General features: G+C 40.9%; 3 protein-coding genes across 7 annotated transcripts in view; 2 read left to right on the top strand and 1 right to left on the bottom strand.

The window, feature by feature from the left end:
• The window catches only part of LOC119918143 (ubiquitin carboxyl-terminal hydrolase 15-like), a 21,424-nt gene extending 7,385 nt beyond the window's left edge, over window positions 1-14,039 (top strand). For 2 of the 5 annotated variants that reach the window (XM_038738708.1, XM_038738706.1), the window contains 15 exons: window positions 3,114-3,261; window positions 3,717-3,890; window positions 4,008-4,166; window positions 4,487-4,711; window positions 4,810-4,893; window positions 5,316-5,410; window positions 5,833-6,021; window positions 6,113-6,231; window positions 6,373-6,654; window positions 6,990-7,060; window positions 7,612-7,727; window positions 7,829-7,978; window positions 8,154-8,257; window positions 9,610-9,698; window positions 11,207-14,039. In XM_038738708.1, the coding sequence (XP_038594636.1) occupies window positions 3,114-3,261; window positions 3,717-3,890; window positions 4,008-4,166; window positions 4,487-4,711; window positions 4,810-4,893; window positions 5,316-5,410; window positions 5,833-6,021; window positions 6,113-6,231; window positions 6,373-6,654; window positions 6,990-7,060; window positions 7,612-7,727; window positions 7,829-7,978; window positions 8,154-8,257; window positions 9,610-9,698; window positions 11,207-11,563 (2,362 nt within the window). In that variant the 3' untranslated portion in view covers window positions 11,564-14,039. Of the gene's footprint in view, window positions 2,764-3,113; window positions 3,262-3,716; window positions 3,891-4,007; window positions 4,167-4,486; window positions 4,712-4,809; window positions 4,894-5,315; window positions 5,411-5,832; window positions 6,022-6,112; window positions 6,232-6,372; window positions 6,655-6,989; window positions 7,061-7,608; window positions 7,728-7,828; window positions 7,979-8,153; window positions 8,258-9,609; window positions 9,699-11,206 lie in introns of all 5 variants that reach the window. The other 3 variants (XM_038738707.1, XM_038738705.1, XM_038738709.1) reach the window with 2 other exon arrangements.
• A 9,083-nt stretch (window positions 14,040-23,122) lies between these two features.
• LOC119918287 (protein phosphatase 1H-like) lies at window positions 23,123-54,650 on the bottom strand. The gene is made up of 10 exons (XM_038738933.1): window positions 54,107-54,650; window positions 47,074-47,263; window positions 43,476-43,847; window positions 39,399-39,511; window positions 39,176-39,260; window positions 32,999-33,117; window positions 28,500-28,563; window positions 27,433-27,540; window positions 25,079-25,230; window positions 23,123-24,710 (listed from the first exon to the last, which is right to left on the bottom strand). Exons 1-10 carry the CDS (start codon window positions 54,340-54,342, stop codon window positions 24,563-24,565), a joined length of 1,587 nt encoding a protein of 528 aa, XP_038594861.1. The 5' UTR covers window positions 54,343-54,650; the 3' UTR covers window positions 23,123-24,562.
• A 3,730-nt stretch (window positions 54,651-58,380) lies between these two features.
• il17rel (interleukin 17 receptor E-like) lies at window positions 58,381-71,496 on the top strand. Its single transcript, XM_038739119.1, has 18 exons — window positions 58,381-58,708; window positions 60,384-60,411; window positions 61,142-61,291; window positions 62,232-62,338; window positions 62,906-63,020; window positions 63,279-63,323; window positions 63,764-63,903; window positions 64,709-64,780; window positions 64,876-64,930; window positions 65,031-65,194; window positions 65,976-66,020; window positions 67,346-67,403; window positions 67,531-67,676; window positions 68,161-68,220; window positions 68,313-68,370; window positions 69,385-69,516; window positions 70,480-70,542; window positions 70,637-71,496. The coding sequence occupies exons 1-18, from the start codon at window positions 58,595-58,597 to the stop codon at window positions 70,756-70,758; spliced, it is 1,674 nt and encodes a 557-aa protein (XP_038595047.1). The 5' UTR covers window positions 58,381-58,594; the 3' UTR covers window positions 70,759-71,496.
• Window positions 71,497-72,089: the final 593 nt, after the last annotated feature.

The following is a 72,089-nucleotide window of genomic DNA, read 5'->3' as shown; positions in this document are numbered from 1 at the left end:
TCACACTGACTGATCTGTTACTCGAACTGGTCATCCTGGCTCCTATTTTATGTTCCACCACCGGTACCTGAAGCAGTACACCCTCACTAACGCAGACCCTTTTTAATGCAGTCTGCATGGCCTTACTCTTATTGTGAATGTAATTACAACTTTCAAATGATAAAATAGCAGCACTGTATTTGGGGTGCAAGCCTCACAACTGTTGGTTATCTTTAACATACCAACATACCAAATAAAAGGAAATAATCCATTTTGTTGTTAATCTAAAGTGTTTTGAGATCCTTTCGTTTCTACTGCAGTCATTTCCAGAGTTGGACACTATAAGATTTGACTGCCCACATCACCATCTTTAATTCCATTTTGGTTTCATGTTGCATTGTTTAAAGCCTGCCTTTCCAACTTTGGACTCCCTGAGTCATCCTGGTATTTAACAGCGCCCCTGCATGTAACTGATGTTGAAACACAACATCTGGGGTGTAACAATAACAAAAGTGTTAGTGTTAATCATTAGTGAAGAAAATAACAGTGTACCCTTAATTATGCAGCTAGCTCGAGTGCTAGCCTACATTTTTTGGAGCTTCAGTGTTCTTTACCATATTGACACGAGAGGCAGGGCTGACGCAAGGGACAGAAACATCTCGAATATCAATGAATTTCTTGCTATGCCAAAATAAAGCACGGCTCACTTTCTTTTTTCTGAAGATGCGCTCTGTTGATGAGGCTCTGTCATCCCTCTGCTAGAGAGCACTGCTCGACTGTGGGTGGAGCTTTCACCTCCGTATCCCAGTAGACTTTACTGTCCCCTCCTTCCACCTTCAGTGTGGGATTTACTGCATGCTAGTGTTTCTGTGTGTGTGTGTGTGTGTTAGTTATAGACACTCTGCGCTGCGTTTTCTTTTGAGACTGTTGGAATGCAGAAGTAATAGCCACAAGCTTAGCCACCCTGAAATAAAATCAATATTGACTTAGAAGGAAGGTGCTGAAGTACACGGAGCCTATCCTTCCTACACTCACACTTTTCAGTACACTATATTGCTGCCCTGTACTGTACGCACATTTGTACAGTTGGGAGTATAGTTACACTTTGTCACTTCACAGCTCTGCTTTATATTGTTTGATAGCAGTGGCATCGTCTTTCTGTACAGCTTTGGTGGATAGTGGGATGTACAGAGTGGGTGATTTGGGGAAATTGGATCTTTGCTTCCAGCAGCTCTCCTGTCCCTGATTCACTGTAGTGCCAGCGCTGTCGTTTTCTCTGAATTATGCATGGGGCCTTTTTTTTTTCTCTCATATGAAGTGTTCCCGCCTTACATAACACTTGTCTTTTTGATTTTGCGGTTTTTGGCCTGGTTAGTTTAGCCTAAGTAGCAATGCTCTGTAGCAGCAGCAAGTGTCACTATTTTACTAGGTGGTGTACCCTTATTCTGCCGTGCAGTCTCTCTCTCTCTCTCTCTCTCGCTCTCTCTCTCTCTCTCTTTTTGCCTCTCCTCTCCCCTGAGCTCATTGCGATGCACGCGTTCTGCAGTCTGAGTGACCTTCAGAATGCATTTCATCTGCTCCTGCACCTCTTCATCGCCTGCCTCAGTACACACATACTGGCCAGCCCCTGCTATGAAACCAGCCCTTTCGTGGGGTTTTAGTTTATTTACATTGACCCTCCCCTTTAAAAGCCCTCATACAGACAGCCTTTGCATATTAAAGAGGATGAGAGAGGGAGTGTCAAAGTGTGTGTTTGAGGGGTGCTAACAGTGTCATGGGGTTTAATTAACATGGGGGGGGGATTTAGGCATGAGTGAATGTGTTAGTGTGTGTATATCTGTGAGAGAGAGAGAGTGAGTGTCAGAGTCAAGTCTGTGAATACTGCAGCCTCAGCTGGATGCAGTGGATCAGCTGCTCCCTCCATCCCCATCTCATTTCTCTTCTGCCACCCCCTCCCCTCCCATTCCCCCCCATACTGTCCGCCCCTCCCCCCTATTCTCTCTGCCTCTCCCTCCCTCCTTCTTTCTGTGCACCTCTAGCTTCGGTAGCGGTAGTCTTGAGCATCCTTGCTGCTGCTGATGCTGCTATAAATATCTGCTGGTAGCCATAGAGCAGCAGAGAGCAGCAGGCAGGCCAGAGGGAGGAGCAGAAGACCACAGGACAGGACAGGGGGAAAGAGATCTGAGGCAGAGGATAACAAGATGACAGGCGGTCGAGCTTGAAAAAGGAGAAGGGGGGAGAAGAGAAGAGGGGATCTGCTTAGTTAGCTTTAAGAAAGAGGAAAAGTGTGTGTTTATGTGTTCTGTGGCTTGATTATTGGCCTGTGCTGGACTTGTAAGTCAAATTCAGGACTAGACTTGATCTGGACTATATCCAAACCGCTGTTGGACCTACTGGTGCTGCACTAGGTTAAGCTGAGTTAATCGAACTCAACAGTGGAGACTGGAGCTGGACTTTCCTTCCCCGGCCTCTAAAAGCCAGGCTTTGCATGCGCCGGACTCGAAGTGTGCCCCCTCCGAACCCCATCCAGGCTGCTGGTCTTCCAGTTTCATGTGGACATGCGGGCCGGCGTGGGCCGGGGCGGGGCTGAGATGTCATGCTCCTGTGTTGCTGGTGGTGCCTGAGGCCTGAGGCGGTGGAGCTGGACAGCAGGAGGGTGGACAGCAGGAGGGTGGACCACCGTGTGCTGAACTGCGAGGCCACTGCCTCCACCGCCATCACAGCTGTTTCCCTTGACCAGTGGGAGCCAGAAACGACCAACACTGCCTTGCAGCCCTCCCAGAGGTCTGCTGATTGCTGCAGTTGGGGAGCATTAAGCTCTTTCTGGTTATCTAGGAAGCTTGGGAGTCTTTTTGGGGGGTTTCATAAGTTTGGATTGTAGTTTTTTCTTGGTCAAAGAGGAAATAGTGGAAACTGAAGCTGTATGTTGGCCTGGTTGTGTTTTTAATGTATTATTGAGTGTATTACCAACTATATCTTGATATAGTATATACCTGTTTAACTTAACATAGATGTAGCCATATTACATTTGTGTTCAACAGTTGATAACCTTTTCTTTGCTTGTAGTAGTTTGACAAATCCTATCCAACCCTATATAACTTGCCTGTTTGTACTTTTGTATGTTTATTGCACAGTGTGAAGAATTCGAGTTATGGTCTGCCGTCCTACCACCCCTACAGCAACAGCTATGACTACTCAGACCAGGGCAGGCAGAGTGAGCGCTCAGGCCTCTGTGGACTTTCCAACCTAGGCAACACCTGTTTCATGAACTCTGCAGTGCAGGTAACAGCATGCCTTCAGGGAGCCCTACACAGTCTAGGAAAGCATGGAAAGTTATTCTGATTCGATCCTAGTCTTCAAAGGTTTGTTCATTAGAGTTTAGAAGAATTTTGAAAAGTGCAGCAGAAATGTGTATGACTGCACTTTGTACTTACGGACCCAAATGCAGATCTGTTTGAGCTCTGTGGTTTGTGACAGATCTTCAGGCACAGACCAAGATGCCAACCACAAAAACTAATTATAGGATATATGCCTAGGAGTACTGAAGGTGTTATGAAGGCTCATGGTGGCCCAACACCATACTAAGACTCTTTGTGTTTTTGTTTAATTTGTCACCAATATGTATATGTACACAGATATTTAAGAAAAAAAAAAGACAGTGACTGCATTGAAGTTTGAAATGCAGATCTTTTCAGGCTTCTAAATCCGCTGATTATTGTCCTCTCCGGCCTCCTCAGTGTTTAAGCAATATCCCTCCACTGACGGAGTACTTCCTCAAAGACAAGTACACAGATGAGCTGAATGAGGACAACCCGCTGGGCATGAAGGGGGAGATTGCCAGAGCCTACGCTGAGCTTATCAAGCAGCTGTGGTCGGGCAAATACAGCTACGTCACCCCAAGGCCTTTCAAGGTGACTACCTGGTAAAACCTTCGCAGTAAAGCTCTCTAAGCAGTTTTGTATGTAGGGTTCATGACTAAAATAGTGTTCTGTTCTGTCCTTTTTTTTCATGTCTGTTCCATCCTCCAGACCCAGGTGGGCCGTTTCGCCCCACAGTTCTCAGGCTACCAACAGCAGGACTCTCATGAGCTGCTGGCCTTTCTCCTGGACGGCCTTCACGAGGACTTGAACCGCATCAGGAAGAAGCCCTACATCCAGCTCAAGGACGCTAACGGCAGGCCTGATAAGGTGAGAGAACTGGAGATGAGATAATAATGGCTGTTTTGGAAAATATGGAAAATGTGTTTGTCTCCAGATGTTGCTATGTAGCTAGCCCAACATGTTAAAAATGATGAAAGAAAAGGGTTGCTCAGTCCCCACATTTCATGAGTCATGTATACCTATTTATAAATAGACTGTTTTGCTAGACCATGCTCTTCTCAGTAGGTGTTGTCTCACTTTTCATTCATTCATTTTCAAATGTTTTGTTTTACTTAGATTTCTTTTTCAATTGCTTTGATTTTGCAGTCTGTTGGAATAGCTAGCTTGTGCGTTACTCTTTATCTCAGGTGGTGGCGGAGGAGGCGTGGGAGAACCACATCAAGAGAAACGACTCCATCATTGTGGACATCTTCCACGGCCTTTTCAAGTCCACCCTGGTGTGTCCTGTGTGTGCCAAGATCTCTGTGACCTTTGATCCTTTCTGCTACTTGACCCTGCCCCTGCCCATGAAGAAGGAGCGAACACTGGAGGTCTATCTTGTCAGACTGGACCCTCTGGCTAAACCCACACAGGTAACATGGGATGGCTGGGAAGGCACCTGAAGTGTAGTACCCCGTCGTTATGATTTCACGTGAAAGGTGTAGTTGACGGCGACATGTTTCCGTTTCAGTACAAGCTGACCGTGCCGAAGGTGGGCTACATCTCTGACCTGTGTACCTCCCTCTCCAACCTGTCTGGTGTGCCTGCTGAGAAGGTATAAACAATGCAGTTCACAGTTCTGCTCTGGGCGCTAACCCTGCTCTCTTATTAGCAATCACGCTGTAATGCTGACATCTCCTCACACCGCAAACTGTTCCTGCCCACCCAGCTTCAGCAGCTAGTGGGGGAAAACTTCTTTTTCCTTTTATATCAAGGGAAGGATAAGTAGCTGGATAAAAATGGAAAATAAGAGAGGGTAATTAATATAGAAGGTGCAAATGAAACAACAGTCCACCCAACCAAGATCAATTAATTGAGTTCAAAAACGTTTTTCTCCTGTATACTGAATTATACTGACCAAAACTCTGCTATACCATAAATTCTTAGGAATTTAGTACACTGGTATATATTTGTTTAACCACCCTGCATTTCCAAGACACATCTGACTTTTCTCTTCGCTTTTCTTTTACCCCCAAGATGATTGTAACTGACATCTACAACCACCGTTTCCACCGGATCTTCGCCACTAACGAGAACCTCAGCAGCATCATGGAGAGAGACGATATCTACGTGTGAGTGTGGCGCTTTGCCTGCTGTATAATCTGAAGTTTGAAACGGGATTTGCATTCAGCCTGTCTTGTCAAACAGCTTAATTTCTGATTAGTTTGAAGACTTCATTGATAAATTATTGGTTTGTATTTGTAACTTTGTCTACCAGTTTAAATTGCAAAGAGTTCTATGTAAAATCGGACGTTAAGCACCCCCATATCGCCAAAATGGCATGATCCTTCAACTGTGAGATTGACAGTTGAATCAGACTCCGCCCATCGAAGCATCGAATCTTCGACTCTTCGACTCTTCTGGGTCAGCCCTAATTGCTGTATTTGCCAAGGGCGTAAATATGTAGGGATTAGGATTTTACTTTTCACTCTTGCTGCTAACACTTAACATATCCAGGCTGACTTTAAAAGTGACCGCACACTTCTCTCTGCAGGTTTGAGTTGGCGGTGAACAGGGTGGAGGATACGGACCACGTAGTGATCCCAGTGCACCTGAGGGAGAAGTACAAACAGTCGGGATACAACCACACTAGCACACCTCTGTTCGGACAGCCCTTCCTCATCGCCGTCCCCAGAACCCTCAGTGAAGACAAACTCTACAACATGCTGCTCCTGCGCCTCTGGTAGAAGAACTATAGAAAAAGGAATTTAGCTTGTTAAAAAAAGTAAAACCCAACTCAGTTGCTGAAAATAAAAATGATTTTGTGCTTTCAGCCGGTTTGTGCAATCTTCAGTAGAGGAGGAGGAAGAGGATTTTGAAGAGACGCAGCCATCCAAACAACACACTGTCAATGGTAACGCCACTAATGGACTGCTGGAGGAGGGGTCGCCTAGTGAGTGCACAGACAGACATGTTACAATTAAACACTTTTGAAATATCTTATTTTATTTGTTCAACATAGCAGTTGTTATTTAAAGTCACTATAATTTAAAAGCAACCAATGTGCTTTAAAATCCTTTCTCTTTGCCTTCAGGCGAGATGGAGACCGACGAGCAGGACGACGAGTCCAGTCAGGATCAGGAGCTACCGTCCGAGAACGACAACAGCCAGTCAGAGGACTCTGTCGGCGGGGACAACGAACTAGAGAACGGTGTGGTTGGTCCACAGAACTCCACCAAAGGCCAGCAGACGTCCGGGCACAACAGAAAGAGACTTTTTACATTCCAGTTCAATAACATGGGAAAAACGGACTTCTCCCTCATTAAAGACGACACCAGGCAGATCCGCTTTGACGAGGGACACCTCCGACTCAGTGGTAGGACCCAGGGTGGAGCGGGAAATAAATGAAGAATCCACTTTAGGAGGAAAATAAATCCTCACATAATGTCCTCAAAGCAAAATACCTTCAGACTCCTCATCTAGTATACAATAATTTAAATTGTCATGTATTATTCTAGTGTTATAGGAACTATGTATTCACAGTTTAAAATTTTATTTTGTGTATTAATGAATCCGTTAATAATATAATTTAATCACAGTACGGAAAAGTAAATGAATAATTTTGTACCAGAATATATAACTCTCCAGATACATGGATAAATTGATGAGTGGTGAGTAAAATTAATTTGTGTATCTACACTGTGTTTATAGACCGCTCTTATCTCTCCTTGGACTGGGAACCAGACATCAAGAAGAAGTACTTTGATGAGACCGTCGTCGAGGTAAAGCCACTATCACAGACCGAAGCTGTTCTCTGATACAGCTGGTTCACTTTTTAGCATAAGCGTTTAGCGTAACTGTCCAGGGTAAAATATGGCGATGTGACTCAGATAGGAGCAGCAGTCTTGTAATCGAGGTCAGAGAGTTGCCGCCTGCAGCAAGGCACCGCATCCTTTTATAAAAAGGGTATTAAACCTCCACCTTGCTCCCTGCACTTCTGTCTGTGGCTAAAATGAAAATGTATATATAAATATATTTCCATGCACCAAGCCTGTCCTGTAAAAATGGGTTTTAATTTGAATGAATGAATTTGTATGGCCTTTAAAATTAAAATGGCCATATGACAATTTAATAGTCTGTATTTTAACTTGTGGAAAAGTATTTTGAGTACACAAAACACATAAGGCCACTTCAAAGTAAAGTACACTCTATTCACATTCTATTTTGGGACAGGGACGTAATCCATGTCCAGTGAGACACATAGTGCTGTGAGAAGTGTTTTCTAACAGGTGTGTGTGTGTGTGTGTGTGTGTGTGTGTGTGACTGAGAGAAGGACTGTGACAAGCATGAGAGCATGGAGTACAAGCCTCAGAAGAAAGCTTTCTTCAAGCTGAAGGACTGCATCGAACTGTTTACCACAAAGGAAAAACTGGGAGCCGAGGACCCATGGTGAGAGAAAACAAACAAGTTAGACCAGCTGTCTACCGAATGCCGCACACACATGGGATCAACTGAATTTACTAACATGAAATGCACGTTTGGTCTTGCAGGTACTGTCCAAACTGTAAGCAGCACCAGCAGGCCACTAAGAAGCTGGATCTTTGGTCTCTGCCGCCGGTCCTGGTGGTCCATCTGAAGCGCTTCTCCTACAGTCGTTATATGAGGGACAAACTGGACTCCCTTGTTGATTTCCCACTCAGGTACACACACACACGCAATAAGCCACTGCAGCATGACACCAGCCATTTATCCATTGTTTGTATTTTGCCATACCTGCAAATCTGCTTCCAGAGTGTATATTTTGTCATTGTTTGGATTTGGATCTTATGCAATGTTTGAAACATACAGTATGTATGTACAATGTGTTTCCTGCAGAGATCTGGACATGTCTGAGTTCCTGATCAATCCCAATGCCGGGCCCTGTCGGTACGACCTCATTGCTGTGTCCAACCACTATGGCGGGATGGGTGGCGGCCACTGTAAGATTCACCACACATGTCACTGCAGTTTAAAAAGCCTCCTTTGTATTATTTTACTGCTGCCCTCTATGCCACGTTGGCACAATACCCTTTTGAATTTTTGTCTGTTATTAAATGTAAACCGCAAATCAGGACACAATTACAGGTCTGTGAAAGTGCTGTTGATTTGCTTTGTTGGGAGTTTGCTGAATAACATATTAACCTTCCCCTTTTTTTCTAGCAATGCATTCCTTTATGCGCCAACAGTTTGCAGAATAATAAGGAATCATGCTGTGCAAATATAGTATTTATCATATGCCTGACACTCAGTGATTGCAGCTGGCTCACAAGCTTGATGTTGACGTCAGCTGTGACCAGTGTTTGTAGGTCCTTATCACACAGAGCTTTGTTTCAGTCTGAAGCTCACCACAGGCATTACAGCAGGGGTTTGCTGCATTTTGCATTGTCATCCTGTTATTACTGTAACCAACCAGATGCTTGTGTTATTGTACAGTGTTCTGAATATGCCTTTCACATTTAGTCTCCAACAAAAGTTGTCAGGGACAGGAACAGGAGTGGAGACATATTATGTTAATTTACTACTCTCCGTAACTGCACACATCTGTAATCTAGAGACTTTCTTATTTGCACATAATACTGATGTCCATAAAACGTCAATGTCAGTGTAAATTTTATATATATAGCACATTTAAAACAAGTTGACCAAGGTGCACCTGAAGGTGGAAGTACAACAAATAAAGTACACACTATATTTTGGAATAAATTATATTTAATGATAATAACAGCTCCTGGGATAATAACCTTCTTAACTGGACAGAAAAGCCAAGATAAGGCAGCGCCAATCCATGAAGGGATTTAAAAGTTAACATTGAGATTTTAAAATCAATCCTGTAATGAACAGAAAGCCAGTGGAGGAAGCGCAACACAGGTGTGATGTGGTCCCTCTTCTACTTTCCTGTCAGGAGCCAGGCAGCAGAATTTTGGACTAGCTGCAGGCTTTAAATGGATGACTGGACTAAGCCAACATACAAAGAGTTAGAATAGTCAAGTCAGGAAGTTATGAAGGCATTAATCACCCTCTCTAAATTTTTAGGAGGGAAAAAGGCCTTTACCTTGGCTATAATTCTTAACGGAAAGAAGCAAGACTAAACAGTGGAGGAAATCTGCTTGTCAAATGTATCAAGAAATAGTGATCATACTGAATTGAATTATGGAATTGAAAAATGCAGGAGCTCTAAGAACATGAAATGAAGCAGTCCTTCTCAAAGTGTTTTATAATACAAACAGCGTGAGTACAGAGTGGGACACCTGTATAATACTATATTCCTGTCTTTTAACCTCGCCCCGCTCAGATACTGCTTACGCCAAGAACAAAGACGACGGGAAGTGGTACAACTTTGATGACAGCAGCGTGTCTCCTGCCAACGAAGATCAAATAGTGGTGAGTTTGCTTATTTGCGAAAGCCAGGCAACAGTCCTACTGTGTATTCATCATAGGCAATTTTGCTGGACGCGAACTAGAAAGGTTCATTTAATCAAAGATGGAAAAACAATTGAAAAAATGTGACTCTCATGTTGTCTTATCAAATTGGTATTAAATACTATAATGCTCTTTTCTGGGGTTTTCTGTTGCTGTTTATGTTTTTGGACAGTTCTTGATTCACAGTAATTGGCACATTCAAACTACTCAGAGCCCACACTCGTGATTCCAGTAGCCACACACAAAATAAAATAAATGAAATGAATAAATTACTTTTAATGACATGCACTTGTAGATAACAGACACCTGCAGATTTGAAAAAACATGGTGCACTATTTGTGATGATCAGGGCTAGCCAATGTGGCTAGTGTAGCTTCTTATTGGATATACTAAAAATGCTGCATTTTTTAACAGCATTAAATACTGTAGTACATAGTAGAAAAAAGTATCTGCATTAGAAACAAAGCAAAGAATACTTTTTTCAGATTATTCCCATACAAATGCATCTCCTGCTTTCCTACATGGCATGATTACTTTTATTAAAAAAGAATTAACTCTGGAAAGGTAGTTCTGATATGATGATATGATGTGACATAAGGGCAGCCCTGCTAGTATTCTGTTTTTTCTTTTTTAAACACCACAAAATCCCTTAATCATGAAGTTATCTGTAATTTTACAGCATTTAAAGGCACTTTCCTCCTGCCTTTTCTCTTTCTCTCATTCTCCTGTGCATTTCATCTCCACACTGGTCAGCCGCGCACACTCACGCACTGACAGAACGCTGAGTTGATGTGTGTGCATGCGACCAGTCGCACCATCGGGTTAAGACAAGATGGGAGGCTTGACGGTCTGATGGGCTGTGGCGGCCCTGTGACAGATTCAACTTTTATTCTTGTTTGACAAAAGTCTGGATGTCATATTCGGTGTGTGCACCATCGCGCGGCGGCAGGAGAGAGTGAAACCGACCTGTGGTCTGAATTCTCCTGCTATTAAAAAATAACGCTATATCATCGCTGCCGCTGGTTAAGTTGATAATTAACGGCAGGTTAGCCCTGGGTCCGATGGCCAGTCCGCTAGTTTAATCTCCACAGGATCTTCTTGTTTACAGTGTTGTCGGTCAAGACTATGTGCAGATAGTACTCATGGGAGTTGTAGTGTCAAATTGAAATTCATTTGTTATTTCAGATGCCTTTTGAAAGACTACAATTTTTCGACACGCCAAAGTGGCTAGTGAGAGTGACTGTGTTTACTCGCCAAGGCTGAAATCCACCAGCATTTGGCGGGTTGGTGGGTGTTAATGTCAAGCCCTGGTGATTATACTGACTGACAAAGGCTTTGACTTTGGGAAAAAATATCAGATTTGACAGCATCCTGTTGCCTCATTATCAAAGGATTACATGTAAAGGAGTTGTGAGCAGTGAGTTATTTGTGTAGCTGAGTAACTTTCTTCTATATTGTCTTGCTCTCAGTCCAAAGCAGGCTATGTGCTGTTCTACCAGCGCCAGGACACGGTGAAAGGCACCGGCTACTTCGCTCTCGACCGCGAGGAAGAAGAGGAGGAGGAGGAGGAGGAGGAAGAAGAAGGAGAAGAAGAGGAGGAGGAGGAAAACGACGGCGAGGAGATGCAGGAGAGGAAGGCTGCTGCATCTGCTCAGGGCGCCTTGTCCGCCGCCAGCGCCTCTGCCTCTGTGTCCGCCGCTGCTCTGAGTGACGAGGAGGACCTGAACGAGAACCGGCGCAGGAAGAACGACAACGAGCAGAAACACGAAGAGGAAGGTGAGGAGGAGCGGGCGCCCAATCGAGACGTCACCATGAAAACCAACTGAGGCAAACGAGGACAAGAGTAAATGGAGAGAGAGAGAGAGAGAGACTAGGATCTTTCCATCCAAAGCCATATGGACACACAGCATGGCAGCGGGCGCCACCGGTCCCCACCCAGCGGCTCGGACTCGGCCACTCGACAGGCGGAGCCACTGCGGGGACGGCGGCTGTAAGGTCAGGGAGCTGCCGCGGTACGCAACTCTAAGAAATCAGGGCCCTCCCCTGTGTTTGGAGCACTGTGTGTGTGTGTGTGTGTGTGTGTGTGTGTCGCCATGTCCATTCGTTTAGGATTTACTCACCTGCTCTGTGAAAGACTCACGGAACGACATTGGGGAACGATTTCAAGGCTTCACAGTACTCCAGTGCAGCACTCTGAATCGCCCTCTGCTTTTTGTGTTCCTTTTGTTGTTGTTGTTTTATATATTTTGAGAGCAATGCATTGTTGGCATATTATCATTTAGACCGTGTAAATATTTTAAACACTGAATTATATCGGGTTTTCATGATGCGCTGAAACATTTTGAACTTGCACAATCACCAACCATCCACTTTTTTTAAAAATATACTATTGCCAGACATACTGCAAGTGTTTAACAGCGACTTTGTCTCTCAGAGGGTTTTTCTCACAATAAAAGCTTAGGAAGCTGCCTTTAGCAAGCCAGTGGTGAGACTTGCCTACACTCAACGTAGAGAAGTGATGCTCATAGTTATGTGGTTTTATAAAGTGTCGAACAGCCAAACTGTCCTAGCTTTTTACCGCTGCTGCTGCTAGTGCTGCAAATCTTGCATTTTTAGACCGATTATTTGTGTATTAGCATGAACCTTAGCAATTTAAGGTCCTGCTTTTTGCTGTCTCTGGTCTCCTCTGTTGATAACTTCTATTTCTTTAAACCTAAAATGTTTAAACAGAAGGATTGAGAAGTTCTCCAGCTAACTTAGCAAAATAACCAAATGGATTCTAACTTTGCATATTATATCTGCAAAAAATGAATTGGTAAATGGTGTTTCAGAAGTTCCTAGTGTTCAAATATATAAGCACTCTGTCTTAAATCAACTCACCATAGTGTGCAGGGGTTGCAACAGACGCATCTCTTTAAAAGGTAGCTGGCAGACTTGTAGATCCTACACCACAGATCTCCTCTTTACCTCTCCCTCTTTAAGTTGTTCATAGGTGGTGTTTAAAGCTTTACTGAGGCTCTGCGCTCCTCCTCCTCCTTTTCCTCCTCTTCATATTCGAGGCACTGTGAGATTAGAAACATCGGTGATTTCACTGACATCAGATGGGTCATCTCTTGTTTGGATCACCTCGGCCTTAACTCTTAATCTCAGACCAGTCGCCTTTTCTTTGCACATCACTATCGCACTGTCTTTCTTGTGCGGCCCCTTCAGACACTAACGTCTACGAATGTCCATATTTGCCTGCTTGTTATATCGGAGCCACGTCATCTCAATTTTTTTTTAAAGCCACATAAGGGCCAGAATGTATGCTGAATGAAATGAACACTGACCCAGATGTATGTGGTTGATGCCTTTTTGATTCTTTATAGGGCAAGATTTGTTCTCCCTTCCTTTTTTTTTTTCTCCATGGCTCCCTTTCTTGGTTTGATTGAATGTGGGTTATTAGCTATATGAATTCATGAGTACTGCTGAATGCACCCCTTTCCAGAAGGGGAAAAATTAAATACGTCTTTGTGGTCCTGAGTTTGGAGGGGGTTTTTTTGGTGGTGGTGGGGGACTAAAAATTATGGGGTGAGTCTGCCTAAAAGGCCTTTCAGCTTTTGGGATCATGATACAGTGAAAATATTTTGTGGCAGATTGTTGCAGGATATTCCTCCATCGATGTAACTCATGATAAAAACTATTCTCCATGGTGGAGTGTTTTCTTTTTCTATACCTGTTCTTTCCATTGTAAACAGCATTAGCGTACCTGTTGTCGCCTCAGAATATTAGATGTGTACCATGCCTTTATGAGCATCTCTGTGCTTTGACTTCAGTGGGCTTTATTGCCTCAGCGCTGCCTTGCTTTTTGGGCGACTCACCCCATCCTGACTGAGTGAGATGTGATTGCTACTATAGGCTTATACAATACTGTACATAAGAGTTCACTCTGTGAGTGCACATTTGATAAAGTTTATTTATTTATATGTAAGCATTTAATAATAAACAGACAATATATTTAAAACCTTGGCAAGGTCTGAAATGTTGGCGAGGGGAATGGGGGGGAGGGCAGGGTTCGGTGTGTCTCGAGTCCTCACATACACACTAGTTTGCAAAGTCTTGCCTGTGCTCTTGTCAGGGAGGGAATATTTTTAAAGAAGAATGGTTATGTTGTTTTGGGACTTTTTTTGTAAAAAATAACATCCTTGCATGACAACATAACGGGGGTTTCCAGGTTTGGCTGCACTTGAGTTCACTTGGGTTTACATTTGAAATGTGCATGTGTATTTATACACAATCTTCAATAAAGTTGTGTAAAGCTTCCTGTGGGTCCTGCTCTGGCTTTCTTCACTGTGCACTGCAGTGCCTCTATCTGTTGTGTGTGCTGTCATTTTCTTGGCAGACTCCCATCTCTGTCTCTTATGTGTTATACTGAGTATTTGTCACATATAAGCAAATGTACAGTCTTTGAATGGTGACATAAAAAAGGCTTATCCTAATCATCATGAAAATTAAAGGGAAATGCTAAAATAGTCCCAGTTTTTTTTTATCAGGTCTGGGCTGAAAAATCAGTCTTTTCTAATGTTAAAGTAATGATGCAGTAAAAACTTAACCTGGTGTGCAGTTCAGCAATTCCTTTATTCACCTTTATCAATAGCACGTACAGATCTTGATCACCGCAGTAAGAATTGTTTACGTTTCAGTTCCCCTGTAGAGAATGAACATGAAGCTGCTTTCAGCCCTCTGAATCATGTCTGGGTTGTTGTTTTTTGTAGGGATTTCAATGAGGCTCACAGTTTGCCTTCCATTTTATTTTCTACTCTCTTTACTCACCAGTGTGTGCAGCAGCTGCAGGCAGATTTGTGAGGAGGAACATGGTGTTCTCTCCGGGTTCTGACCAGGTTCTCTGCCCGCTTACGGCTGGGAGGTTCTCCCCGAGCAGCGGCTCATCCTTCTGGCCAATAGGAAGAAGTAGAAGAAGAGGCCGACTGTGTGCAGAGCAGTAGATCACTCCTTTGGAGAAAACGGAAACCAATCCCTGTCACTCAGTGACCGTGACAATACCATTAAAACAGAAATACTTTTAAATGTCATATATTTAACCTATCTGAACATTATTGACATGAGTCTATAGACACTAAGGCTTGAGATTAATTTTCAATAGTTTGTTTTCTAATTATTATTAATCCGTTTATGCGTGTATGCAGCCTGTTGCAGTTGCTTTGTCGTTCGCCCTGTTATTACTAACTTTTTTTATTTCTCACGTGTGTGATTCAGTTCAATTCAAATTAGCTTTATTGGCATGAATGTGTAACAACAATATTGCCAAAGCATCATACATACAACATAAGAACAATCAACCCCATACATTTCATTAAACAAGTAATTAAAGCGTAAAGTAATCAAAGCATATGTGTGTTTGTGTTAAAAAAGAGAAATATTAAAAATTAAAATACATAAATAAAACAGTAAGTGTGTGTGTGTGTGTTTAAGAAATATATATATTAAAAATAAAATAAATAAAACAGTAAGCGTGTGTGTGTGTGTTAAAAAATAAAAATATAAAAAAATAAAATAAATAAATGAAACAGTAACGTGTGTGTGTATATATATTAATAGACAAAAGAAATTTAAAAAAATAATTAATTGATTAAATAAAAAAAAAATCTGTGTCAAATGTAAAAACAAAACAATTACTAAAATATCAAACGATCAAAATAATAATAATTTGAAAATCTGTACAATTATTTGTTAGTCTGAGGTTCCACTGGTTGTCCTCACTTCATGGCATGAGGAGACATATTTTGCAGCAATTATTTCACATTTGGGCATTTCTCCCAGTAAATAGGGAAGTTTCTGTGTGTCTGATATGAATTCGGGGTATATTTGGGAAATGAGGTTAGAAAGTGCAGCTCTGTATCTACCTGTCCTCTGTCACAGTGGGAGCAGAGTCTCTCCTCTTGTGGTAGCCAGCTCTGTCTGTGGCGACCCTTTTCTATGGCCAGGCTGTGTTCACTCAGTCTGTATGTTGTCAACATTTTTCTTAGTTTGGGACATTTTATTGTACTCAGGTAATTTGCCGGTGTGAATTCTCTTTTTAGGGTCAGATAACATTGTAATTTACTTTGTGTTTTGGTCGTTTCTTTCCAGTATTCGATATATTTTTCTTTCTGCTTGCTAATAATTTGGTTTGGTCTGCTTGAGTTGGTATTGCTGTCCTGAGGCTGTTGGGATTCTTGGACTATAAGTCATTTAAACTACACTCTCTCAAATCATGCTAGTTGAGAGAGTTTTGGTAACTCACGCACTGTTGCGCAGTGACTTCAAACATATGCACCATGAGAGGAGAGGACCCTGGACCTGCTGTATGCTAACGTTAAGGATGCATATAGCTCTTACCCCCTCCTCCCCCTGGGCAGGTCCGACTACAACCTGGTTCATATCAATCCCTGCTATGTGCCTCTGGTGAAAAGGCAGCCTGCGACCACAAGGACAGTGAGGAGATAGTCAGAGGAGGCCTATGAGGAATGTTTTGAGGTGACATATTGGGATGCACTCTGTAAGCCACAGGGGGACCTGAGGGAAGGTGAAGATCAGGGAGGTTAAGAACAGGAGGAAGCTGGAGCTTAAACTCCAGCAGAACAACATGAGGGAGGTCTGGAGCAGCATGAGGAACATCACTGGCTTCAGACCGACTGGCAGCAGAGGAGTTGAAGGCAGCTTGGACAGGGCCAACGAACTTAATCTGTTCTTTAACAGATTTGATGCCATGGCTACTGCCCACCCCCCCACTAACTCAGCTGCTGTCTCACCTCCAACCCCACTACTCCACCCCCCCCCTCCTCCTCCTCCTCCTCCTCCTCACCGTCCCTTGCCCTCCTCCTTGGAGATCCCTGATCCTCCCTCCTCCGGCTCTCAGGTTAACAGCTCTCTCCAGCCTGACGACTCCTCCTCTCCCCCTCACCCACCTGTAACGTCTGTGTGCCTCACTGCTGACCAGGTGAGAAGACAGCTGAGGAGACTCTAAAGGCTAATTTATACTTCTGCGTCAAATCGACAGCGTAGGCTATGGGGCTACGCGGTCGCCTGACTTGCACCTCCTCCAAAATGTAACCACACGTCGAGTCGACACGGACCGTAAGCTCTGTGAGCTCTTTGGCCGCCAGTAAATGTTACGTTAAAGCGCAGAGCACTTCCGGTCGGCTCGGAGGCATTGCGTGGCTACCATAGACTGTATATAAGGGAGGCTACCCAGCCAACCAATCACAGAGCTTACGGTCCGCGTCGACTCGAGGTGTAGTTACATTTTTGAGGAGGTGCACGTCAGGCGACGGCTACGCCGTCGATTTGACGCATAAGTATAAATTGCCCTTTTGGCTGCAGGCCCTGATGGTGTCCGCCTCGGGGTGCTCAAAGCCTGTGCCCCCCAGCTATGTGGAGTCCTTCACCACGTCTTCAACCTGAGCCTGAGTCTCCAAAGGGTCCCTGTGCTGTGGAAGACATCTTGCCTCGTTCCTGTGCCAAAGACGCCACGTCCCAGTAACTCCAAGGACTACAGACCTGTGGCACTGACCTCCCACATCATGAGGAGGTCAGTGCCACAGATATGACAAATACACCACAGAGCGCCACAGGAAATCATTCCTGCCTCCTTCAACTCCTCCCTCTGTGTGTCTGACACACGGACACTTAGTTAGTTTTAAACTGGACATTATTATCTGTTTTGTGCAATAACACCTGCTTAAATTATAATGTACAATACTCTGCTGCTACTATTTATTCCTTATTACTGTTGTCACCATAACAATTCCTTAATTATGTAAATACTGTATCATAACAATTCCTTTAACTATGTAAATATTGTACAGATCCACACTCCTTATATTATTTTATTTTATATTTTTACTCAATATTTATATACTTCTCTATATACCACTATCTTTATTATATTCCTTTGCCCTTGTGCAATGTGTGCAACTGTAACACAGAATTTCCCTTCGGGGATCAAAAAAGTATTTCTGATTCTGATTGATTCTGATTTTAACTTAACTATGGCCATTTATCATCATTGCCAGTTGTTCCAAAATATCAGAGCTGTTGTGGAAATCCTGTTTGACATCAATAAGCTTATTATAATTACTGACCTTAAAGAGGGAGGGCCGAACACGTTTTGCTTACCTGTATTCATGATTTGCTGCTTTAATCATGATAATTTCCATCACATAAAGATTTTGTCTAATGCTACTGTTGCAAAGTGTCTGACAGCTAGTGACTCTGGCTGTACTTCATTAAAACCTCCCGGTAGAGAAATGAAGGTGCTTTTTTGGATGCAACCATCTGATGGCGCACGCGCACAGTTTCCCCTCTTGTGCTGGTGTTTGGAAAACCCGTCAGAGTGTGGCCTCTGTGTTTCGTCTAATCTCCGGTCGTGCCCACACCCGTCCTGACGTTCCCCGCGAATTTTATCCACGCCGCTCCGCCAAATGCACTCATTTTCCACACCTACCTTTACATGCGGGATGTGCGGGGAGGAAAAGGGGAAAAGAAAAATCGCGCATCGCTCCGCTATGGATTTGTGCACATGTTTTGGGTTTGGAATCGAGTGGGTTTGATACCGGGACAACTTTCTCGCACGACGCAGAGACAGAAACAGACAACAATAGATTATAAAACAGTCTGCTGCAGTTCAGCTTCAAGGTGAAGGAGTCGATGTGGATTTTTTTTTGCATTTTCTCCGATCCAACAAAAACCCTGGTAATATTTATATAAATATACAGCTATGAGTTTATCGTGACTTTTTAGAATCTACTTCTAATCTCAGTGGTTTCATTACGCAGACAAGAAGCTGTGTTTTTTTCCCTGCAATACTTTTGAATTTTAACATTTCGTGTCAGTTAAAACTGATACATTATACAGTGTGTTTTTTATGGTGAGTTTTACACGAGTAATTTGATGTTTTGATGTCTGGAGACAGCATTGCTGGTAGCCTAATTGTACAGATCATACATTGTTGTCTTCGTAAGACTCATTAATGTTATGCGGACTGAATTTTAATCTCATTATGTAAAAAAAAAAAAAACATTAATAACACAATCCTTTTTTATGGTCTGACATATTGATGAATGTCGCCTATATATGGCACTCAGGAAATCGAAGGAGCGCCCGCCGTCCTCACCTGCCATATGTCATTTTCACTGAGGTCATCTGAGGAGAGCAGCGGGTGCAGGAAATATGGGAAAGGTGCAGAAGGATTTTTTTCCTTTTCCTTGGGTGGGGTTTTTGTCTCGCTTTATTGCGGCCACGTTTTGCGCGCACGCCATTTTTCCCGTGCGCTTTTACGCACAGCTAGACAGACTGAACGGAGATTCGCATTGGAAGTGGGGTGGAGAGATCTTAAAGGAGGACAAAAGAAAAGCCAAAGAGCACCGGGGGCCAGGCGCTGGTTGAGGTAGTAGTTTGTGCTGTTGGTCGGGTTGTCATATTACCCCTTGTGGAGATGACTGCGCAATCTACTGCCTTGCCGGCGCTGGTGACTTGCGACAGAGGAACCACACCAGACGTGAAGGACTGAGCCCACTGCGTTGTTTGTAAACAGCATAAATGAATAGAGACGAATATGCCTTCAAAATAATCACGTCTCCTGTGAAACTGTTGTGCGTAAATAAATAGGTGTGAACCGGGACATACATGTTTAAATTTAACAAATGAAAAGCTAAATTATCTCATATATTTTAAAATAAAGTTATTTTAATGGCATGTATCACATGGACTTTTGTTTTAACTTGTTTTAATTAATCTAATATGCAAATAATATTCAATGCACTGGAATTCGTATTTGGATCGAACAAAAATGATTAGGGTGGAGGGGCAAATGTTTTTTTTTTTGTTTTTTTTCCCCTGAGGGTAATGGAACTGTTTGGAAAAATGACGGGAGGGTCTTAAGTGATTGAAAGTTATCTCTCCAGAGAACAGGTCATTTGGCACCATCATGCAACAGCTCCAGCCTTCACTTTGTCATGCATGTTAACAGAAAGTGACAACATGTGTCAAAAAACTGTAAATGTGTCCAATAAAGTGACAGGCGCATGTCTTGGTTTCAAATTAAAGAGTGGCTGGAATATTCTGTAAAAAATATGCATTATTTTGTTTGGTCATAATTTTTGGCAATTGCTAATCCCACTGCCGATTTGGTGTCTGAGAAAATGATTGTCATTAATGTATTCAGTGCACCAAATTCTTTGCTCTGAATAATAACAACTGTTTTATAGATATAGTTGCAAATCTTTTGGATGAGATTTTAATATTTAAAAAGTGTGGATAGTTGTGCTCTCAGACCTGTTCTTTTGATTGGATCATAAGGACACAAAACTAACTCCACAGTTCTGTTAGTGTGTTTTCCTGTAAATGTTTGAGATTCTGTGAGCACTCTGTAGTTCCACTAATGAATCCCTCTGCTCTCAAAGTCTAACTTTTGGAGGCCAGTTAACCCTGTTTGTTAGTTTTTGCTTTCCCACAAGGAGAACCCTGGGAACAGAAGAAGCAACAATATTGATCAGCTCCTCTGCACTTCTCTTTGGTTTCTTACTCCTTCAGATTGATTTGGTCTGGTAACTGATTTGGACAAAGATCTGGGGAACTCTTTGGGCACTTACATACTGAGCTTAAGTTTAATTGACATTCACTTCTTCCTTTTTTTAATTACACAAACTACTTTTTTTTTTTTACATTGATCTTTAACATTTATTTCTTTTTTTTTTTACATTTCTGGAAAAGAAACACTGAAGGTAAACATTTCCTCCCGTTCCCCCCTAAAGTCAGAGTTGCACAAGGACAAACATTAAAAATATTTCTTTTTGACTTCATCAGTTTTTTAAAAATACAAAATGTACATTTCACATTCACAAAAGGAGAGGTTGAGGGTACCACAATGGTCACTTAAAAATGATTCCCCACTGGGCTTCAAACTACCTCTTTGCTACAGAAGAAACCTGCTAGCTTTTCTTATGTTCCCATAATTAACCTTATAGTGTAAGGTACAAAAAAACAACAGCAGAGGCTACTTTTACAATATAGCAACTTCAAAAAGGGAAACCTACAGATTGGCTGAATGGGCAAAGTAAACCTTCATGTCTAAGAGCTTCCCCAACACAAATCCCCTCCCATGCATTTACAACTGCAGTGGAACTAATAAACCCCTTTGGAGGACTCCCTGCCTTTAGAAAATCACTCTTAACAGCTCGTCCACTTTAACTACACATGATAATTGAACCTGAGTTGATGTGCAGCAGTTGGGTGGCACAGTATGATGATAAAAAATAAATCATATTTTCATTCTTTGACATTCATCTAAGAGAAAAAGGCTTGATGACAGGTATAAGGATGAACATTCAACACTTTAGTCTGATTCCCCGACGTTGTCATAACATGTCTACAGCTCAAAACATTCACCTCTCTGAGCTGGATGTCAGGTTGTTTGAAACCACTCTGCTGAACTTGGATAAATGTTAAGACAATGCTTAGGTGGGGCCAGGACAGTTCTGACTCAACAAAGTAAAATAATAATTAAGAACATTCAGACATTCAATACATTAAATAGAGAAGTTTAAAAAAAAAACTTGGTAACTGTCAAATAGCTCATTTGATGGAAAACAAGATGCAACTCAAGAGGTGCAACAGCAAATAATTATGACGTACTACAAAATTTTTAAAGGAAATTTTTCTTTCATGGAATGTACAGGAGGAAAAATGCACCGTATGAACTTCAGGCAAATGTAAATGACTGCTGCTTGGAGGAACATACATAATTGTCAACTGCAAAAAAGTCCAAGCTAAGATGATAAATAGCCCATGCAACACAATGGCACATATCATGTGATCTAAAGTCAGATCGACATTTTGGGAAATACACTTTTCCGTTTTCTGGCAGTGAGTGAGATTCATCCCATTTTCATGTCTGTATGTTCAATATGAAGCTACTGCCAGAAGCTTAGCTTAGAATAGACCTGAAACAGGGAAACAGCTAGCTAGGGGATGGGTTGGGATGTGTTATGTGCCAGTTCCAGCTCCTATTAAACAGTCATTGTCGTTTTTACACTTCAGTTTTTGTACATATCAAACAAACAAAAGCTTAGCTTAACTAAGCTACCTGCTAGCTGAAGCTTCACATTTATTGTACTGAAATGAAAGTGGTATCACTCTTCTCATGTTAGTCTCCACCAAAACGCGAGGGAGTGTATTTCCCATAGACTGTATATAAAAAGGTATTTCCCCAAAACCAATGGCTTCCCCATTCTGGCACCATTTCCAAATGAACTTTTTTGGATTCAGTCATTCGCCTGGACACCCTGCTTTATAAAATAAGGAGACACCTTTTCACTTTACAGACAAGCCTAAAGGAAACCAGTGCTACTCCAAACTCTACATACCAACCATAAGAGAAACAAAACATGAAATCTAAGCTATCTATCACTACTTATTTTGTCAGTCAACAACATGCAGTTTATTTTAATTTTATGCGACCAACTGTTTTTTTCTCAGCTTGAAATCAAACTTTTCAAAAAAGGACGTTTTTCATTGATCCTTTGAAGTTTAAGTTTCTCCTTCGTCCAATCTACTTCTCATCTCCTGCATCTTAACCTGACCAAGTAGTGTACCCTGATAATAATGTTGGGAAGGGGTGAAAAAATACACATGCGCATCAGTTTGCTGTCTTTGATGCAAATAGTCACTTTTCTTTCTGAAATCCAGTCACCTAGATGAACAAAGTGCAAAAAACACATGATTTGGTTTTGTGTCTGGCTATTAACATTTTTGTTTAATTTCATTCCCTACCTTCACAATGAATCATACCTTTAGCTCTTACGCCAAATGTCTGGAAGGCTAATAACTCTAAAGGAAAAACAAGCTTCTAAATATCTGCATGATCCATGCACCACAAACAAATAACATTATCACTAACTCTTGGAATCAATTACAGAAACACAAATTCAGTCAATATAAAAACAAACAGCAGTGTAACCATTGCACCGTCGCTCATATTCCCAGGCCTACAATTTGTCACTGCATGCATTGACACACAGTAAATTACTAACATTGTTACTCCTAAACCTGTCCCTCTGAAGACAAATGTGACCCCTTTCAAGCATCTAAAGCTTATGAAAACATGCTAAACATGTTAACGCAAAAGAAAGCCTTCAGTTTTTTTCCACTGTGAAACGTTTTGTTCACCTTGTCTTTGATTGTATTTCATGATTTAAAAAATACAATTATGAATTCAGTCGAATCCTCCCTGTTGCAGGGAATATTATCATCATCATTTCATATATCATATAGCTCCTTGGTTAATGATGTGGGTCAGCCTAAAGTGCGAGAACTGATGTACACAAGTCATCTAATTTAATGTTTAGTCTTATGGGGTTATTTTTCAGAACAGGCATTTAGCTAAGCGTGTCAGGGATTTCTTGAAAAACTTCGATTTCCACAAATGCCAAGTCCCCCAGTGTACAGTTTAGCCTGTGTAAAAAATTTCCTTAAAGGAATTGGTTGACATTTTGGAAAACAAGGTTAATCACTTTCTTGGCGAGAGTTAGATAAGACGACTGATGCCACTCTCTGTACATTAAATAGGTAGCAACAGCCAGAATCTTTACTGCCAGGATTATCTTACTGTAGGTTAGCTTACAGTAGGTTAGCTTACAGTAGGTTAGCTTACAGTAGGTTAGCTTAGAAGTTGCTGTAATTAACATGTTGTATAAAACATGTTGTTTTACACTTTGGTTTTTGTACATATTAAACAGACATATTACATGTTAATTAGTGAGCTTTAGGTGCTGGTAGGCAGATTTTGTTACCTTTGGACAGAGTTTCACCCTTTTCCAGTCTTTATGATAAGCTAAACTAACCGGCTGCTGTCTGTAGCTTCATTTTTACTCGTACAGACATGGGAGTGGTTCTTTTTGTGGTTTTACAGTGTATGTAACCACCCCGTAAAACACCACTTGCCGATGTTTTTTCGTACAGATTAAACAAATGAGATATAATGCGTTAGTTTAAACCAAATCAAGCTATGTCCCCACTGTTGATACAGGCTCAAATGTTCTCACTCCACAGTCAAACTAATTCTTGATCTGCCTTGGTTAACTTCATCTCCTTGCCCCACCACCAACCCCAAAAAAAGCAATCTAGAAGCAGTTCATCAGCAAGTGAATCCTTCAAGGCCACACTGTGGCCAAACAGAAAACGCAGCTGACCTGTCAGCTCGGTCCATGGTCACAAGACAAAGGAGTTTTTTTTTTTATAAACAAGTTGACTGTACAGTATAGGAGAAGAGAGGGGGAGTAAAATAGAAGGAAGAGGAGCATGTAGAGCACTGCAAGAGAGGTAAGAAGGACACAAAGAGCGCTTTTCTTCACTTTGGAAGAGCATTCGCCTAGTTCAGCTTTCACATCTCTGCAGAAGTTCAGGGGAAGTCAACCTCCATCATCCTATGGAGCTGCTCTCACTAACCTTCAAGATTTTACCTCCATAATTTTTATCAACTTTAAACAAGCCAAATACCTTGTTGACATGCTTGATTCATGACACATGTTTTTTTCTGACTTTTGAGATATAATAAATAAACTAGTTTCCCTGAGCAGCCAAATCTGGTGACTGACCATGTCTGAACTCCTATAGAGATATGAAACACCAAGAAATCTAAATATCCAAATATTTGTATATCTGTAGAAGAAAAGAAATGTGCAAACGGCACTGAGGAAACTGGAAGGGGATTCTCAGTTCATGATGAATCAATCCTGTTGGTTTAAGATCCAACAGGTCCTTGAACTGCAGCATCTCTGTCGGGCTCCTCAGGGCTGACGGTTGCCATACATCAGCGGTATGATGAAGGCTGAGATGTCATCTCCGGAGCCCAGACGCTCATTGGTGATCCTCCATCCTCGGTCCCTCAGCACACCACGTGCTCGCATCACCAGGTCTTGGGCTGCCATTGTATACCTGGACAACAGCAAACAATAATAAAGCCTACAATCCACAGTATGAAGGACCCCGCCACTTAATTGTGAATTCAAGTGAGTTATTTTTATGCACGTGCAAGATCCAAAAACTGCACATTTATCGTTTTATTAAAAACTGTGGAAAATAATGGTACATGTCCAAGGGTGTAATTTATCCTTAAAAGGGAACCAATGCCCATTAAATATAAATATGTAGCACAGTGGCACAAAAACTTGACATTTACTGGGAAACTCAAAGCACCAGCCTTTAGGTATACAGATTTAAAGCAACAAACCTGTAATAAAACAGAAAGAAAGACAATGGAAAGAAAGAAATTAAGAAAGAAAAAGGGAAAAAAAGCAGCAGACCTGTGCAAGTCATCAGGGTCACAGTTGGCTAGGAATGTGGTGACGGCTTCGGCTACTTCCTGGTTGGAGAGGACGTCCCAGAGGCCGTCGGTTCCCATTACCAGGACATCATCAGCCCCATGCTCGTACTGCGTCAGGTTATATACCTTAACCTGCATGCAAACCACAAAACATAAAGGGTTTCATTAAAAACACTCCTTGTCAACTGATATTGTGCTGCTTCAGATTTTCAAACTGAAGTTGCAACAAAATTACTTTTGTACATTTATCAACTAATTTACCTCCTTGCCATGTATTACTTTGCTCCTGTATTCACCAGGTAAAGTCAGGATTGTTTTACCCTCTTCCCTTTCTTTTTAACTACTGAAAAAAAAAGTCTACAGCCATGCTGGTGGCTCTGTGAGGCTGTTCTTGAGTTCAATGCTAATGCCAGCATGCTAACATGCTCATAATGACAAATTGGTCATTTTCATGTTTTTTGTGCAACAAGCATGGCTTTAATAGTCTCCCCATTTTACACAATGTAAGAAAAAATAAGTGAAACTAAACACATTTTAGTTAAAGAAGATGCCAATGGCTGGACAGCTCAGAGACAGCAACAATGAACTCAAAAAATTATAAAGACTTCTTTAAGACTTCTTTAATACTGACCTAGCACCACACAGCACAGTACATTTTCACTACTTAATGAATTCAATGCAGTTTTCATTCACTGAGAGCATCTCGAGAAACCTCTTGAGAGGCTCTGGCAAGGGGTGAGATCTGTGTTTATGAGAGAAAGATAGAGACAGAGACATAGAGTGCTGAGACGAGTCAAGTCTTCCATGTGAACCTGCTATGAACCCGGGTATTAATGAATTAAAGATCAAGCAGAGAGCTGTGGGAGGAAAAAATGCAAAACTCTTTAAGACAAAACTTCATCACAAGATGAAAGCGCTTTGAAACCAGCGCCAGGCAGTCAGACAGGTGAGCTCAAGTTCTCCTGCAGCAGAGGACCTTGTTCAGACGGAGATGCAGCAAAACACTACCTCCAGTGACTGTAGTGCAGATATGACAGGGGTAGAAGCAGGATAAGCCATGTGACCGACTTATCCTTTTATATAGGACGTAATTCATGAGACAAAAGGAAGGAAGGAATGGGGGTGGCAAGAAGAACTAGAATGAATGGAGGAAAGAAAAGAAAGGTTAACAGGTTCAAGATGCTGACATGTCATCCCACTGTTCCTCGTGTTTGGAAAGCCTAGCATGACTAAATGAAACACAGGGCAAACACAGATGTAAGCTGATATCTGCTGTATTTCTTTGTGTGCTCTTGACTACAAGCACCAGAGAAAGGACAAGTTCTATGTTCTAAGCCTAAGTTACAGAGACTGGAATCACATTTTTTTGTACTTCCCCCTGATGATGCCTGTGATGTTGCTAACCAAGTGTACTGAAACAGTATAAGGCTTAGTGATTATATTCCAGATTTGTTGCTGCACCTGTTCGTTCCCTAAAACCATTCAAATGTTGCTTTACTGACATGTTATAAGGGTTATTGCTAATAAATAACTAATCTAGGTCACTCTACACCAGTAACTAATGGTTACAGCTTAATACTATATTACAAATTACATGTGAGCAAAAAATGTATATATAATATGTGACTTAATAATTTCTGTGTAATATGACGTCAACTCTGCAAGTCAGTCTAGCTGTTTCAAGTCTTTATGTTAAGCTAACCAAACCACTTTGGTGACATATTTGCTGTACAGACATGAGGGTGGTGTTGATCTTCTCATCCAACTCTTGGCAAGAAAGAGAATTTCCCAAAATGTGATATTTTTTTTTAACAGTAACTTTAAATGATAGTTAGTTTGAATGAATGATAGTGAGCGAGAGATAAAGTAAACACACTTGCGGTGTAGCCTACATGTCATGGGTAGATGACGTGCTGTCAGTGGTGTTGAAGTAAGGACTATCCAAGCACCTAACTGGACACAAGTGGTATTTGCATTTATGTTTACATTATGTTGAATGTGCTGCAGCTGAGAAATCTAGCCTGCAAACGGATGTTAGCAGTTCACGTTCCCTGGGCAAATGTTTGCTTGGTTACTCATTCAACTAGTTAAGGTGCAGGACAAGATGTGTGTTCTAAGTTAGATAAGAAGAAGGAAAGCGAATGTGGATTGTTCAGAGTCTGTGGCTGTTAACGCTGACTTTACTGCTTTAAATGCAAAGATTTGATCGGCTGTTTCGAAATAAGGTCTCCATCTATGTAAACAGATACCGGTATTCAGCCGAATTAATGAAACCCAAAACTATAAAATATACATTTCTCTCTTTTGGTTTTTTTTAGAAGTGCTGGCTCTTACCTCAGGGCAACAGGAAAGGAACGGTTTGATGTAGATGTTGGAGTCATGAACTTTGAGGTCATGGTCACCGAGCCCGCGGGTCACACCAATGGTGGCCAACACCCGTGCCTGAAAATGTAGACTGGTTTTGTTTAGGTTTCTTACACATTTTTATTTTCACAGAGCTTTTTTTTTTGTCAGTTTTAAAAATGATCTGGTGTTTGTCAGTTAGCTGATGATGGGCATATGGATGTAAACATGGTCCCATATTGCCAGTAAGTAGTGTTTCACCCTGTTACCACCCAGTCAGAATTTACAACATAAGTGGACGGTGGAGCCGGTAATTGCTCACAGTACAGTTGCAATATGGCTTTGCATTTTGGAAAATAGCATTCGGTGGTGCATTAAACTAACATCACAATACAGTATGCTGTGGTCTGAGAAGTGTTGCAGGTGCACTGAGACTTTTTTTTGCTATGTCTTTAATTATCAAATTCTTTTTCAACATTCTTCCACTCTTTAAACCCTGTGTGGAAACTCTTCATTTTGTCTGTTCTGATCGTCAGATGCTGCTTTCCTCCCTGATGAGAGGCCCTCGTTGTGTCTCTCTTTGCATCAAACTGAATTGATTGAAAATATGAAAGTGAAGTGACACGACTGTGTATCTGAAGCATTTTGTGTAATTTATTTGGTGTTTTTCAGTTTCGGGCTTTTCTTCTCATCTCTCCCCTGCTGTCCCAGTGGGGATAAACTTCACTTCTCAGAGAGACGACCGTCATCTTCTGAGTGGTGTGTGTCTGTCTGAATGTCCGTGTGTGTGTGTTAGATGTAGCTACTGGAGTGAAACAGATGGACCGTCTGCTGTCTCTTCTAGCGAGGATGTACATTGATACACACACACGCACAGTGTGTTACTCGCACATCAGAGACCAAGTGTTCGCCCACTCTCTGGGTGGCTGGCAGGCATGTAGTGTGTGTGTGTGTGTGTGTGTGTATGTCAGACTGACATTGTTAGAGCCAGTGAATTTCTCTGCAGTTCTGAATTCTAGAGTAGGCAGACAGGGCTTGGAGTAGACACACACTCTTACCTTTTTCCCTTCCCCATATATAAGTGGAAATTTGAGATCTTCATCCTCAATGGTCTTGTATGCCCTGTGTTTGAGGAAAAAGAAAAGAAAAGCAGACAGTGAATGGATCTCTTCTCTCCCTCTCTGACACATACATTCACACACGAATAATAAGCATACACTTAAAATAAGTGTAGTGAGAGGAGCAAAGGGAGACCTTTGAGTTATCTCTTTATTATACTATCCTAAATGCTTTCCCTGTGTCACATTGGCCCTGGGAGCCATTTTGGATCCACAGCAGATCTAAAGCAACGCAGATCTAAAAGGAGTGTGAATACTGGACCTAATGTTACTTGTTGTCTGCTAGACACCGGATAACATTACAGTGGGTACGGAAAGTATTCAGACCCCTTTAAATTTTTCACTCTTTGTTTCATTGCAGCCATTTTCCAAAAATCAAAAAAGTTCATTTTATTTCTCAGTAATGTACACTCAGCACCCCATCTTGACAGAAATAAACAGAAATGTAGAAATTTTTGCAAATTTATTAAAAAAGAAAAACTGAAATATCACATGGTCATAAGTATTCAGACCCTTTGCCGTGACACTCATATTTAACTCAGGTGCTGTCTATTTCTTCTGATCATCCTTGAGATGGTTCTACACCTTCATTTGAGTCCAGCTGTGTTTGATTATACTGATTGGACTTGATTAGGAAAGCCACACACCTGTCTATATAAGACCTTACAGCTCACAGTGCATGTCAGAGCAAATGAGAATCATGAGGTCAAAGGAACTGCCTGAAGAGCTCAGAGACAGAATTGTGGCAAGGCACAGATCTGGCCAAGGTTACAAAAAAATTCTGCTGCACTTAAGGTTCCTAAGAGCACAGTGGCCTCCATAATCCTCAAATGGAAGACGTTTGGGACGACCAGAACCCTTCCTAGAGCTGGCCGTCCGGCCAAACTGAGCTATCGGGGGAGAAGAGCCTTGGTGAGAGAGGTAAAGAAGAACCCAAAGGTCACTGTGGCTGAGCTCCAGAGATGCAGTCGGGAGATGGGAGAAAGTTGTAGTAAGTCAACCATCACTGCAGCAATCCACCAGTCGGGGCTTTATGGCAGAGTGGCCCGACGGAAGCCTCTCCTCAGTGCAAGACACTGATGAGACCAAGATAGAACTTTTTGGCCTTAATTCTAAGCGGTATGTGTGGAGAAAACCAGGCACTGCTCATCACCTGTCCAATACAGTCTCAACAGTGAAGCATGGTGGTGGCAGCATCATGCTGTGGGGGTGTTTTTCAGCTGCAGGGACAGGACGACTGGTTGCAATCGAGGGAAAGATGAAGGTGGCCAAGTACAGGGATATCCTGGACGAAAACCTTTTCCAGAGTGCTCTGGACCTCAGACTGGGCCGAAGGTTTACCTTCCAACAAGACAATGACCCTAAGCACACCGCTAAAATAACGAAGAAGTGGCTTCACAACAACTCCGTGGCTGTTCTTGAATGGCCCAGCCAGAGCCCTGACTTAAACCCAATTGAGCATCTCTGGAGAGACCTGAAAATGGCTGTCCACCAACGTTTACCATCCAACCAGACAGAACTGGAGAGGATCTGCAAGGAGGAATGGCAGAGGATACCCAAATCCAGATGTGAAAAACTTGTTGCATCTTTCCCAAAACGACTCATGGCTGTATTAGATCAAAAGGGTGCTTCTACTAAATACTGAGCAAAGGGTCTGAATACTTATGACCATGTGATATTTCAGTTTTTCTTTTTTAATAAATTTGCAAAAATTTCTACATTTCTGTTTATTTCTGTCAAGATGGGGTGCTGAGTGTACATTACTGAGAAATAAAATGAACTTTTTTGATTTTTGGAAAATGGCTGCAATGAAACAAAGAGTGAAAAATTTAAAGGGGTCTGAATACTTTCCGTACCCACTGTAAATTGATTATAGGTGATAATATGTCAACGTTATGTTTGCCGCTTGTTCTACTGCCCCCAAGAGGCCAAAAAAAACACATGTATAAATACATATTTTTCCATGTGCTTTCTTACATGGTGTACTCCAGTGATTAAGAACAAAAGAACATTCATAAAAGTGGGGGACTTGTTGGATTACATAAAAAAGGTCAAAATTATTGCAGTAGGGGCTGAGATATCCTGACTTTTAGGGCCTAGTATGGAACAAACTCCAAACATACACTTCCCATAATGCACTCCCTGTCCTGAAAATGCCCACAACCTTCAATCTCCACACTGCAGTTTGTAAGGCAGGTTTTCTGTTAAAAATGTTTGTTTGCAAAGCCCATGAGTATTAGGGTTATATTTCTCAGAATTTACATTTACATAGGCTGAGTAGTACTCCTCATGATAAATCCTTTTAATATTACATGTCTATTTTTTAAGGTTTAGTGTTTGTCAGTTTTGCATTAAACAAATGTTATATAATGTTACAAATGTTAATTTCCTTACCCCACCTCCCCATGCCATCTGTTCTTGTTCTTGCTTAACCCTTGTTCATGAACATATAGGTGGGAAACAAAGCCACTGCCATTCTTCTTGTAGGTTTTGATTCTGTGTCTCATTGCAAGAGTGTCTCTCTGGAGTGCAATAACAAGTGCCTTAGCTACTGAAAAATTTAGCGAGAGAACGCGAGCAGGCAACAGCAAAATATGAGTTAAGAAGTGCACAAATGGAAGCAGAAGATCTGAAAACACACAGCTTTGATGTCAGACTGAAAGACTCCATGCCTGACGCTGACGTACTTAAACTAGCCAGATTAGACTTGGCATCACCAGTCAGTGGAAAATATCAACTTCAAACGGCTTCATATCTGAACAGGGTTTGCCACGTCTGTCAGTCCGTGTCTCTCTCCGCCAATTTGTTGGTCTCTTACCCGAGATGTGTACTTTTCCCGACCCAAACACTTTCTGTCTGGCTCTTTGCCTTTGTGCTGGAGAGGTGGAGACACAACCTCTTCATTCGTCAGCCATCCTATCCTCCCTGCTCATTAAACATCGCACCTCTGATAGAGAGACAACAACGCACTACACTAATTCATCTTCCCACTGTTTTATTTGGGAGGTCAAGCGCCAAACATTCACTATTCACTTTTTAATCACTTGTGAGGTATTACTGCTCGTCTCTTTTAAGTATTTAAACATCTTTTCGACTGTTGGCTGGACAAATCAAGCAATTTGAAGACATCACCTTGGGCTATGAGAAAGTCTGATCAGCAGTTTGGCCCTTGAGGAGCTCCACATGAATACGTCCTTGCTTAAGGGTATTTTAGAAGTAACTGCTTGCAGTAAACAAAACATTGCAACCAAAAGCAAAATCATTATTCATCTCTAGGTTTTCTCAAATACCTCAAAAGTATTCTCCAACTGCCTTAGTTTGAACCCCAGGATAATCTACAAGCTGAGGAAATCTGAGATTTAAATTTGACACATACACACGCATGCAGAGTGGTCTATACATCAGGGTATCATGTCAACATAGCCTAAATAAAGGTTTAAGAGAGTCTGATGGACAGCCGAGATAAAAGATTCGGTGGTTCAACACAAAGTTGGTTTACCTTTGAGAACTTTGGTTTATTTTGTTAAATGAAAAACACATTTAAAGCTGCTATAATCAATATTCCTATAAGTAGGCCTAAGTCTACATTAACAATGGAAATAAAAATGGGTCGCTCGTTGTGACAAACACACAGAATTATTTTCCAACTCTGCAGTTCCTCTCTCTCACAGAGAGAGAGAAAGATATATCTTAATTTGACTCAGCACAGGAAACCTCACCCGGCCTGGACACAGAAAGGATTGACAGATTGATAGCTCTTTCTCTAGTGCTAGCTTAAAAGGTTCTGTTTTGTTATCATTGCAAACACTTTTTTATTGTATCTGTGCCTGTAATGAACTTCAATCTTGCTTGCATGGGAAGAGAAACAGTAGTCCATGCAGTGGCACATCCTGGCTGGCACATTTATGCTCCTGAGAGCCTGAGGGGTGGTCTTATGGTGAAATATAAATCACACATTGCAACACACAGTGCTATGTGTGCCTCTGTGTGTCAGTGAGTGAGAGTGAGAGTGTCAGTAAAAGCACATCTCATTACTGGCTTCCACTGCAGCCACAGTCAAACAGCATGGTGCCTTGCTAACCCACATAATGCCGCACATACAGAACCATCTCTGCTGTATCATTATATCATATCAGGTTCAGCTGCTCCCTCATTAGTTCTCTGCTGGTCTCTTCAGCTCTCACCGTATAGAAGAGTGCAAGCAGCAGTAAGGGAGGGAGAGAAGCAGAGATTCGGACTAATGAAATCTTCATCAGATTGTTACGTTTTAGGTGGATGCAGCTGGAGAGGGCTGGAGTTTGCAAACCCAGAACATCAGCTGTTTTCATTTCACACCATGATTTGACAGGTATGATTCATGGTGAGGCCGGTCACATTTTGAGGATGCTCAGTGAAAGTGTGTGTAAAGAAGAAAATTACAAAGATGGGGGAAGACTCACCATCCATTCATGGTGAAATCTCTGTAGAGCATCCTCTTGCCCACCTCCTTCCTCTGAACTCTCCGGGGAAATTCAAGGTGCGTGAACTCATTTCCTAACAGGTGAGGCTGCATAAAACCCTGGAGGACAGACAATAATGATCTTTAAGTCAGTCAAGCAGCTTAATGTGTGGCAGATTTGCAGATAAAATGAAAGTTATTTTCCATCACTTTGTTGTTTTGGCCCAGTGTCCCTTCACTCTGTATGAGCCTGACTCATTTGGGAATTTTGAGGCTGATAGTATATGAAATAAAAAACCCACACAGAGCCTAAAATGTCTGTGTTTGTTATTAAGGATTTAATAAATGCGTGAGTGCTCGTCCTGTATGTGCATTCAGTGTTCTAGGTTGGAAACTTCAAATAAAAGCAACTAGTAGGGCCGGTTCCTTGCTTTCTTTTACATAACACAAATACATGTCATTAAGGATTGTACTAAGCCAGATGTTATACAGTTGAAAAATAAACTTGCTCTCTAGTGGACAAACTATGCAATGGAGACACTGTTCAATTATTACCTCACACATATCTCCACATTTCTGTGCTGCAATGTCTTGTTATTTACTGTCAGACATGTATGCAGAAACCAGTGATTGGTAAAAGGTAAAATGGGTTGATAATCAGTCATGCCAATGTATCGGTCAGGCTCCACTTCACGCTTTCTTAATATATGATTCTGTACCTATATATCTGCACAGGATGTCTATGCAGAAAGACACATTTGGTAGTAAGCTTTCCATGTCTTCTGACTAAAGAGCCAACTGTTTATCCAAACATCTTTGAGACATTTATTCATGAAATCAAAAGGAAACATGAAAGTGCAGAAATATGAGTCACTGCTTACTGCCACTGACTATAAAAAGGTCAATCACAGCCGGCTATTCTCAGCTGATAAGCTTATTTGAGCTGTTGCACAGCTCTATAGGAAATTGATGGTACTTCAAATGCCTGGCTGATTGTGTTGTTTGTTGTGTGAACACAGTGAGAAACTGGCCAATCCCGTTTCTCTGGTAAACAAAATAGAGTTCAGGTGCAGTGCAGGGATGGACAATATTTATGATACATGTATTTAAAATACAAAACAAACAAAAACATTTGTTATTTGTATTTAATAGGGTTGATGAAAATGGTTCCATATTTTGTGTGTGTGTATATATATATATATATATATATATATATATATATATATATACACATACATACATACATACATACATACACACACACACACACACACACACACACACACACACACACACACAGCTCAAAAAAATAAAGATAAAGGGAACACTAAAATAACACACCCTAGATCTGAATGAATGAAATAATCTCATTAAATACTCCTTTCTTTACATAGTTGAATGTGCTGACAACCAAATCACACAAAAATTATCAATGGAAATCAAATTTATCAACCTATGGAGGTCTGGATTTGGAGTCACACTCAAAATCAAAATGGAAAACCACACTACAGGCCGATCCAACTTTGATGTAATGTCCTTAAAACAAGTCAAAATGAGGCTCAGCGTGGCCTCCACGTGCCTGTATGACCTCCCTACAGCGCCTGGGCATACTCCTGATGAGGTGCGGATGGTCTCCTGAGAGATCTCCTCCCAGACGTGGACTAAAGTGTCCGCCATCTCCTGGACAGTCTGTGGTGCAACGTGGCGTTGGTGGATGGAGCGAGACATGATGTCCCAGATGTGCTCAACTGGATTCAGGTCTGGGGAACGGGCAGGCCAGTCCATAGCATCAATGCCTTCCTCTTGCAGGAACTGCTGACACACTCCAGCCACATGAGGTCTAGCATTGTCTTGCATTAGGAGGAACCCAGGGCCAACCGCACCAGCATATGGTCTCACAAGGGGTCTGAGGATCTCATCTGGGTACCTAATGGCAGTCAGGCTACCTCTGGCGAGCACATGGAGGGCTGTGCGGCGCCCCAAAGAAATGCCACCCCACACCATTACTGACCCACCGCCAACCGGTCATGCTGGAGGATGTTGCAGGCAGCAGAACGTTCTCCGCGGCGTCTCCAGACTCTGTCACGTCTGTCACATGTGCTCAGTGTGAACCTGCTTTCATCTGTGAAGAGCACAGCGAATTTGCCAATCTTGGTGTTCTCTGGCAAATGCCAAACGTCCTGTACGGTGTTGGGCTGTAAGCACAACCCCCACCTGTGGACGTCGGGCCCTCATACCACCCTCATGGAGTCTGTTTCTGACTGTTTAAGAAGACACATGCAAATTTGTGGCCTGCTGGAGGTCATTTTGCAGGGCTCTGGCAGTGCTCCTCCTGCTCCTTCTTGCACAAAGGCGGAGGTAGCGGTCCTGCTGCTGGGTTGTTGCCCTCCTCCGGCCTCCTCCACATCTCCTGATGTACTGGCCTGTCTCCTGGTAGCGCCTCCATGCTCTGGACACTACGCTGACAGATACAGCAAACCTTCTTGCCACAGCTCGCATTGATGTGCCATCCTGGATGAGCTGCACTACCTGAGCCACTTGTGTGGGTTGTAGACTCCGTCTCATGCTACCACTAGAGTGAAAGCACCGCCAGCATTCAAAAGTGACCAAAACATCAGCCAGGAAACATAGGAACTGAGAAGTGGTCTATGGTCACCACCTGCAGAACCACTCCTTTATTGGGGGTGTCTTGCTAATTGCCTATAATTTATAACCTGTTGTCTATTCCATTTGCACAGCATGTGAAATTGATTGTCAATCAGTGTTGCTTCCTAAGTGGACAGTTTGATTTCACAGGAGTGTGACTGACTTGGAGTTACACCATGTTGTTTAAGTCTTCCCTTTATTTTTTTGAGCAGAGTATATCTCTATATCTATCTATATCTATATCTATATATTTTAAGGGTGCTCCGATCGATCGGTCACCGATCATAATCGGCCGATAATGGCTTTAATTAGTTTGATCGGTGGTCGCTAAAAAGGCCGATATGAAAAGCCGATCAGATGATGCAATACTCGCCAGACAAATTTTCAACGGCAGCTAAAATGATTTCACTACGCTCATTTACAATTACAGTTGAGCAGCAATCAGACAAGTGGAGCAACACGCAGGAGCCATCATGTGAAACTGTCGCAGCTGTGCTCATCTCACTCACATGCCACCCGCAACTGGAGTTTAATAGACACAGCGCATCAGGCAGAGAGAGACTGATCCTTCAGTGTGAGTTTCCTAATGCAAAGAGCGGTGCCACTCAATCAGCTGACTGCATCTCTCTCTCTGTTTTCGTTACAAAAATGGAGACCTTTTGCTACGTTTCCATCTCCCGTCCAGATTAAAACGGTGAATCAGAAGATGTTTGTTTGAAAACGCTACAGACCAGGTGGACAAAGGACTTTATAAAACGATGACACACACTCACATTTGGCTTTGTGAGTCGGTCTTATCAGTCATGCAAAGCAAAAACACGATGATTTACAGAGTTTTAGTTTTGGTATTTTTATTAAAATATAAGTACTGTGTAAATAACACTTAACAGTTAGCCTAGCCTACTGTGCATGTCGCTGTATTTACTTTGCGACAACTCCCAGTCTGTTTTCCGCCGCCGTCTCTCGTACTCCCGTGTTACTTTCAGTAACTTCGTTGTCGGTCAATGAAAAAAGCCTGTGTGGTTCTTGGTCTGTATTACTTTCTTCTTTCGCTAAATCGTCTGTTACTGCGGAGTAGACAACTATATATATATATATATATATATATATATATATATATATATATATATATATATACACATACATACATACATACATATATACACATATACACACATACACATTTAAAAATACTGTAAAATACTTCTATGTGATGACATCATATATGCTGCCTCTTACTGGTGCCTACTCAGTAACTTGCCCAGATGTGTTGGGATCAAAACAAAAAATTTATCGAGACCTGAAGAAAAAGGTTGAGGAGAGAAACGTGTAGGTTGTCATATTTCCATCGATTCTTGGAATAAATTCACAACAGTTCCTGTTAAGTCCTGTTCATTTTAGTAGCCTAGGCTAAAACATTTACCAATTTACATAATGTCGGTTGTGCACAAAATAAAATGCATTTCAGAGTTGTTGTACAACATTGTAATGCCATGAGATGGTGTAACTTGTTAATACACACACACCTGTACCTTATTGTCATTAACAATGTTGTGCTGCAATGCAATTAAACTGCAGGATGTCAACCAATCCACCACACATGTTTGTTCTAGCTCAGATGTTGCTTAGTAGGCCCTTCACCAAACGCCAACTAACTAAATCAGGATTCAGTTATGAGTCATTAGGAAACTGTAAGCTAAACATTAAACTGTTGGTGACTTTAAAACTAACCTTCTTCTTGGTGATCACAGGGATATGTGAATATTTCATCTGTTAACTGTTTGTCAGATTTATCGCATGACTAATTAAGCAGAGAAAAGCTGTTGTTCTCAAACACAGTCCACTTAAGCAACAGAGTCAGTGCACTGGTGAAGGGATAGATCAAATAAGCCGATAGATACAAGGTTTGCAAAATGGTTTCATGGCAGTGATTTTAGTAGTTTATTTTGATACATGTCATGGCTGCTGTATTTTGTAGTTTATATTGATACACTTAAAATAAGCTCTAAAATTTAATTAGTATTTGGTAGTTTATTCAAATTCGGATTTCCAGTCAAGGTTTAAAGGACATCATGGCACAGAGACGGCACTCGTGAAAGTTACAAATGGCATCAGACAAAGGACTTGTCTCTGTACTTGTCTTGTCAGATCTGAGAGCTGCTTTTGATACCATCGACCACTACATACTATTACAGAGACTGGAAAATTTTATTGGCATCAAAGGATCGGCCCTCAGTTGGTTTAAGTCCTATTTATTCGATCACTCTCAATTTGTACAAGCTAATAATGAGTCTTCCATGCAAACAAGCATTAATCATGGAGTACAGCAAAGTTCAGTGCTCGGACCAATCCTTTTTTACCTTATATATGCTTCCTCTCTGTAACATTATTAGGAACCACGCCATAAATGTCCACTGCTATGCTGATGATACTCAGCTATATTTATATCAGACTGGATGATTCCAATCAGTTAACCAAACTTCAACAGTGCATTCAGGATGTCAAAACCTATATGACCTGTAATGTTTTAAAGCTGAACTCAGACAAAATTGAAGTTATTTTACTTGGGCCCAAACAGCTTTGAGATTATCTAATGGCATTGTTACTCTGGGTGGCATCACCCTGGCCTTCAGCACCACCATGAGGAAGTGGGAGTTATCAGGACATGTCCTTCAACCTGCACGTTAAACAAACTTCAAGAACTACCTTCTTTGACTTGCATAATATTGCTAAAATCAGGAACATCTTGTCCCAAAATGCTGCAGAAAAACACGCATTTATTAGTCTTATGTTTATAGTCAATCTGTTTTACTTACTTGTGATTTCCATTTCTTTTTCATTTGTATTTTGTATCTTGCATTGTCCTCACTTATTTTATCTTTATAGTGGTGTTATGTGCCCTTATTCACCCTATGTCTTTTGCAAAGCACTTTGTACTTTTGTTTGATAAGTGCTATATAAATAAAGTTATTATTTCCTGGCATGACTATTGCAATTCTCTACAAGCAGGCAGCACAATTAACTCTCTTAAGCCTCTCCAGCTGATCCAGAATGCTGCAGCATTGTGCTCTGTCAAGAACCAGGAAAAGAGAGCATATTTCTCCTGTTCTAGCCTTTCTACACTGGCTCCCTGAGAAATCGAATTTAAACGTTATTAAATCGTTTTTATTATTTTATTTGGTTGATATTATTCGGATTGTATTTTATCTTATGTTTTATCATGTGCTTCCTATATTTACGTTGGATTTTATCATGCTCCTTTGTATTTTATTTCGGTGTACTTTGTAAAGTGTATTAGGACTTTTCTTTTGGTGATTTTGCACTTTAAATAAAACTTAAATTAAGTGATTTTAAAATAAATTTTGATGTATCTTTGTCTAAACCTGACTGTGTGTACAGAGTGTGCAGTTTCAGCTAGGCTTACATGTCTTTGTGTGACTAACCTTATTACATATATATTTGTCAAGATTCAAGTTGCACAGGTTGCAGGTTGACTAAAGACTAGACAAAAGACTTATGCAGATTTTCTTACCAGGAACTGGAGTCGCTGTCGTTCGGACTCTGGCGTGAACTCCGTCGACATGGGAATGATCTCATTGTTTCTAATGATGATAGCCCTGCAGACGCACACCGAACATTGGAAAAGTAATATACAAGCAACCTTTCATTCTTCTTGGCTCAGGGAATGTAACAAGGAGGGGGTGCATGCAAGAGCTTCACTTAAAACATATTTATTACATATACTACATACACACCTGCTGTCACCTGCATTCCCAACGTACAGTTTCCCTAGCAGGTAAACCACAGTGAGAGCTGTACATCCTCCTGTGATGTTACAGACTTGCTTCTCCTTCTCAATTTGGGCATCCTGGGAAAGGGACAGATACAGAGAGGGAGTTTTGTCAATCTTTAATGATACATCGCTTAAGAAGACAACAGAAAAAAAGCTTAAAAAAACAAAACAAACAAACAAAAAAAACTACCCACATGTGACAGTAAAAATTAAGAAATGTCAGTAAAGTCAAAATCCACACTGCAAGCCTTCTATTCAATAACATTCACAAATATGATTATAAGACCATAAGAGAGAGAGGAAAATAATCGGATACAGAAATTCTGATCAGCATTTTAGAAAGACAGGCGACGTGTGGGCATCGATGTAGACTATCGATCGGTTTGACCTGAACCTCTCGTTGACTGTGTGTCAGTAAACAAGAACTTGTTGCGCATGAATAATGCAGACTGCGATATGTGAGACGGCTTGTATCTCGTCTTCACTGATCATACATGCAGACATGCACAGTGCACACACTTGGGGGCTGGGTTATTTTCTCCTCAATTTCATGATGCTTTTTATTATGAATTTGTTACTCAAACCCCACCTTTTATGCTTTTTTCTCAAATCTTCTACAACAGGAATATATAAATTTTTCTTCAGAAAGCCTGCAGACAGAAAACTCTGATGAGCAGTTTTTTTTACTGCAGGTCGTCTTCCTTCTACAGAGGCCACAGCTTTACTGATGCAGTGATAATCTCCTAGCATAACAATTTTAAATCCAGTGCAAGTGCTTCTTTTTTCAATATGGAGAGGGTGGTGGGGATTGATCTAAGAGGCGCTTTTACAGTGATCTTTAGAATCTGGGTACCACAGGGTCTAGCTTGAACAGTGTGGGCTGTTTTCCATTGCCATCTAGTGGTAATATTGCACAGACTTTGGCTGCTACAGGCATGTTTCCTCATAGCAATTTAAAAGAAGCATACAAAACAAAACAGTGGAGGATATCAACAAGGACACACACAACTCAATGTTAAAAAAGAGTATTTTTTCGATAAGATATGGACTGCAGATTCCTGTATGAATTAAAAAATTTGGGATCCATTAGGTAACATAAAAAGGTAGATTGCCCTGCAGGTGTTTCCACAATAATGAACAAGAAATTCTGCAAAATGCCTTTAATTAAAAAGCAAATTATATTTAGTCAGATGCTGCCTTTGAATTAGATAAAGCAACAGAAATCCACTGTTTAATGTGCATGTGTATGGTTGAGTGGCTTTTAGCCAGGAGTCATCAATGAATAAGCCAGCTCTCTGAGGCCAGATGTCTAAATAAAGTGTAAATAGAGATGCTAAAGGCTGTGGTCTGAAAATCTTTGTGTGCATCAAGTGTGTGTGCACTGGTGAATATACATGCCTTTTAGTCCTCAGGTCAGAATATCAGTGTGAGAACAAGTGCAGCATACGTCATGTTATGACAGCAAACTAAAATTCCCACATACACACTACAAAATCTTGTAGAAAGCCTTCCCAGAAGATTGGCTGTCAATCTCACAGTCGAAGCTTCGCAGCGAAACAAGGATCATGCAATTTTGCCGATATGGGGGTGCCCAACATCTGATTTTACATAGAACTACCAGTTTTCTCACAATAAGTTAATATACAGCCTATTACAATATACATTTCAACGTTTAATGCTGTAAATAAACATTTAAAAATAATAAAACTTTCAATAAATGTTTTTAAATGCGCGTAAATATATCCTAAATTGTAACCCTAACCCTGGATCGTCAATGAGCATGTGTAGGCTAGCGTGTGTGGTGGCGGAAGAGGAACACTTGCTGAAGATACTGAGCCCCATCTTCACTGGTGTTGTGCTGAGTTGCGTCCGGGGGACCTTCGGATAATTTATCACCATTGATGAACCACACAAAGAATATTTTAAATTTTTAAAATACCCGGCAACTTGAAATAGACCCACGAGGAACCGCGACGTGCATCTACTTGTCGGCCGCACGGCATGCACGCAAGAGGAGAGAGAGAGAGCTCTCCAAAAAGCCTCAGTTTGGCTGGAAAACACACATGATTCGACTATCAGTCGACTGTTGGCAGGACTTGACGATTCTGTGTATGTAAATCCTTAGTCGGGGACAGCCCTAAACATAACAATGGTGCTGTTACATTTAGTGTCCCAGAAAGCCATTCAGTCAGTCAAAATGCACAATATGACGACCGTGAAACTTGTTCATGTAATCGGAATGTTATAAGTTTGGTTTTGGGTTATGTTTGAATTGTATTTTTTTTTCCTGCATTTATCTGTTTTTGCCATGTTTCATGTGTTTTTCTATTTGCCTCTGTTTCTCTTGTTCCATGTCCTTAGTTGTTTATGTCTTGTCTTTTATCTTAGTTCTTAGTCCTGTGTTTTAGTTCTTTGTCTTAGTTCTTAGTCTTATGCTTTAATTCATGTTTACTTCTGGTCTGTAAACTTCTGTGTTGTTTTGTCCATGTTTGCTCTGTGTTCTGTTTAATTGTAGTTCGGTCTGTTTTCCCCGTTAGTTGTAGTTTATTTGTATATTTGTTATCTGTCTACTTATGTCCTGGGTTAGTTATTTATAATATTCTGTTTCTTCTTGGTTATTAGTTTCCCTATGGCCCTATTGCTGTCTGTTTTCCCCCGCTGTCTCTCTGCCTCGTTAGCCCTGATCCCGGTCACCTGTTTTGCTCCCGCCCTGCTCGTTTATCCCTGTGTATAAATATTTGGTGTTTCTGTTCATTTCCTGTCCGGTCATTGTAACGTGTAGACGCTCTGTCTCGTGTTGTGGTTATTGCTCGTCATTCACTGCCTGTACCCTAGTGATGGGCAAATTAAGCTTTTGTGAAGCATCGAACCACCTGAGCCAATTGTTTCGGAAATGGGTTCATTACTCAAAGCTTCAGTTACAGTGACCTCTCCTGGCGAAGTTCAAGGCTGCATACAAATTAGACAGGCTAGCTGGTGGACAGGAGGCTTTTAAATACATACACGCACGCCCCTTGATGAGCAGTGCTGGAGAAACTACTTTACTTTTGTAGAAAAGACTTTATTAGTTATAAAGCATCTTTGCTTTAATCACCCTTGGATTTAAAGTATATTTACTTTGAAAATTCTTTGATGCACACACATTAACACTGAACATCACGTTCAAATAAACATTGATGAATGCATGTATTTTGTTATTGAGAGTGCTGGGAAATATGGCAGGTTGGATGTGCTTGTGTAACTATGACAGGGGGTGAATGTGTTAGATGGGGTGCACAAACACTCAAAGCTTTCGAGATGATCGAGGCAGTGCCCAGTGAATCACGTGACTGGACCGCAAACCAGTCGGTGATTCATTCAGTAAGTGAAGAAGTTGCTGCTTCGAATGTCACATCACGTGATTTTGTTTTCGCACCAAAGCAAACTTTGAAGCAGTGGTTCAATAGGATTGTAGTCCAGGGGTTTGAAGTGTGTAACAAAGCTTCAGTGTCGCACTGCCATCACTACTGTACCCTGTTGTTTCTGTAGTTTCTGGTTCTGGTTTTTCAGTTGGATTACCTTGTTTGCTTGGGCTGTGTTTGTTTTGGATTACTTGGACTCAGCCACTCATTGTAAGTGTGCTCACCTTTAGTTTGTTAATAAACCCTTTTGAACTGTACCTCCTCTGTTATGCGTCCTGCATTTGGGTCCACCAACCTTCTCCACACCACAAATCGTAACACGGAATGCATCCATAGCTTCTTATTAATAACACCTGTGCTTCTGAATAACTTAGACTAGAGGAGAAAATAGTATTGGTGCTACAGACGCTGATAATGGGTTGATGACAGGACAGTCTGTAACTGACCGCTGATCCCTGCAGGAGGACAATGAACACCTTTCTGCAACCTCACAGTACATTTCTCTATACAAGAGTCTCAGCCAAAATCCTAAAATGTTAAGTAATGATGCAATACAGAGTGATTTCCAGTGAGTGTGAAAGCTTTCAGGAACAATCAGTCAGGATGAGTGGTAACATAACCTTGCACCTGTCTCTCACCATCTCTTTGAAGGCGTTCTCTATGGCTCCTATCACCAAGCTCTCATGCTGGACCTTCTTCTCAGTAAAGAAGCGCGGTGGAGGCGGGGTGCTGCACGGGGAACCTGCCGCACCGGCTGCCCCACGCAGCGAAGCGGCCCGGTTCAGGGCTCGGTGAGGGCCTGGGGTGTTTCCCTGGAGGTAGGGGTTGTTGTCGGGCTCCTCGCCCAGGACGGTTGGAGGCAGGGAGGCTGGGTTGCGTAGGATCTCGATGACGGCCTGGAGCTGGCAGGCGATGTGGTGCTGTAGTAGGCGAGAGGCGACAACTGCAGCACCGGAACCAGCGTGGCCGTCGAACAAGGCCCAGTAGTGGAACACAAGTCCTTCACTGTCCTGCAGACACATATACAAAAAGAATGTTGATTTCATATCAAGTTCAACAGCACAAAGTTACAAAGGAAATTAACAGCTGAATTAAACATAATTACATCTGACCATACAATCATGCCAAAAATGATAAAGGGAATATATCTTTTTAGCATTTCTTCACATACAGTATACCACCCACCATTTGTCTGTCACTGTCAGATAAGAGTTTCCATAGAGAGGATCTAAAAGAAGATCAGCACTCAGCATCAGTTATTTACTGTGAAGCCGAATTCACCAATGGAGTTTCGGTTAAACAGAGTCTGTGGACTCCATGGAGTCTGAAGCGTGCCACAGAAATCCTTACATATAAAAAAATATTATTTAAAAATATCTGACTCATTTTAACATACACAAGAAGAAAAAGATAAATTTGTGGCTGTGGTCTAGAAACATCTAAACTTAAACCACATCCAGATGTAACAGATTTTTTCTGTCTGTAACTGGAAAAAAGTTAATTCCCTTTATGACATATAAGCTGGCCTTTTTGTTAACTCATGATATTTTTTTACATCATTAGCAACAAAATACATTTTCCATGTATTTACAAGGGACAGGAGCCAAAACCAGTCTGTGATTTGCTCATTTTTAAGTTAATTTACACAGTGCTACTTGTCACTCTATTAGTATATAGGCTACAATAATTGGGTATTGTACTGTACTGAGAGAAAAAGGTGCAATTACAAATACTACTTCAGCACCACGGACTTGCCTTGGATTTATCAATACACAGCACAGTTAGGCAATGATATTTCAGAGCCATGGTCGGGGGCCATAGATTCTAACTTGCACAAACCTCAGTCAGATAAAAGATCAATAAGTCAGGCAGACAAAACTTACATATTCAACTAATCTGCCCCTGCACTTTCCCTGCTACAAGGGGATGGAGAGGGGGGATGGCAGGTTAACAAGGGGGTGATTTTGCAAACAAGGGGGATGGCAGCACCTCTCATTTTATCGCCTACTGATCAAAACACTGGACATTTACAGTGGAAAGTCTGCATACTACAGGCAGGACCAGCAAAAGAGCCAAAAAGGGCAAAAAAAAAAAATCACAATACACATCTGAAAGCAAAGAAAAACATAAAGCTAAATGACTTATGCTGCTTGCTGAATGTGTAGTACATGAGTCATCTCTGGGACCCAGAGAAGAGACCCAGGAGAAAACAACATGACTCATCCCGTCCAGTGGTGTGGGGGAGCTGCAGCGGTCGAACCTCCTTCTCTATTCATTTCTCTCCCTAGGCAATGCTCCCTCTCACACCTTTGTCATGTCTTTGCTCGTCATTCTGCACGTCATTACCTGACCTTGAAAGCTGTTTTTTTTCTGCTGTAATTTCAGCTAAGGCTTGCTGGCAGCAAACTTAACCACAAAACCAACGTCAGTTACATGTAGTTTGTTTTTAAGTTTGAAGCTTATTCGAAGCAAAGTGTATACGTTTACTAGGTTGGGTTTGTGTAGATAGATTTTCCCCATTAAAATTGTAGCAAAACTTATCACCTACAAGCTTTCCCACGAAGCGCAGAGGGTGTAACCTCGGAAACAAATTACTTTGGACACAACTTTATGGATTTCTGAATGAACTCTCCAGTGACATTAGGGCAGGGTTAGTTACAATCTGTCAAGTCCAGTTAAGTCAACTTTATTTATATAGCAATAGCACATTTAAAAAACAACAGCAGTTGACCCAAAGTGCTTTCCAAGTACACGACACACACAAATACAAATACAAACGAACAAAAGAACAGAAAGTATATACCATTGTGTTTCTAAATACACAATACAACACTAGTACACCAATACAAATCAATATGAATATGGAGTACTGGGTGAAAATTTTATTCAAAGCTAAAAAGAAATAAATAACATCAGGTTAAAATGGTGAGAGAGAACAATTAAAAATTAAAAATAAAGGACAGGATCAGATAAAAACCTGAGAAAAAAGGTAGGTCTTTAAATTTGATTTGAAGTTCTCAGTGGTAGGCAGGACTTGATATTAGATGGAAGACTATTCCAAAGCCTTGGGGCAGCGACAGAAAAGGGCCGGTCACCTTTAGTTGTAAGGCGTGAGAAGGACCAAGGGGGACCAAGCAAATTGCTCAAGCTAGTGACAGAACTTGGAAGGCCAAATAGAATTACCTCAGTTTTGTTTTCATTAAGTTGAAGGAAGTTCCTTGCCATCCAGCCTTTGATATCGTTCAGACAGTTTAAGAGGTTTTTCAGAGAGTGTGTGCTGTCAAGTGTAACTGGTATGTAGAACTGTGTGTCATCCACGTAACAGTGAAAATATTGTACTTCACAAAAATAGTACCAAGGGGAAGCATCTATAGTGAAAATAAGAGAGGGCCTAAAATTGAGCATTGCCACATCTAATAGCAACAGGAGAAGATGAACAATTTCCCATTCTAACAGTAAAAATTCTTTCTCTCAGGTAGGAGGTACATCATTTTAACACTGTGCCCTGTAGACCAACTTTTCCCTCCAGGCGATTTAATAAAATTCCAAATCAAATAGGACTAAAATGGCACTAGCCAGAGTCGACAGACCGAACGATGTCATTATGTACCTTTAACGGGGCAGATTCAGTACTATGAAGTGCTCAAAAATCTGTCTCGACTGCTTCCTCTGATACAACAGTTCTCACAGTTTTTGTGATGGCTGGCCTGTTTGCGGAGGTGCCACTGAATAGATGTACATGACAAACATTTGTGTGTTGTATCCTGGCCAGAGTGGCTGTCACAATTTGCATGTATTAAATCGATATTAATGTCCGAGATATTGAATATCACAGAGTTTTGGACTATTGGTGCAACAAACAAAGCAAGCGATTTGAAGATGTCACCTCAGGTTTTGGGAAAAGTGTGATGGCCATTTTTCACAAATTGATCAACTGAGAAAATAACCTGGAGATTATTCAGTGATTAAAATAAATGTTAGTTGCAGACCATCATTCTCTACCATTCCTGTTTTCAAAATGAGATTCACGCTACATACCACAACTAAACACACCACAGGTTTGCACATCCAGCTCTGTGTATACAGTACTTGTGAACGTACACTCCAACTGTTTACTGCCGAGTAGCTCCACTAGTTAGGTCACTGCTCCCTGTTTATGCATGTGTATGCCTGTGAGCAAAACTGTTTATAAATGTATCATGTACAGTACAATGGAGTGTGTATGTGTTTTCTTACCTCTCCCAGCTTCCCGTGGTCCATACGGAGGCCCAGGCCCTCTCCGTTGGGCAGGGAGTTCCTTCTCTTGGCCGTGGGGGTCTTGCTTGGCGTGGAGGCAGGGCAGTAGCTCATTGGCCTCCTTCTCGCTACTACCACCTCGCAGCAGGCCTGGTCCTCATTCAGCGCACTTTTACCAGCATTAATCACCCTGAAACAGGAGCGTGATGTATACAGGTTAACTCATATTTTAGGCTTGCACTGTTAGCTTGTCTAGAGCCATTCAGCGTATTATATAAAAAATAACATATGGCAACATACTTTTGGCATTAATTTTTTTTCATTAAAAATGTTGTTACAAGCAACAGATGTACCACTTGCTATGATTTCGCAGTCTGACAGCTGTGGTTTTGTTGGATGAAACAGTACTGCAGTCTTTCATGGTTATTATGGCTCACGGCAGGATCCCAACAATTAGTCAGAACCACAGCCTGAGGTTTCTGTACACCCAGCAAAGCAGCTGGCGTTGCATGTTTCATGTCCCTGATGAAGATGAAACAGAAGAGCTCATTTGTGGTACTGCTCTGCTGGGAGAAGCGACAATCCTGATGCATCAGGACAGTCGCTTCTGGGTAAATTAGAAGTCTTTGTTAGTGTGTGACTATACATGCATGCCCAAATCTGTGTGTGTGTCTTATTCATCCTTTGTCCCTTATGACAGATCACAGAGAGAGATGGCACCAAGAAGACATGTAACCCAGCAACGACTAAGGACAGCCACACAATAACTGTGTGGTTTTTATAAAAGTGATGTCCCTATTTTCTCTTTTATTTTCCAGATTTCACCACTTGATGACAATTTTGACCCCATCCCTCATCAGATACCCTCTAGTCCTCTAGTACCACCATGAGGCTATATGTGTTCTTAGTATTCAATAGTCACAAAATTTGGTATGGACATGCGTATATGACCCGCTAGGGTGTGACATGTCAAATCGTTGATATATACTGTATATATTTATATAGTTTTTACTATGATAAAAAAAAATCATATCGTGATAATAGCAAAATTATGGCAAGATAATGGCTTGTTGATATATAGACGTCATTCTCGTACATACTGCAACAACAAGTGAGGCTAAAAGCGAAAGTAACCTTGTTACTGACACCTCGGGGGTTTGTTCCAAAAAGGGGAGCGACTTCAGTAGTGTGGAAGTGGTCTGGTTATAAAATATATATGAAATCATATGTCCAGCAAACCACAGTAATACGTAAGAAGTGCAAGAAGACTAACAACAAAAGAGGGAAATACAACAAACTTCCCAAACTACCAAAAATCCCACGAGGAGAGCTCAATGGCTATTGTGAGTTCTTTTTTCAGCATTTTGTCATATCATCAAGAACATCAATATCACAAAAATACCTGACTGATTATCAGTCACCCCTATGTCCCACAGGATGAACTGTAACAATGCCATTAACACCATCATCAGGTCAAGAATAGTTTTGTCCAATACCTTGTATTATATCCAAATACCTGCAAACTAATGACATTTACATCAGACTCTGCTCTACTTTGTGTTTAGTGGTAAGCAAATGTTAGCATGCTAGTATGATGGTTAACATAGTAAATATAATACCTGCTTAACATCTAAGCATGCTGATGTTAACGTTTAGCTCAAAGCACCACTCTCAGAGCCACTAGCATGGATGTATCAGGGGCATTACCCCTAACCCTAACCCTACAGACATTGGTGGGGTCCAGATGAGCGCAGTCCCTCTGGGAAAAAATTCCATATATTTGTACATGAAAATTTGCGCATTAAGAACATATTTTTGACAACTACAATGACCATGTAAATTGACATCTAAACAAACAGCCTGTGATTTCTCCAAGACAGTAGCTAGCTGCCACGCTTACTGTTTACTGACGTTAAACACACCAACCAATTAGACAATTACATTGTGACCAGATATCATTATTTTAAAAAGATGAACAATTACTGACCTTGATGATCAATTTAATTTGAAATTTCTGCTTTTATTACCAGATGTCTTTACCCCTGACATGTTGGCCTAAGTTCTCGCCTGGTCATCTGTATCTCCAGAGCATGATGTCCCTGTCTGGCCATTGCTTTCAGCATGCCTCTCCCTCCCCCTGTCTCTCTGTTCTGCCTGCATTGTGACCAGATACAATTTTATATATATATATATATATATATATATATATATATATATATATATATATATATATATATATATATATTTTATTTATACACTGAGGGGGGCAGATTGGTACACAACCCCCCCAATACTAAGTCTCTTAGTCTTGTTTTAAATTGTAAGATGTAATTATCTTTGGTTGCTAAACCCCACCAAACTCCAAACCAATTACATAGCTAATGTAATTGGGCTACCAATAAATATTGAAAAAATTTGATTTTGGAGACAGCTCCAATGAGACTGGCAAGTCTGTCAGACATCTCTGGAGGGTGTTGTGAACGCGTGTGAGAGTTGAGAAATTGGCACGCCTATTTATAGACACAGATTGTGGATGTTTTCTACTAGGCAGCACGTCTGGTTTTCTGCCTTAGATGCTTGATAACCGTATATAGAAAGAGAAAGATAGGGACAGGGTCATGAAGAAACAGCAAGACATAGCACAGAGATTCTTAGCAAAAGTGACAGTTTATGCATTACTGGCAGCTTGTAAATTAGTATGTAAATATTTATGTACAGTCTAATTTTTCATTGTTTACATTGTTTTTATTTTGTGCTGCATACTTGCTTTTGTAAAAATGGCCAATAACCATTTACTCAAATACAGCATTTTTGAATTTGAGAAAGAGACAAAGAGAGGTGGGGTGAGTGAGAGAAAGAGAGAGATATTGTCTTGAAAGCCTTGCAACTGAGTGGATACTCTCCAGGTTTCAAGAAAGAGAGATAGAAGGTACCTAAGAGACTACCAAATCAATAAAGGCTGTTGTATTTTAAAGTGTACATTTGTTTGGCCATTTTGCTGTTATGGACTGCAGTGGAAATCCCATAACCATGGACCCCTGTCAATTATATCTTTTAAAATGTGAACAGCATTCTTGTCTGATCAGTAAACATTTTACAGGATGCAGAAACAAGGTCTTTCTAAACTACATTCAGACTATTAAAACGCTCCACTGAAACATGGTTAATTAGCCTCTGCTGGGGTTTTTGGAACAGTGGGGATAATACGGCACTTCAAATCCAATTTCTCTTCTGTACATAAATCAGAAACCTGCATTATACATATTTGCAAACTGACAACTACTAATGGCAGCAACAGGCAAGAAGCTTCACACAGCACTGCAACGTTTGATGAAGTACTTCAAGTGCTAATAACGCCCATAAGCAATATTGTGTCAACAATGGAACTGGACGCCATGCTAAGTCTTGCGGTATCGAGGGCTCCTGAGCTAAAATTGGCACTGCTTTGGTAATGATGTGTCATTCACCACACATGCATAGTATAAAAGCCATCACGTCCAGAGTGCTGGTCTTCACCGTGATTACTCAGCTCTGCTTTCAAACCTAACATGGTACAGCTGCACCCACAATTATAGTTGAAAATGACCTCGGCTATAAAACACTACATTGACACACAGAGGTCCAGGAAGCCTTTGTCTGCTTCATCTAATTTGCTTTCAATGAACACAATAATGTGTACGCAAAGATTACAATGTTCATATGAACTTTTGAACCCTGAATGTAAGAACTATTATCAAAAACAATAATCATCCTTCACGACTGAAATGGATTTAACGGGTTAAATCAATTGCGGATCATTCTGTGTTCTATTCCATGGTAGGTGCAGCTGGTGCTATAGTGTGTGTGTGTGGTTGAAAGTGCTCTTGCATCCAATTTTGTCCTCATTTCACCATTTGCAAGAGTCATTTCATTTCCCTGCCAATCAAATTTTTGCTTCATTCAAAACAATTAGCTTTTCCCCCATTAGGAACAAAACCTAATTTTCCTCTCCATTGTCAGACATCTTATGCCCTCTTTGTTTCTCTACCCTCTCGGCAAGAGATTCTGGTCCAGACATTGGCCCCAAGGATGTGATAATTATTTGGCGAAGCACAATGGTTCATAGCTTTGCCTCTCTGAACATCAAAGGAACAATAACAGTGAAAGGGTTATGAGTGAAATACTAAAAGCATCATTCAAAAAGTCCAAATTTTGTATTTTTTCTTGCAGGTTTTGGTCAGGATTAGACTGCCACCTGAATATAAGAGATAAGAAATACAACAGCAAAATGGGAGAGTCTGAATAGAATGTAAGAATGGCAAGTTTAGATATCTTCTTCAATATGGAGTTACAAAGGAACTGTTTAAAGTGAAACAATGGTTTGTTGGTTTCAGACTGGGGTAGACAAAATCACCTACTAATTTGTGTGATGTTAATTTTGCCATCTGAAAAAACAACGGTCGCAGGCAGATTTTATCAGCTATAGCTAGCTAGCTAATTAAGCTAATGTTAGCTCCATAATTGGTTGAAAACAATCAATCTCCGACTGTTTTATTGATTCCGCTTGCCGAGAATATGAGAACCTTGTAAAATGGTAAATAAGCACTTGGTGGCTACATGCATGATTTTGTGCTAAAACGCTGAGGCTAAAGCTGTATATCTTTGTCTGCTTATCAGCTTAAATACTTCAGATAGTGGTTAGATTAATGTTTTATTGTCTATATTTTCATATTCAAACAGTATGTTTCGCTTTTACAGTTTCAAGAGAGAACGTTTTTAGGATATAGTCGAACCGAACGAACATGATGCCTTCTTTCGTAACGGGTATGGCTGGGGTTGCTGAAGTATAAACTAGATGTGGTTGATTGAACAATCACAGTTCAGGGAGGGGTTTGGGCAATCAATTATCAGCACTACAACAAAAGATTTGACTATGACTCTGAATGGTCTTGGATCAACCTTTTAAAAAAATGTATTGAGTAGTCAATTCCTGACTTTTGTTGTGCTGCTTTTGTTGTGACCAGAAAAATGTAGAGTGTGAAAGGTGGAAGAAGTGAGAGCTGTAATGACAACAGAGGAGGCTTTAATTACAGATAAATGCTGATAGGAGCTGAACTCATTAACCACACCGGTCCCAAAGAGGCACTCCTTCCCTGCTCTGAGTAGCAGTGTGCTGTGAATGTGCGTGTGTGCTAAAGAGAGAGAAAGAAAGGAAGATGTGCCCACTGACCCGATTAACAAACAATCCTGCAAACTCCATGTAAACACTTTAATTAAACTGTTATTTTAAGCCTGTTATTCATGGTGATTGGGGAATAGTGTGCTTGCAGAAATACATATTGAGGGATAACTCTTGCTCTCACTATTAAAAATACAAAACTGCATCAAGAGTGGAAAAAGTCAACATAACCCAGTGTTTACAACCTGAATATGAAAGATTTTGTTCTGCCATGGTTCATAATGTACGATGCACTATAGGTCACAGAAATGGCATGTATTGGTATAGCAATCATGAAGAAATGGAATATTTCTACTAGCAACTCAGTATGACACACCACTGTATCTAAGGGGCCACAAATATAGTAGCTGATATTTACATAATGAGGACGTAAAGGAGGTTGATCCACAGATATCTAGGAACACTTATCAGATAATGGTTTTTATCTTTATCTAGGCCTACTTGATTAATTAGGAAGTTGGTTCCTGATTTGTTCCTTGGTAACTACTCAAGATTCAGTGTAAATTATTGTGAAATGTTAAGCACACACCATTACTGGTATCAGGGTGGAAAGAGAGACTTACAACACTTTTGAGCTGACAGTTTTCCCTCAGTAATCAATAACAAATCGAATCATACCACGTTTTCTGTGTAGGCGAAGCTGTGGTGCAGGTTTTATGTGTCTGTCATGTTTTGTTTTTGAGTTACTGTGTTAAAAATAATGTAGCACACAATGGGATCCCTGCTATGCCATGTGCCATGTACAGTAGTGGTTAAATAATGATAGGAAACACACTGACTCCTGGCATTTAAGTTAAAGTCGTTTTAACTTCTTGTTGCAGTCACTTACATGCCCAGTAAGTGACAGTAGTATGTCTTGCACCATGCCCATGTCCTGGTGATTCACTTCACTGCTGAGATGACCTTTCATCAGTACATGGCAACTCCCTGTGCATTAATTCTACTAATGATGAAGTCAGTAGAGGTGCTGTATGCTAATGAACATCAAGTTACAGGTTGCATGTTGTGCCTTTGTTATGGGGAGTCAACTATCATATACCCAAGCTATTAATGAACCTCTGCCTGCCTCACACTGAAACTTCCCTTAATGAATGTGACAGTGGTGGTGCACCGTCATTCCACTCCATCCAAAATAAAGTGCTAAACAAATCTCACTTAGGACTTTTGCACTTCTGTAACTATCTGTCACATCCTGCACTCTTCTCAAGGCAGATCTGAACAACACATCTCAGCAACACAAACTGTACAACGATGCTAAAATATTACCTTGTGAGACAGTATATATAGTTTGCTTGTTGGCGAGCTTTAGAGACAGTAAATGCTTGTGGAATCAGCATAAACAGCCACAAACTCCTCACCTAACTGCATTTAGGACTAGTCAGCAATCTGGAGTCAGGTAAGCCAAGCCAGAAAATAAGTTTGCATCTTTTTGAACTGGTTTGCTGCAGTATATCTAGATGCTACTAACATGCAATCACAGTCTGATACACAGCTAGCCATAAGTAGAGCAAAGTTGTAGATAATACCCAGCTGCTGCTGGGACAAGACGCATCATCCTCTTGCACGTGACAACCATGAATGCTGTCATCCATTTCTAACAGCACGCAATGTGAATGTGATGCAATGTATGCAATTGCACGCAAAAGGAGTTTTCATTTGAAAGAGACCTAAGAATGTGCAGATATACCTGTATGTTTGTACCTTATAGGGAGCAAATCCAAAGACTCAACGCCGATGCTTTACATTAAATGCCACTGTGATGACAACTTTGAAAACAGGAGCAGCTTTGAGGGCAGCTGCCGTCGGGTTACTTACTCAGCGTATCCGGTGGCCCACGGTAATCTCCTGGTTTCCTTCAGGATGAGGATTGGCCGGGCTATGTGGTCCGCGGAGCACTCGATCTCATCCGGGGACAGTCCAAGGAACTGAGGTCTCATATATGGGAATTTCAGCGGCAGCTCGGACCCGGTGTTCCCCCCTCCACCGGAGCTGCCCCCGGTCACGATTCCACCCATGAACCCGGCCACGGCGGACTTGACCCGGGTGAGCATGTTGGTGGCGCGTCGCGGCGGCGGGGCGTCCGTCGCCCGGTGCGCGGCGCCGCGGCTCCCTTTCCCCGGATTGCCCCCCAGCTCGGCCAAGCTGGTCGACGACAGGCTCGATGGAGAATAAGAGGCGCAGCAGGAGGAGGAGGCCCTCAGATGGTTAAAGCGTCATTCATTCAGACGGGAGACAACAGCCGCAGCTGCAAGGGAGGACGCTGAAAACAGCAATGATGCTTTAGATAAAGCCCTGCACAACCCCATGGACAGTCATTGATAACGGCGCGATCGTCGGGAACGCGGAAATACACACAAGATTAACGGGTCATGTGACGCAACCATGGATGCACACTGCAAGAAATGTTTATTCCCTGTGTGGTCTCCAAGCATAGGTCAATATCTACTTAAAGACTGAATTTAAAAATCATAAAATAATAATAAAAAAAATGTCTAGTGATGTGAGATTTAAAAAACTGCTTTGCTACTCTGTTATAACTTTGCTATAACTTTGTTAACGGAATGTCCGAGGGTCGGTGGGCTAAATGACTCGGGGAGGCTGATATTTTTTGCAGTGCAGGCTGTGCAGAGATTGATAACTCTTACAGCGCAGCATGAGAAGCTTACAGCGGCTGACAGGAGGTTAAACATAAGTCAGGCCTAGTGCATTATACAGGCTGTAGAAACCCACGGAAATCTCCTGGGGCTAAGGGGCCAAGAAGCTCACAGTGAAAGAGACGCATTTCCTGCTCTGCAGTCTGCGCTGTCACTGCTGAGATGTCCGGTAGGCCTCCACTATACTGTCAAATTATCTAAACGAGATATTACAACATATCACTTGACCCTGGACGCTTACATAACGGTTGCCATGAAACAAAACCCAGAGGGCGTCCATTATAGCCTCCTTTAAATTATTTCACTCTCTGAATAGCTCGCCAGTCTGGTGTGGAGACAAACTCACGATCGGGTTAGCTATTATTTTGTGATATTAACATATTGATAAATTATTGAAGATATGAGCTGACCCGTGCGTAATTACGCGCAGCACATCCATCCAAATATAGAGTGCAGAGAGCGCAGAATCATTTCTACTGCCGTTTGATGACAACAGGGATTTAATTAATCAACTGGAAGGAAAGGACTTGTGCAGCCAAGAGGGATATTATTGGTAAGAGGACACATTTAAAATTATGGCCCTAGGATATTAATCACGTTTTGAGAAGTCAACATAATAATGCTGTTAGCACTCTAATTTGGCCTATTTCAAAAGCCAATGAGTGTACGTTTATTTAGCAACTACTTATAGAGGGTTTATAACGTATACCCTGCAGCATAACTTCAGAAAGTGTCTTTACTGTACCTGGAAGACCCCTCAATGTAGCATGACATAAGATTCCAGTGAAGGAATCTCTTAGAGTAAAAACTGCAGACTTGATAACTTATATGGCCGTAAAATGACAACTGTGTGTCTTTATTAACGAATTACCAACAATTAGGACTGCAGACTTGGTAGCTCACTATAATTGAAAACCCACTACTGATTATTGAAGGTTTACTAACTTGTATAATGCCATTATCATCACATAGAAACACAGCAAAGTACATGTCGTGACTGTGGGGAAATGGCAGTTACTGTAATACACACTGAATCCCAGTAGATAGAGCCATTACACAAAGGTAGATGGTTTTACCAACTGATAATCCAATGACTCTGCAATGTACCAATGGATTTTTTATTCAGGAAACCACATAGTGCTCCTCAGGGAAACATTAACAAGAACTCTGAAGAAAATAAATAGCTCTTTTATCAATTGGTCATTTGTTAATATTTGCTCCAGGTCTAGGTCATATCAATACTGTAAAGTTCTACCTCACTAACATTTAGAGGAAGCTCAGAGGAAGTGCTTAATGCAAACTAGTTCATTGCCAATTGTTCGTTTGTGTGTGCCTATTGATTTCTGGTTGTCACAACAATGATAATAAAGCTGGATACTCTATTTGTGGCACAAGGGTAACTGGGTGGTGGTTTTTCTTTTTTCAGAGGCTTCATCCTTGAGATTAAACTCTTCTGTGTTTACATAATGAAAAGATCTGTTTTTAAGGCCATGAACTCCAAGAATCAGTTTTGTTCAGACTGAAACTGAGAGTGGCAGTAATCAGTTTTCTTGTCTTTCATGGTCTTGTGCTTTGTTGGCATTGCACAACACACAACGGTGAGCTTATCTTCTTGTTAGAAGAAGATAAGCTCCTGAAAGCAATCCACAATTAGAAGTATTGCTCATGCAGCTGCACTGCAGGGTCTCTGTTGGTACATGCCACGCAGACTTTTAGAATGCCCCGGTTTACCTGTGTTGACCAGTGATGAACTGCCATCAAGACTATCAAATAACCTGAGATCATCTTGGAAGTACTTGAAAGATTTATGTTGGTAATCTCTTTGAAGGCTTTTTCCCAAGAGTGGCAAGAACATCTTTTTAGTTTTGTTAGAGCGACTTCTCTCTGTAGCACATATTGCCCCTGGCAGTACGAGTAGTTGTTATGAATGAATGTAAGAAAAGGAAAATGGTGTGAGGATTGTTTATGCTTGATGTGCTTCAGTGTTGCTCAGTATTAGAGGACAAGAGCTGTAATATAAAGAGTGTAAACGAACCATAAATGTGAATCACAGTTTGTTTATATGCTGAATGATTACCGTAGAGTGGCTATAATGCCTCTGTATGATGTGAAAGGGAACTCTCGTAGTAATGAACCAACAGAGAATTATCACAGCTCTACAGAGTTTATAGCTTCTTTCAGCTCAGTTTGTGGGCCCTCCATTTTTCTGTTTTGGTTCACTTCTACTGCTGTCATAGTGTAGTTTTTAGCCAAAGCCAGATGCTGTTTTCCTCAACAACAACATCAGGCAGACACATTTAGCAGCTAGCCGGTGAACATTGTGGAGCATTTAGCAGCTAAAGAGCCAAATATTTCCCTCAGGAGTTGGTTAAAAGCTAAAAGGAGAGTGAATATTGAAATTGGTCTACTGGCTAATGGAGTTAATCTGTATGCACTGATATGTAAAAGAGGAACTGTGAGTTTGTCACATCAACATTGAAGGTTACAATATGTCAGTGGTTTCCTCGCTGTTTGTTTCTGCTGCTTCCAAGTAGCAAACAAAATCAGCTATTGCAAATTAAATAAATTATTATTTTTTTAAAACATGCAAATAAATCCTCAGATTTTACAGCCCTTCCAGCTTCTTTCAACCCTACAGTGTGTTGCCCATTTAAGGACATGCACTTGTAGCATACAGCCAAGAGGAAGTTTTTTCATACCATCATTGGGGAGTTAAATGTCAGGGGCCACTATTTTGACTAACTGATGCTTTGGATGACCGCTTTTTTTGTTTTAACATTCTCAACCAAATGTCGAAACATGACCTGCGTTACAAGTACCCCACCCCCCAACCCCCCCCAAAATTATTCAAGTAATTATGTTTTTACACAAAGCACTCCCTGCCCCGTGGCTTTCACAAAGGTAAGGTTGTGTAGGGTAAACATGACATAATGAACATCATGTTTGTATCTAGTTTCAACAACTGTATCATCTCCCCCATGACTGGATTCAAAGAACGACCTTTTGTAGGATTTAATAGTAGTAGCAGTAAATGTTTTCCACAAGAAAAAAGAAGTGCCTGGTCCATTTTTCTTTTCTGGAATGGTGTTTACAGTATGAATTGACGAAATAGTAACCTGTGAAATATTGTGATTTTTGAATCTTTTCCAGTAAATCTTGAAACAGACTTCAATTGTGTATGTGTGTGTTTGGTGTGGGTGGTTGCGGTGCTGGCAGGGGTACCATTTCCACTTAATTGAGGTTCATTGCTTTGACTGTAAAATAGAAAATGGTGTCATGAGTTATACGACTCAAATGTAGAAAGTAAGAGTACAGAGGGACTACAGTATGTGCCACATTACAGTAAAACCTTTCCCACACACAAATATACCCACAACCTAGAGGCCCCGCCTCCACTAAGGGAACATTTAAATCCACTCTTTTCAGCAGCTTGTCTTTCACATTGTGTGCTTGGATCTGCCCCAGCACACTACACACTGGACATCATCACACTGAGGACCTTCTCATCATCCAACTCATATACCAGGCAGTCTGCCAGCCAAGCCTCCACTGACTCCACCACTCAGCCAGTACTATATAGAACAAGAAGAAAAAGTAACAGAACATAGGATCCAGAGGAAGCGGAGCAGTAGAAGGCTGGCTAGTAAACATGATCCTGTGGGTGGCCTTGCTGATGGCTCACTGTAGTTTGGGTCTGAATGGAGCTTCAGCAGAAAGCACAGGACTGGAGAGGATAGAGAAATGTGACACCCGATGTTCTCAGGTAAAACTAAATCCTAAGGAACATAAAACCATACTCACACCCTGACTTAAAGATTGTCACGAGCTAATAAATATAGTTGTTTTCTATTATAAACTTCTGCTATTTACTACTGCTGATAATGTTACTACTGCTAACAATACAGGGAAACAGTGGTGATTGATTCTACTACTATAACTAATAATACTGCTGTTTAATGTATGGTTTCCAGCATGTGAAAGAAATACACCTATGTCTATCATAATTTCTGTGCTACTACTATTACTACTACTACCACCACCTGTACAGACAACTACTACTGCCCGTCCTTCTACACAGTTTTTGGTGATGTTTATGAGGTGAACCTTGAGTTTGGATTCGATCAGTTTAGTGAGGATGACAGTGCTATTGTGCACTATTGTAAAGTCATTTCTTCTAACTGTATGTCTGACCTAATAACCAACTAAACATTTAAATATTCAAAATAATAATATAACATTTTCATACCTCATGCAAAGCTGAACCTGCATACGGTTCTGCAAGCATGCATGCTGGACAAGCATCTGCTGCTGAGCTCCATGTTAAGGAGCCAAGTGTCTATTTTTGTATCCCATATAGTACACTGACTTTATCATATACTTAAGCCAAAGGAGGAAACTAAAACAGTTGCCAATCTAGCTGAGTAGAGAGTGGATAGAAACACTTATCTATCTACTGGAGCATGTTTACTTCTCTCTGTGACCTGAACAGGCTTATAAACTCTGAATATTTTAGCTCACTGTTGGAAGTCAACAATAAAGACACCGTTTCTCTTTTGCAAGTTTCTACAGGTGTATGTACTCAAAAGCAAAGTCTTGTTATAGCAGCCAAGAATTCCAAGTTTCTTCCAGATGTCTGTGTCACCATTTTGATACTCAAACATAAGCGGTGACTTTCAAACAATAATTTGCACCAATGAGGTACTGTGGATTGCTTTGTTTACTGTGAGATATTGGATACTGTTGAGTTTACTGATGAATGATGGATAGCTCAGAGCAATGTTCCCTAAAGAAATGTCAGTTTAATCAAAAGAAAAACCCTTGAAAGATGTGATGAATTACATTCTCCACGTCATACAAGTGAAGACGTACTCTGACTCTGTCAGTCATCAATGGGTGCAGGAATAGTGCAAATAAGAATACCTGGGATAGTAGGACACATGGCATATTTCCTGGCTGACGAAAATAAAACAAGGATGTTTTTAGTGGTGCAGTTATGGAAGGGTGCCAAGGCAAACTGTACTTGCACAGTAATGCATGCTGTTTTTGCATGTTTTGCATCACTTTGCGAAATGTTGGCGTCAATTTGATTTCATATGAATTCAGCACAGACTCTTGTTGCAAATGGCCAATTAAATCAAAATAATAATTGACTGAGAGATAGATTATTAGATTATTAGATAGATTCCCCCTTTTAATTTGGCTGCTGCATGTTGGACCATAACACACTGCAACATAAACAAACAGTTTAAGATTTACCTGAAGGAGCAATGAGGATATGAAAAGTCCTTATTGTCCGGGAACTCCCTGTTCTGCAGAGCGACTACCTTTGTACTCTTTGTTAAGAATTACTCTATTAAAGGAACTTCTAGTCAACAAGATTCACAAAAAAGAGTTACAACCTGTTACACTTCAGTGCCTTTTCCCCTCTCTCCTTGCAGGGCCTTCACTGCAGAAGCAAGCCAGATAGTGAGTATTGTGCTTGCTACATCACATCCGCACTCATGCATGTACACAGGACACAATTCTGCAAAATAACTCACCTAATCCTGTGTGTTGCTGCCAAGAGCCAATATTGCTGGCATTTTCTATGTTTGTATTTTACTGTTAGGTTGCTAAAGGACAATACATACACCCTGAAGGCAGGGTTGTAAAAGTGTAACAAAGCATGTGACTCTAAAACCTCCTACTGAAACGCGCAAGTCATTTTTAAAGATCTGAAAGCACAGTGCCTCACCCATCATTAGGTATGAGAAACTGACATGATATATTATTCTATCCCTGTGACATAATACTATGCAATGCAAGGTTTTTGGGAGTCAAATTAAACCACTGAGTTGAACCAGAGACATTTTATAGCCTACATGGACTTTGGTTGAACTCATTGTGGTATCAAAACATGTGCATTTGAAGAACACAAAGTGCTACAGACAGTGATAGAGGAAAGGTTGCTGCTTGCAAAGGAAGAACAAAAAGCTCTTTTCATGGAGGCACATTTGAATGGCACGATTGACATGGCAGCCTCTTTATAAGGAAACACACGTAAAGTGATAACTTTGACTAAGTGTTAAATGTTAAGTGTATGACTTAAGTGAAAGAAAATAATATGGCGTCAGCATTTTTCTCTACAACTGCCAGTATGCGCCCTGAAGTAATATGATAATATTACAGTTACAGTTTTTGTCTTTTTCCTGCACAGGTCTGTTTCCTCCTCCATGTCAGCCCCCTGCTGAAGGTCTCAACACCTCCTCCGTGTTTCACAACATCAGCCTCTCCACCGTCATGAGGTGTGAGGGGAGACAGAAGTGCTCATTACACCTCAGAATCAAAACTGCGTTACATCTTACTGGTATGTCAATGTGATGGTTTGAAATGCACACATTTGCTAGATGCTTTTTTAAAAAAAAATGCAATTCAGTTGGCTCTGAGTTGACCTTTGATTAGCCCTCAATCTCGACAGTATTTATGTAATGTTTTAGCTGTCAGTGGCTGCCTTTTGACCACACTGTCTTTATTCTATATAGAAATACTGTATATTCTCTATAACTGACCTTTTCACCCACAGGAGTTGTGATTTATTTCACTTTGTCTTAATGAGGAAGTTTCAAATGCAATTCCTAGGGTGCAGTCAAACCAACGTCAAACTAGTCATAGCTTAGATAGTCATAGTCATGTTTTTTTACGACACATTTACATGCATTTGCACAGATTAACAGTGAAGGAAGTCTAACTTTCCATCATCAAACTTCTGCTTTTGCATAATGGACATCTCAATTGACATTTTCTGTTCCTGATTCCACTCCATGAGTCTGATCTGATACAGTGTGAGTCACAGGACACATGGAGGCACACGCGCTCACACACACCCACACACCCACACACACACACACACACACACCCACACCCACACACACACACACACACACACACACACACACACACACACACACACACACACACACACACACACACACTTATAATCATTATATAATCATATCAATATAATAAACTTATATAATCATTATGGATGTCCTCAAGGACAGGTCTGAAGTGGGGAAATCCCTTTAATCAAACTTACAGTTCCTCATTTTATTTCCACTCACTCAATAAATGTGACGCATACTGTTCTTCCTGTACTACACCTAAACTAATGTCGACTCACACTGGAATCTATTAACAGTTTTTTAATGGTTAACTGACTGGTTAACAGTTACTGATAATGTTTGACAACTGTGCTTTGTGCCCATGCCATCCTCTGGCTTCTGACTTTGATAGAATTTTCTCCCCAGAGTTCACCCATGGTGTGTCCATCTGCACCGTCACAGCGGGCATGATGGCGAACTGCCAAATCTTCAGCTTCACGAGAGCGTCGAGAGAAAGAATGTCTGGGCTGCAGGTACTGTTTTCTGCACCGTTGACATCTGTGGACACTTTTTGGACATTTCGGTATAAATGAATCCAGAGCGTTACGGAAGAGAGACTTTTCATGTCTCGCCAGCGTTGCGAGCAAGCAAATGCATTTAGCAAATAGGAGTTTCCTGGATGAAATGTAATTTCAAAAGGGCAGATTTATGAAGATAACATTTTTCTGTAACATCTGGAATATTCTGTCTTCTGCAACAATTAGGTGATATTTGAAATAAGCTTGGTTCCATTTCACAAATTCTTGCGCACACACGAAAGAGGATTTTTCCAGATAAAGTAAGAAAAAATGTCAGATGACAGATCAGTCCTGACTTTCCAGTTTAAATGGCAAATACTTTTCTTTTGAGGCGCATTTTTCCATATTATATGAAAGCCATTAATTCTAAACTCTAGACTAGAACATTTGTTAATCTGACACCGAAAGTTTCCAAATCACGCATTGCACTTTCTGGGCACCATGACATAACTGCTGATATGGTTCTAAACGTGCACAATTGTTTCCATGACAAGTGATGTGATGTGTTTTTATTTTCTGAAGGTGGAAGTCGAGAATGATTGCACCAACATTTCCCCGAGCCAGCAAGTGCAAGTAACGCTGAAAACTGTGCCAAGCTACTGTGGCGTAACCTGGACAGGCACATATGAAGCTCCAGGTAAGAACACGCTCATGCTTGCATAATTGCGCAAATATCTAATGCAAACAGGAAATTCAATGGTTGCAGATGTATGACATGGTAAATAATTGTCAAGTATTAAAGGTGTGTCATTGTCAGTCCTCAATTACGTTAAGAGGAAGGTAAATGATTCACAAGGAGAAAACTGTAGTAGGTGGATATTATGTAAAAGTTACACATACAGGCTGTAATCCCCCCTTATATTAGTAGTTTATACATTATTACATCTCTCCACAGAATGCATCAGTAAAGATTTGCGACAACACGTCCCAGAATGCATCAGTAAGTACATCTTTTTTCTTACTAGGCAATGCATCATTATGTCTAATGTACAGTATCATAAGCCTGTGTTTCCCAACCTTTTTTGCCTTTGTAGCCTGTAAAACAAAGCCATATCTAATCACAACCTCTCTGAGATTGTATATGTCAGTTAGCCCTAAGCAGTTTAATCACATAGATACTTTATCCTCTGAGATTGTTTTATTTGGATGAATTTTACAGGCCAGAAGAAGTGCAGAACAAGAAAAAGAACAGATTGGAGAAAACCATTTTGTTACAGGTTTTTTTTTCTTCATTCTATGGCTTTCAGATTTATCTAGCAACCCTTTTGGGGGTCCAAACACTCAGATTGAAAGTCACTCTCATAGGCTGTCTAATGTAGGCCCTCACATGTGCCTATGAGTGAGATGAAACAGAGAAACATTCAACTCTGTCTCTTTCAGCTGGGAGGCTATCATATGATGTAATCCCCCAGAGGAGGGAGCTGAGAGTCAGTGTGTCAGACATGCTAGAAAACTACAACTACCATCTGCGTCTGTGCCGTAAGGATTTCATCTGCATCGACACAGGGGTCAATAAACTGGTATGTTCCTCTATTTATTGGAAACTGAAAATCGGAATGACTTTTTGCGTTGCATAATATTGAATATGAACTTCAGTGGGACAGAGGGACTACAGGATCTTGCATTAGTTCCAGAGAACAGTGCCGGAAAACTAGAATTACACAACAGACATGTATACATTTTTGCCTTCATAAAGTATGGTTGCCTCTGTAGAAGTTTTGCAAGTGTGTTACAGATAATGGAATAAAAAAGATAATTTCAGGTGAAAACAGAATACAGGACTACAGATGATTATATTTGGCCATTTGGTATAGATGACAGATGGACGATTAGATGAATTTTAATAATACTTAATACTTTGTACATACCAAAATACTTGCCTCTGATGTGGTAATAGTTTATCTTCACCTACAGTTTTCAATGAAAGTAAAGTTTCTTTTATAAATACAAGCACTGTGACCATCCTTCCAAATGATTTTTGGATGCCTTTGTTACTGACTAACCGGTTTTAGAGTTCAAATATACTAACTCACTGACTCACTTTCTTTAAATCTCTGCCACTTTAAAGAGAGAAAAAGTGAATGCCTCTAATGCAGTGCTGTTGCCTTATGCATAACCGATATTAAGAAGTGTTCTCCACTTCATACAAGAACAAGCTAAGTAAGGATGCTCAAGTTGAAAACTCTCACAGCTCATGTGTACAATACGACACTCTGCCTGTGAAATAATGTGACCCTGGAATTTCCAAGAACTGTCACAAAACAACACATACACACATACCAAAAAAAGATGGAGATGTGTTATAAAGCTTTGTTTACCTTCCAGATAAAAAAGGAAGAACCTGTAAAGAGCACCACCCTCCCATACTCCCGACCTTTGCCCTGCCTCTGCATTGAGGTAAATTTTCTGTAAACACTTCTGTTTTTTTACCACTAATAGTAGTAAATTCCATCACAGGGACTGAACTTTGGCACTCAATAAATTCCTCACAGGGTTGGTCTGCTGTGATGGATGCCCCAAGAGTCCAGGTCTGCCCTTTCAAAGACCGTGAGTCACCTGATTGCTTTTAGTCACAATGAATTCCTTAGTAAACTGAGCGTGGGCTGCGGCACTTCAGAACTGATACTGTGATCTCACCTGCCTGCAGGTCTCGAGGAGCTGTGGTTTGGAATTAACTTTGACCCACTGGAGGGGACACTATCATGGGAGCCTTCATGTCCAGTTACGGCTGTGGTTAGGTTGTGTCAGAAAAGAGAGGACAGCGTCTGTGTGGATCTGCCTCACGCCTCCCAGAATGTTAGCAGAGAAAAGGTACACGTCTCCGACATGTTAAAACAGCAGCTGTGTTTACTGTGCAAAGTTTCTGGCTACTTGTTATGGTCACAAATCACGTGAAGATACAGGCACACTAGGCATGAAAGTATAGACTGGATCGAGATGATTTGAGAAAGAGGTTAAAAAACCAGATTGTCTGGTAATGTGTGTCATAGATTAGTCACTGCCTCTAAAAATAGCCACCATTGTGATTCTTTGTGACAAGCTGAATGATAACAGCAAGGTCACAGGATCCTATTTTAAGGTAAATGTCTCATGACTGAGTGATTACACAACAAGCACAATATGAAATTATTCAGCTGATGTCTTCCTCAATGAGTGAGGGAGAAAGGAATGGCTACAGCGGGAGTTTCTTTTGGCAGGAACACTACGAGTATCATCTTGCGTGGATGATGTCAAAGAAAAATTAATGGTGTAATGTGTCACTTTGCCAGACATCTAAAGACTCAGAGCTACTATGAGTATTTTCTAACCTCTTGCTTAGTGCACTGGGAAATCTATAGACAAAACTGAGACACAAAACTGGAGAAGGAAATTCTCTGTCTCCATAAAAATAGCCAGTGATGCAGAGAATCCCATCTGAAAGCTGAATCCTGATAACCTAAAATATAAATATTTAGTCTGAACCCAAACAAAACACGAGTAGTGTAGCTTTTAGTCAGTCCTATCAAAAATAAATACTTAAAGTATCCACTTTATTATTTGCAACGCTACCCTCTGTATGAAGATAATTATTCCATCAATCTCTGCTTTTCAGATAAGATTTACTGAAGTGGATCCGCATCCTCAACTGTGCATGAAGGTAATAATCACTTTGCCTTCTGGAGTTGCCCTGTAGAGAAACAATAGAGCCGACATGGGTAGTGTATATATGCTCCCAGGGTCCTGTGCTCACAGGGTACTATGTTCCCCAGCTTAATATCCTCTTTATATGGCACATTAAGGAGACATTTTAAAGGGTTCTTTGTTATCAGCATTTATTTCCCTTGGTCAGATGTTCAGATTGTGTTTCCCTGTGTCAAACTAACATACCAATTTCTTGCAATTATCAGCCAATTATCCAGAAAATATACGCCCATTGCTCAGAAAATGCACACTCTCCCTGACGTTGTTAGTTCAATGACTGCTGGCCCTGTCCATTGTGCTGAATCAGCACAATTATTATCAGAACGATGGGCAGTCCACATCTAATTACAGTTTCAGATACAACTGTTGCTACAGTTCAAATAACTTAGCTCTGTGTTTAAGGAATAGATTGACATGTTGTGAAATACACATATTTGCTTTCTTGCCGAGAGGTAGATTACAAAATTGACTCTTTCATATTTGTATATTTAATATGAAGCCACAGCCAGCAGCTGGTTAGCTTAGCTCTACACTATATAGTTATTTGAAACAGAGGGAAATGCTAGCCTGTGTCTAAGGGTGACAAAATCCACATGAAAGCACTTATATGGCTCACTTACTAACATGTCATATCTTGTTTATTTAAATTAAACAATAGACAAAGTATAAAAACGCCATGTTGCATGTTTACGGGGGTTTGGTGCCAGACTTCATTGGCCAACTTCCTTGAGTCTCTGCTTCTTGCAAGCTTTATTGGTGCTGGTAGGTGGATTTTGTTACCTTTGGACAGAGCCAGGCTAGCTGTTACTCCAGGTTTACAGTCTTTGTGCTAAGCAAAGCTAAGACAACCATCTGTAGGACAAATAAAAAGCTAACACCAGCATCTGGGTAGCTTAGGTCACTGCTTAGCCGGTACCAGTTAGCTGGTAAGCTAAGCTAAGCGTACAGACATGAACAGGCTTCTCAACTAAGTCTCTGCAAGAAAGTGAAATACATACTTGCCAAAATGTCTAAAAGTTGAGTATGAGTACTTTATCAGACACATACTTTCATGTAATTTTAGTGCTAGAACATTTTTCCATATCATTTCAGCAGTGGGAGTTAACTGGTTAGCCTAACCACAAAGCAGAAGCACTGTTTATTATTTGCAGTGTTTTATACTTTATTCTGTGGGTATGGTATAATGTGTTTAATAGGCTCTCACATTTAGATTCCTTTATGTTTATGAGCTTTATGTAATTGGTGGAGAAGAGAATAAACTATATATACTATTTTCTTTAGTTCACTGCAGGCTCTCAGTCCTGGATCCGGTGCCCCTTCACTGACACAAGATTCCAAGGTACCACTTTTCATCACATGGCATTTGAGAGCCACATTTGTTTTTTATTTTGACAATAATGACAGACATTATTTTATGTGGTGTTGTAGAATTTTAGAAATAACGATAGCTTTGCAATAATTCCCAGCATGGGAGGTGATTGTGACGAGAAGACAAGGTCAGGAAAACGTGACGATGTTGTCACAGATCACTGCAACGTTTTCTGTGGGCCTGTGTGTGAAGTCTGAAAGGTCTACTGTGTGCCAAGTCACAGAAACACACACCATGCAGGTGGTAGGTATCACACATTTGCTGTGAATGCATTTTCATACTGCCCTGTTTATTCTGTGAAGAAACTGTCACAACATGCTTGCAATGATTGTATGCCAGCTTCTTGTCAATCTGAGCTGTTTGTTATAGATTTCCTTTGTGCTGCTACAGAGCTAGGGTTTCCTTTAAGCTTCAAACAACAATCTTTAATCAACAAAGCAATTACAAGTAATTACACCTTTAAATTTGCCAATACAAGGTTTGCCAATACAGTGGCTACATAAAATGTGCATCAACATGTTTACTGCTACTGCTACAGGAAGCTGCTCATTTATGTGTGTGTTCCTAATTTGTTATTCAACTGTAATGATTCACCATTCAATCAGCTCTCTTCTGAATTTCTATTTATTTCTATCTATTCTATCTAACAGTTACAAAAGCAAAACTTCCTTGATGCCTGGATTGTTGTGCTTCTAAGGGTTTGTTGTATCTTTTGTCCCTTTCTCAGGAGAAGCATAAAGCTGTTGGCTTAAACCTGGCAGGGGAACGATGCAACATTTGTCTCCAGGTATGTTTGTGTAGTCAATAGATCCTTTGATTGCTTGTTCTATCACATTTAAACCGACATTGACTTTGAATACACAATTTGTATTTGGATAGGTCAAGAGGCTCGATGTGAAATTTGCTGCCACTATTGTTCACTGTCTTGAGCAATGCAGTAAGTATGGCCTGTTGCACATTACAAACTAGAGTTGTCTAATCCGTGTCGTTACTAACTGTGTCTTTTTCCTGCATTACTCTTAAAAGATTCACGATGTGAGGTGCCACATCAGTTTGAAATGCAAATGGTTTTCACTACTTATTTTTTATTAAAATGTGGTTTTAAGCAGTAATAGACTGTTTCCAGAATGTCCAATAGGGTAATCATAAATGTGTGTGTGCCTCTGAAGTGGTTTCTTGGCATAATTTTGTTATCAGCATAATGTACTCCACCTAAATGCTATGTGCAATGGTGGTTGAAACCATTATGTATAAACATGAGGGCTCTGAAGAAAGTGAAGAGTCTTTGATGCACTGTTTACATTTGAGCTCAAATTTCTTTACATGTAACTGAGAACTCAAAATATTAAGAAACTGCAGTGAGCAGCTATACTGGTTGTATAATCTTTCAAAAGTCTACTAAACAAAGATAATCTGTTCAGTATCCTCAAGGCTCTGTTTTATAGGAAATAATGCTTATTTGCTTTCTTGCCTAGAGTGATGGAAACAGCTAACCTGGCTGACTCCAAAGCTTAAAAAATACACCCACCAGCACTTTTAAAGCTCATTAAATAACACTTCATGTCTGCTTTGTTTAATACATACAAAAGCTTTTTTCCAGTCTCCACGCTAAGCTAACTTTCACCAGCTTCATATTTATGGAAGTATAGTGTGAATGATAAAAGACAGCTTTTGAATATATTGGTACTCTGTAAGGAGCGACTGGGGACCATATGACTATTTAGGACAACAAAGTGATGTATGCCATTTATGCCCATGCCCCTTGTCATTTAGCCAACAATTTGATTTATTGTGGGCGTGTGGATCTGCACTGCACATTAAAGTTCAGCCAAGTTCCAACTGATCCCCCCACCGTCACCTTGTTTATTAAAGCTGGTATGTTGGATTTGTGCCTTGCATGTTCTGAAAATGATATAGTTTATACTCTATAATCTGTAAATTCTCTTTACAGATCAAACATTGCCTGTCAGACTTGTCATCTCCAGTCGAGCCTCTTGGATCTTGACCTGGGTCGTTGTACCAGCTGGTGTTTGCCTCTCTAGCATCATAATTTTCACTCTGTTCCTCCACATACTGTTAAGTGGTAGGTAGAAAATTACACTATCAAGCTCAGGCCTGCAGTGCTGTCTTTTCGGTTGATGTAACATTTTGTAAACACATGTGCCAAAGTTAATTTTGACCCAGTTAAAGTGTGCACCCTTCAAACTCACTGACTTCGTTGCGCACTCCTGATAGCCCTCTCTCACTCTCTCTCTTGCTATCTCTCGCTTTCGTTCTCTCTCTCTCCCCCTTACACCCAACCGGTCGAGGCAGATGGCCACCCACCCTGAGTCACGGTTCTGTTCAAGGTTTCTCTACCTCCTAAAAGGGAGTTTTTCCTCGCCTCTGTAGCCAAGTGCTTTCTCATGGTGGGAATTGTTGGGTCTCTGTCAATAATGTCACGAGTATGGTCAAGACCTGCTCTGTATGAAAAGTGCAATGACATAACTGTGGTTGTGGAGCTATTTAAATAACATTGAATTGAATTAAATTGATAAGTCCGCAAGGGTTCTGGACTTCCAGAGCCCAGTCAGCACAGGCCTGGTTAAGGGTTCAATGCTGCAGACTTGATGGAACTAACCACAATGAATTGTGTTGAATGTTAAAACTAGTTGTTATCTACATTTGTTTTCCCTCTCCTTGGTATCTTATTGAACTTGTAACATATTCTCATATAATTGTGGTTGTAATCAGGTACAAAACACACCATGTCAAAGATAATTAAACACTCGCCTGCTGCACATGCTTGCATAATGCTTGCTGTACTTTTTGCGGCCTTCCCTGAACTTGTGGTACTGTATCTTAGGAAATTTGTGTGTACAGCATCAGTTGTTTGATTGTGTTCTTCAATCAAGACTTTCTCTGTGAATGAATGACTTATAGTAAGCTAAAATTGCAAGTATAATGGATGTATTGGGTAGTGTACAACTCATTTGAATGGAAAATAACAGAATTTCTCATAATATTGGTCTGTTTCCTCATCTGATTCCCCCGTATCCTATTTTAGTGTATCAGAGGAGGAGACAGGAGGAGAGGAAAAATGGAGGCTGTACCTCTAAAAAGCAAACAGGTAAGCTTATCACAATATTTTTTCATTCTGTGGACTGTATAGCATATGCATTTTCAAATACCTAAAACCTGATTTTAATACTTTGGTTTGAAAGATCCTGCTTTTGACTGTGTGGTCCCTGCATTGCCAACTCAACCTGTTGTCCGCGGAGGGGTCCTCATACCTGATTCGCCACAGTGTGGGAACAATGAAAAGGCTAACTTGATCTCCAACTGACCAAGGAACGACACTCATTATAAGCGTTACTTGTAATATGCAGTATAAAATTAAAAAGATGTTACTCAAACCAAATAAGTTCTCTGTTGAATGCAGTGTACCACGATGGGACAGACATTTCAAATGTTATGTATGTTACTGTGTATGTGCTGGTTAGTATGCTTATGTTATTTGCTGCTGTTGATGTATTCTGTGTGGTTTTGTCTGCTTAGGTTAAAATATATAGTATAATTTGTTAAGTTAAAATATTAATTCAGCCTCGAATTAAATGGCCAGTTCCTGTCTTTAAATTAATATTTTCAATAAAAAATGCAAAATATGAAACAAAACCTTTTTTTAAATTTTTTATTTACCACTAAAACTAAAACTAAACTAAACTATGAACTATTTTGCCTATACCCTGTAGAAGCCTCCCTCATGCCCCCATAGGCAACAGGTCTTCTTTGGTATTTACATACTGTATAAGCCTTTCCGAGAAATGAGATCATGGGAGCCCCTGCAATGTGTAGTTTGCAGACTTGTTCAGACACTTTGTTTATCCTATGAATATTTTTTACATTTACTCTTCTTAGATTCACATACACATCTCCTGGTGTGGAGTGTGTTAACTCCCATGTACCAAACAAAAAAACAAACATTTTATTTACTAAAAAGCTCATAAAACATCACAAGTGGCAATGAGTACATTACATGGACATGTGAATTATTGCTGTCATCAATAAATTTATATTAAAAATATATCAAATGACTATAGGTAATGTGAAAGTTGTTTCTTGTACTAAACCCATCCCTCAACCCCTTTATCCCTACCTTCTAAAACCTTCATCCTTACCTTCTCAACCCGTTCATCCTTCCCCCTTCGACCCTTTCATCCCTTGACTCCTTCATCCCCCCCTCTCAACCCCTCCATCCAATCCTTCCTGAAACTTCTCACTATCGAAATAAACTTCTTGTACCTCACAATTGGCGTGGTCTTAGTCTTAGCGCACCTATAGAAGCTGCTGAGGATTGATGGTGACATGCCAGACTTCCTCAGCTAGTACAATCTTTGGTAAGCCTTCTTAATCATCCATCCATCCATCCTTCCATCGTCAACCGCTTATCCTGTGTACAGGGGGGGTTGGAGCCTATCCCAGCTGACACTGTAGCTGACCTGTCCAGGCAGGGGTGTACCCAGGGCGCCTTCTTAATCAGATTATCGTTTAATCGTATTCTTTGCCCAGCTTAGATCCTCACTGATATGTACACCCAAAAACTTCCACCCTCTCCACCTCAGCAGTGGTTGATGTTGATGTTCTCACTTGCACAACCATCTCCTTGGTCTTGCTGAT

Source organism: Micropterus salmoides, unplaced genomic scaffold (assembly GCF_014851395.1).
Source record: "Micropterus salmoides isolate LMB-PRFRI ecotype aquatic unplaced genomic scaffold, ASM1485139v1 Ms_hic_scaffold_23, whole genome shotgun sequence".
NCBI classification, from domain to species: Eukaryota; Metazoa; Chordata; class Actinopteri; order Centrarchiformes; family Centrarchidae; genus Micropterus; species Micropterus salmoides.
The sequence above is the reverse complement of the archived record's forward strand: the minus strand, read 5'-3'. Positions and strand labels throughout refer to the sequence as shown.

Bases quoted from the DNA above. Each gene is read 5' to 3' on its own strand.
- il17rel (XM_038739119.1), top strand. From the start codon at position 58,595: ATGATCCTGTGGGTGGCCTTGCTGATGGCTCACTGTAGTTTGGGTCTG. The intron at 63,324-63,763 runs GTAAGTACATCT...TGTCTCTTTCAG, and splicing joins ACACGTCCCAGAATGCATCA to CTGGGAGGCTATCATATGAT. The intron at 63,904-64,708 runs GTATGTTCCTCT...TTTACCTTCCAG, and splicing joins ACACAGGGGTCAATAAACTG to ATAAAAAAGGAAGAACCTGT.
- LOC119918287 (XM_038738933.1), bottom strand. From the start codon at position 54,342: ATGCTCACCCGGGTCAAGTCCGCCGTGGCCGGGTTCATGGGTGGAATC. The intron at 33,118-39,175 runs GTAAGAAAATCT...TCTGTCCTCCAG, and splicing joins GACAGCGACTCCAGTTCCTG to GGTTTTATGCAGCCTCACCT. The intron at 24,711-25,078 runs GTCTGCTGCTTT...GCTGTTGTCCAG, and splicing joins GACCCTGATGACTTGCACAG to GTATACAATGGCAGCCCAAG.